A 72,089-nucleotide genomic window follows, 5' to 3' on the forward strand; every position below is an offset into this window, starting at 1 on the left:
TTTTAGGCAAGCAAAATGTTACAGTTAACTTTCATGAAGTGAAAGCACACTGTGAAAGGTTTGAGGTTATAAGACAAACACACGGACAATTCCCAGACCTGACTACAGTCTACAGGAGGCAGCCACGCCCGGAAGTATACCCTGCTGTGTTGTCTAGTTCAGTTTGAGGATTGCGGACGTTTAGTCTTTAGTTGTCAGCATGTAGACTACATCTCTCTCTATGTAATCTCATGTGACATGACATGTGTCTTTTATGTCTCATGTGAAGCACTTGCCAGTTTGTTCCCCTCTCTGCACACACACACACACACACACACACAGACATGTGAAACCACAACAGTGCCGCCCCCCCCCCCCCCCCCCCCCCCTCCCCCTCCATGTTCTTATGAAACATTCAGAGTCCCAGTTGACTGGACAAGTGTTCACCCTTTAGTGGATAAGCCCTTGAATGTCTATCAGTCATGTCTAGGCCACGCTGAGGCTCATGTTACTCTTTCAATGTCACTTGAGAGAATGACTAGCAGAGAGGAAAGAAGGGTAAGAGGAGGGAGAGAGAGAGAGAGAGAGAGAGAGAGAGAGAGAGAAAAGAGTTGCATCATTTTAATTGCTTCCCATAAAGCTCCAGCTGAATTATAATAATTTGAGTGTAAAAGTTTCCTAAAACATTAGGAAGTTTTGTATTGTTGCCAATACTGTATTAAACAAACATACACATTAACATATCGTCTTTTACTAGGAATCCCTGATGTCCTTATAGATATTTGTATGTATTCATCTTACATATTTGAGGTGTTTGCTTTAAAACAAAACACAGGTAGAAATGCTCTGTAATATCCTGCTGTCCTCAGCCAAAATCATCACTTGTGGAAAAATCCATGTACCTGACATTAAGACAGCAGCTGCAGGACTTAAACCAATTTAACTTGATTTCCAGTCTATTTACAGTATCTTTCTTCCCCTCATGGACAAACACGTACACACACGTACACGCACTCACACACAACCATGCACGTACGTCTTCGACTGCAGTCTCATTTCACAGTCTGCTCTTTACCTACCCAGAACCCCCCTGGAGGGATTTAGTAAATAGAAAGCTAGTTTGTACTTTCCATTAGAGCCTAATTCTATTACGCAGTTGGCTCTTATCGATCCTGAACATTCAGAGAGACATGCAAGAAAAGTAGCAAGTGGAGCACAGCGGAGGCCACTAAGGTTTGAGGGTGGAGGCGGGAAAAGGTGGGAGTGAGGGGGGGGGGGGGGGGTGTTCGGTTGAGGCATGAACAAAAAAAAGAAGAAATAGAAGGGATGAGGACGAGGGGGAACAGATATAAGAAAAGAAGGAGCGAGATTTATCTGCCCCCACCTGTAAAACATGTCATGTACAACTTGATAGCCATTGCACAAGCACACACAATATCATTTTATCCTGTGTATTTCTAAGCAATACTGTGCACGTGTGTGTGTGTGCGTGTGTGTGTGTGTGTGTTCTTATGCTCCAATATTATGCATACACACTCCCTGTGTGGGTGAATGGAGAGCCACGACACACTGATTCAGATTGACAGCATGCATATCATTTGAACAGTGCGGGGACCTGAACAAGCCCGACACACATGAACAAGCACACGCACAGACGTGCACGTGTACGCACACACACACACACACACACACACCGGGCCGAGATAGGACGGTGACCACAGCACGGCTGGTGCGGGAGGCAAGAGGCAGGCAAGATATGAAAACCCATATCTGAAGGAGAAGCCGGGGGAATGCGTGTTATCCGGTGAAGAGATTGGATTTGTTTTTGGGTTGATGTCTAACCCCAGGAAGTTCTTCACCATGTGGTCACACCTGAGTCAGCCTTCCTGAGGGGTCGAGTGTGCGCAAACCCTGAGAAAAAAGAAAAAGGGAGAGATTATGGGGGCACATTTCTTCAGAGACGGCGGTAGATGGAGGGTGAGAGAGAGAGAAAGGTGGCGGCGACAGCGAGGCAACAGAGCGGCTAAAGGAAGAGATGAGTTCAGAGAGGGGTGGGTGGGGGGGGGTAAGGCATAGAGGAGGGAGATGTACAATCGAGAACATACAAAAATACGACAGTCATCTCCGCTGCCTGGACTTAAAAGACGATTATCAGATAGCCGTGTATGTCCATTCTGTCGGAAGTAACACACAAAGACAGGTCCTGACCAAATATAGACTCAGTGACCACAAACTATCGCAAGAGGAGGATTTTTTTTTTTAAAAGCACATGCCGACCCAGAGAGAGGATTGAACAGGGGTATGAAGAATACACATCTAGATCCCTGTATCCCAAACCTTTTTTTTTTCAGGGACCCACTTTTTAAAAATGGCAAACCACAGTGACCCAGTTCACAATAGGCCTGATCTATAAATCACGAGAAGAGCAAATTTGTGCATAAAAGGATGTTCCATTCGACCATTTTTACTGCCATTGCACATCACTTTGTATTATCTTCAATCGGTTAACCTGTCATTGTAAAGAGATATTCGTGAATCACAACATAACCACGTTTAATACTAAATGAGAACAAAAAAATACATTTCGCTGCAGATCACAGGCTATTTCATTCTTTTCATTTCCTCTCATCATAACAAACAGAAAGTAAGCTAGCATCAATGTTTTTTTTAAGAACAATACGAACATTCAGGCTCCCTCATGTGGTCCAAAGGTGTACTGCAGATATAAAATAATAAAAGAAGAAAGAAGAAACCCTTTTTATTGTCATATACACGAAATTTGACCCATCCCTGTATATAGGGAGCAGTGGGCTGCCTATGACAGGCACCCGGCACTTGTCTCTGTGTCCCAGTACAACCGGCACTTCGACACGTGGCACGTCCCAGTCGAGGATCGAACCATTGACCCTGCGGCTACCAGACAACCCTCTTAAGCCAGTGAGCCACGGTCGCTGGAAGAAGTTCTGCCAATTTATTTGGCGTCCATAATAAGATTTCCTGCGGCTCACCCGTCAGTCCTGACCCAGTCTTTTTTTGATTTAGAGAATCATCGAAAAAGTACAGTAAAAACTAAATTTCCTCACGTACTCGATACAAATCCTCTCACAGCTTGTTTCACAGGAACACAGGAGTCTGTCACATACGCTGACTGAGCATGCGTGCACCTAAATACACACTCGCTATAGTGAATATAATAATACAAATGAATGAAAGCAACTGGGAGACGATAACGGAAAGCATCTTTATGCAAGCTGCTCGACAAAGCGAGCCAACTTCGGACTAAACAGATGGGCGAGAGGATGTCAAAGAACATTCAGCTTGAAACTCTCCCAGTGTTTACAGTCGATGGTGAGGAAACTAACTAAGGGGGGGGGCTATCTCGATTTAACACCACCGACGGCGGAGCTCATGGTGTCCTCTGCTTCATTTATCACCGATGCACACCCACAATCACAAAGCGTTTCTTGTCAGCTCCGTCACCGTAGTTTTGTCATTTAGAACAATGTTTCATTTGACAGCTCTGTTCTCACGACGTCTGAAGACAACAAACAAAAAAAAGTTTCTGGAGGCATCTTCTTTTATTCCTGAACTGTTAGAATGAGGAGAACCCGTTTTCCCTGCATGGGTGAGGAGTGTGTTGTTGCTTTTCAAATATGAATCATCGAAACTCCCACTATTTAGCCCACTATTTATTTGATGTTAAGGGTACATCAAAACTCCCAGAGTGTTTGGTGACTGTGGGTACCAACATTTTAAAAAACGTTGATAAATGTAACTCTCTTCAGCGTGAAGTTTGCTGTTGGACACTATAATAGATACGCATCTTAATTCACTGCTATCAGGAGGTGGTCAGAAATATAGCATTGAGATTGTGCTGTCCAGGTTTATGGGGCCATTAAATGGAAATTGTGTTTTCGGGTGAACTTGGCATTTGATTTATGAAGGTGCGTCCTGAATATGACTCACTGCATGCTCTCAAGGAGGTAAATTTATGCTCCCATTGGATTGCACATCGATGTAGATCAATGTATTGTAATGGAGGCTTGACTTAGAAAACCATTATTTCTATACTGCACGGCCTCTGGCCCAAATTCAATTTACAATTTAGGGATTTAGTGGACACATTTATCCAAAGTGACTTTGTAAAAGGAGTGAACGTGCCTCAGGCATAAACAAGTGACGCTGGCAAGTAAGTCGATGTGCTGTGAAAAACTGGTACATTTAAGAAAAGTTAATCGTCAGAGGTGAAAGATCAAAATTCAAAATGCTCAGTAAAGCATACAAGTCTATCGCTGTGTTTACCGTATAAGCCTGCAGGGATTTGGCAGAGCAGCCAGGTCTGTTCTCTCTGCCACACGCCCTGAAGGTTGGAATTAAGCAAAACAAGAGCAAACAGTCACCTTCACCCTGCAATGTCAAAAGAGTTTGACATTTTGGAATTCAACATCTGGTAATACGGATCAGTTTTCAGATATGCAAGATATTCTCAGTTTAGTCTGCAGCATCAAACCAGCGGTGCTGATGTTTTTGTGCTTTAAGTTGGCGTTTTTACGGCGATGAGCTTCATTCCAGCCCAGGAGACAACAAGGTGAGTGACTTGCACACAAGGTGTGTGAGGTGCATTACAAATCTGCTTGGAGGTTATAGGCAATTAACTCTGCATCATAGCAGCAGTCTCCCTCGCTGTCTCTGTCACACACACACACACACACACACACACACACACACACACACACACACACACACACACACACACACACACACACACACACAGTACAGTACGTTTATGCAGACACAGAGATTGCACATTAACTGCTTAACTTGAATCCCCAAAAAATGAGATTCACATATTGCATGTTCAGTGATGATGTAAATCAAAATGCTCTCTGTGCCTCACCTATTTCACTCACTCAGGTTTGATAACATTAGCTGTCAAATATGACCCAGATATGTGCAATGAAGCTAAGGGCTGACACTTGATGTTTGAAAAGGGCTTACTCTGTGTAAAAGGTCACCTGTGCTGCTGTGCATACACGCTGCGCACACACACACACACACACGCACACACCACACACACAGTGTAACTATCATAGGGCAGGTTTGTGACAGTGTACTCTCCAAGCTGTCAGCGCCATTCTGCGGTTTGTCCGGGACAAAGCGTAAAGTTCCCTTGGGCTTTCACATCTGCAGACTGACTGGTACATTGCATTCCCCACAAATACAGAAGCAACTACAGAAGCCAATTAAATGCAAACATGCATTTGGGTTTTTTTATGTTCACATTTGGACCTAAAACCTAAAAGAATGTAACTTAAAGTAAACTGCAACAGCGACTGGATTCCAGTAAAGGCCTTTAATGTCACCAAATGGAGATAAGTGTGCAATAGAGCTCTCTCCCTCTGACAGATATTTATAGATAAACATTTTATTTGGTACTTCTTGTCTGAGAATCAAGCTTTGTGTCGGGGGTCACAGCTCGGCTCAGGTTTTAGCAGCCGCAGTGCACAACCAGAGAATATCAATGTCAGTCATGCCATTATGAATATCAAGTTGCATGTGCGGAACTGCTCTGAGCAGAACATTCTTCATCATTATCGTAATAATCAGAACATATTCTGAATACACAACAAAACATTGCACAGTCAAGTGGTGCAGTGAAAAATGAAACAAATAAACACAACGTGCTGAGGACGGCGGTTGCAATATTATTAAACTGATACATAAATAAAATAACTTGTCACTCCAACACAGAGGTGTAGAGAGGATATAAACTGCCCACAGACTCACACTTCAAAACAAAAAAGAGCAACACACAAAACAGCTGAGTTCAGTGAGTTACGATTATCGCACCGTCTATTGTTTTACTCACCTGTCTGAACGTCATCCTGGGACGAGTTATGTCCTCCTCAATGTGCTCCACGTTACACTTCTGTGCTCGTCCATTCTCAGTCTCTCTGTGTCCCAGTAGAACCAGTCCACGCAGTCTCTCTGTGTCCCAGAAGAACCAGTCCACGCAGTCTCTCTGTGTCCCAGTAGAGCCAGTCCACGCAGTCTCTCTGTGTCCCAGAAGAACCAGTCCACGCAGTCTCTCTGTGTCCCAGAAGAACCAGTCCACACGGACTTAGCCACCACTGGAAGAACCACCATGAGCACGCTAGCATTCAATGTTAGCTCGTCCCGACATGCACCATCATGGGTGTGTTTGATTTGGGTCAGTAGGCGAGCTCGCCGGGTTAGCGGAGGCCGTTTGACTTGTCGTACTGAGCAGACTCACAGGTGTTACCACCTACAGCGAGCCAGCGAGCTCCTAAGCACTGGAAAGGAATTCGGTCCTCATTAATTAGCCTGGTATTTTTATGAATGACGTCATCCATCACTTTATTGCATTGTTGTGTTGTTGTTTTTTTGTTCTGTTCACTCACTGTAAGCCCTGGTGCCCCCCCCCCCCCCCCCATCCCACCACCAAATATAGATATAGCCTCGCACAACATTAAATGAAAGAATGAAAAGTAACGATTAAAGTCATACTAAAAAGCTCTGCTAATATTTGGGACTAATTGATTAGGAATTCATCAGGCTGCAGTCAACCTAACACCTTGGTAAAAGTTGCTCTGCGAAGATTGTACAAGTGACAAAAATGGTTGTGATAATCCACAAAATGTCTGTTTGTTTTATGTTTGTTTGACTCTATTTACAACCTCTCTTGATTTCATTTTATGTTGCACAATCTAATCATCCACCACCACACCACTCATTCTGATCTTAATAAACCAAACATCTCTGCAGACCTATTTGTCTGATCATGACCATACAACCCTTACCCACCTCCATACACACACACAGGGAACTCACATTTAATGTACTGTGTTTGTCTTTTGTTGTTGTTGTTTTTACTGCTTGCCTTTCTGTTTGAGACTTGATTTTCAGTTCTCTTTGGGGACATCTCACACAAGCCCACCCAGATCTCTGTCTTCTTCTGCACAGCTGTTATGTATCTTTGTTTTCATTTTATGGTTTCTTTACACATATATAAACACCAATCTTCATCCAAACTCCCCGGGGTAACACTTCCACTATGCTGTACCCAACAGGTTATGTATTCATGTTGCTCAGATAAAACCTCATGAGGTGGCCACGCAGAACATGAATCCAGGACCGCAGTCAGCTCAGGGCGGGCCCACGCACATCTCAATGTGTGGCTGATAGCTTCGCTGCAGAAATCAGGAGTCATGCTGGCGCTAAATATAGACAAAGGTTTTATGTAAGCTGAGGTGAATCATTCCATTCCGCACATTCCAGCACATTTATTCACACACACACGGAATAAGTGACAAGGCACAGGTAAAGGACACACAGGCATGTGTTAAACATCCGCAGTGCTCATCACATGAAATAGATTTAGAGAACTGACAGCACAGCATACGCCTGCTGTCTGCCTGCTGAAATCCCACACAAACATGTGTGTGTGTGTGTGTGTGTGTGTGTGTGTGTGTTTCTCCAGGGCCTATATGAGACAGTTGATTTGAATGTGTTAATAATTGGATGTGTGTGAAAGGGCTGGAGGGTTGTCCTTCACATATAGGCATCCCAGTGTCTAAACAAACAGCACACACACACACACACACACACACACGCACACGTACACACTTAATCACAGTAGGACGGAGCCGATGTAAGCGTGTGAAACAGTGGAGCACAGGTTTGTGTCTCTCCCCTCCTTTGACATTCACTGGTTCACGCACACCACCTACTATTTGTTTTATTATCAGTATGAGCACAGTGAACAAAGGAGTCAGGGGTAGAGGTGAGTATCGAGCCTCGCTCAAATGATCTGAGTGGATGCAGAACGAGCACAAACACACTAGTACGCTAACAACACAGCCCTGGATATTGATCTCGTCTGCCACAAAATAATGAAGAGGGGAAGTGTTAAAATGAGTTATTTCCAATTAGGAGTGCGGGAAGAGGGATGGGTTTACAGCTGAGGAATGACTGAGAGAGAGAGGGAGAATGAGAGAGACGAGTTGTCAGAGAAAGGCAGAGAGGAAGAAAAGAATCAGCAGGGGAAGATGGAGGAAAGGGAAAGATGTTGGAAAGAGATGTAAAGAAAAGCAGATTTGTTTGAGGTGAAGAATTGAGGGGAAGAGAAGAAGGGGGGGGGCATGAGTGAGACAGAAAGAGATACAGGGAGTGGAGAATAAAAAAAGAGGAGAGGGACTGAATTGTGGTCATCATGGCAACCAAATCTCCTCCTCCTCCTCCTCCTCTTCTTCCTCCTCCTCCTCCTCCTCCTCCTCCTCCAGAGAGAGCACCTTTGACACTGCCGGGTAGCTTCAGAGCACTGATAACCTCTCTATCTCACACACACACACACACACACACACACACACCTGAGTGTCCTGGAGAAACCTGCATATCAGACTGACCATATGCATCAAAGCCACAGACACACTCACGTGTCACTGCTGTTAATGGGTCCTGACAAACAGAAGAAAGGGAAAGGTCATCCTGCATGATTCCCTCAGCCTTTGTCTGGAAGGATCAGAGCATGGGAACCTGTTCTTCACCTCCTCTTTTCCATCCGTCGCTCCTAAAATCAGCCTCACACACATTGCCCTCTGTTACATCAGATTAGATTATGATGATACTTACGAGTCTCTCAAACACACACACACACACACACACACACACACACACACACACATAAAAAGGGTGTCTGGTTGAAACGACTGCAGAGATGTATGCCCTTGATTTGATTTTCATGTCCATCCCATGCATGTCGGACACGTTGTGCTGGTCAGCCAGAGATAGACAGAGCTGTCAGATGGTAGGGTTTTTGTTTAAGATATCGCTTCACTTTCTTCTTCACAGGCTTCAGTCGGACCGTCGTTGCAAGATCACAGGAAGTCATTTCGGGTTCTTTTAATGTTGTGTATCTATGTCATTTTAAGACGGTCAAAAATGAATGAAAAAGGTCAAATCAATATGGAATCCTAAGTTCTGACAGCAGCTGATGGCAGAGAAAGTGGTCAGACAATTTCTGCATGTACACAAACAATTTCTCTGTGAATTCCACCCTGTGAAATTGTCACTTTGATGTTGGAACAAATGTGTGAACTGAGACATTTTCCCCAACGTCTTTAAGTAAATTGCATTAATATAGCAATGGCGCCATCTTCTGGCTTACATGGCTACGTTTATATATTTATTTCATTCATTTGACTTTTGTGAGGTATATAAACAGAATCTATTTACGGAACAAGAAAGGGAACCAAGGTTAGGCCTTGCTCAGTCATTGAAGATTTCAGATTTAAGATAAAATTGTGTTTATAGCTTGAGGATTCATGTCTTGTTCGCTGTGAACATCTGCTGGTCAAAGGAATTCATAGCAGGGAAATCGTGAACTCATCCGTCACGGAGACAAACAGCTCCAGTCTGCCTTCATAAGCTCCTCTATACTGATGAAGACTGCTGTTTGATAGGAGGTGGGATGTAGTCTCAGTCTATGTGGATACTAATTATGAATCTAAATCATTATAGTCTTCTTATGAATGATGAGTAAGCGTTGTGCATCAGTTCATAGCCAGTTGGTGTGAAGGTTTCACTACAGTGATCTTAAATGATAGAGTGCAGCAGTAACACGTGTTTCACAAATATTATAATAGTATCTTTGCTCGCCAAAAAGAAGGGGCTTGTTGATAGATACTGTGCTTGTTGAAGGAGTCACAAAAGTCCATGTTGATCAAGTCCGTGCTTTAATACATGTTGTGAAGGCAAGCGTTACACTCAGTTATAAATCTGGAATGTCTGGGAGGGAAAACAAGAAAGCATGCCGAATTTCAAAGCACCTTGAAGAACAGTGGATCACATCTTAAGTAGAACTTCTCGACTAAACATTGCAAACAAAGCAAATAACAGCGAGATAACATTGGCTTGGCACTACTCATGTTTATCTTTGCTTTTCAGTCGGTAGCTCTGTCAAGTGTGCAGTAAGAACATGCAGTTACAATGTTTACTGTCTGTGTTTCTTTGGGTACATGTGAGTATTATGACCCTGTACATGTCATCTTTTTGTCTGCTTGCATCCACACATGTCAACAAGCTAAATCCTTGCATAGTACATTGTATGATAAACACGTAAGGCACTACTGATAACACATTAAGACCTTAAAAGCTGGGGCTATATATGTGACCTGATGCTACACTAATTGAAAAAAATGAATTTCAATCCAAAATTCCAGGGAGGATGGAGGTTTACTTGATCTCGAAGCTCGTGACGCGAACCTCCCCATCGAAGCTCATGCACGAGTATTTCTCTGCACCCATGCGGTTGGGGAAGTGGATCTTGGAGCCATCTGATAAAGTCACCTGGAACTCTGTCGGGGTGAATTCAATGATGATCTAGATGGTGGGATGTGAGCAAGAGAGAGAGTGAGCTGCATGCTCTATACCATATCAAAGTAAATACCTGATCTGATGGAAAAAATATAGATAAAGCTCTCACAGAGCTCTCTGTAAGTCCATAAATTGGTGCTCAAATAATTAAAGTTATCAGAGGTACAGTGACACATTTTCGAACAGAGGTCCCTAACAGACAGAGAGAGGCATAGCACGTACCTCCAGACACACACACAGAGGAGCTCTCACCTTGAACTCTTCTCCCTGGTGGAAAGGAAAGCCTCCCTCACGGTACTCCTCGCACCAGCTGCCTTTCTGGTAAGAGTTGCAGACCACAGCATTCTCGTCTCCGTGGGCGTTGAAACGAGGGTTGATATGCATCGTGATCTCCTTCTCATCAGGGCCAATATTTAATGCAAAACTATGGCAGAAAAGAAACAAAAAGATGTATTACTTTTCTAAATGGCTGCTTATATTTAAAATGTGTAAGAAGACACCAAGTGCACAAACTATTGGGACAACCTCAGCAGTTGCGTGGCTGCTCTTCTCATCTGCTAACCATTATCTTCATCAACCTCACATTACCGAATGGAAGTTTAGAGGTAGTCACTGATTGTAACTGATTACAGTTTCCACCTCCAGCTCTGTTTGAGAGTAAAGACTGACCCTCGTGTTGAGCTCATTTCACAGGGAAAGTTGAACAAGTACAGAAAGTAGGAGAAGAAGAATAGGAACGAAACACAGAAGAAGATGTCTCATTGGCCTCAGCCACTTCTGTCATTTGTACTTACTTTGTAGAATCAGGCTTGGGGACTCCAACAACAGTCAGGGTCTGCCCAACCTTGAAGGACATGTTCTTTATGATCATACCCTGTGGAAAAAAACAGGGGGATGATAGACACACAGTACGTTATTGTGTGGAAATACTACTGGCTTTTTACTACATCCAATCATTATTGCAGCTTCAGGCAATGAACAGCACCAGCAGTAGCTTCAGCCAACTCTCCGATCCTCACTTCATCCTTAGAAATAACACAACATGTGTTTTCAATTATACTCCCATCAGCCAACTGGTCAAAGATTCCAGCTCTTTCCTGTCCTACCGTTACCATGGCCCCTTTTCCTATATATACACAGATTTTGTCAGAGGCTAAAAATGTTGAAAAATGATAGGGGACGACCGTTAAACTGAGTAATAGTTTCCTAAGTGCAATACTGGATGACGAGTATTCACGGTGGAAAAAAAGGCTGAGCACAGCAGAAAACCTCAGCTCGGTTGCTGCTGTACATGTGGCAGGGGAACACTGTGCCGAGCCACGATTAGGAAATTACATTTGAGCAATCTATTATTATGAAACACAGACGACCACTATTTAACATTTTGTCACTTTGTCAAACAGTGTATCTGGGGAACTGCTAACTGTCGCCAGGGAAACAGATACAAATATAGCAGCCCTTTGTGGGTTTACAATTCTCCCCAATATGGTTAAAGTAGAAGTTTATGAGATATTGGATGAAATCTGATTCTGAGCAGAGAAACCGCCTGAAGATCTTAGCTCTTAGGTCTTAGCTCTTAGTTCGCAATCATGTATCTTGATAAGTAACAGAAAATGATTTAACACAAATATAGAGTTTTTTTAATTGTGATTTTTACAAGATAGAGAATTGTGATTCACCACATGCCTTTCAGAGTTTGATCTTAGCCAACTTTCCAGGGGACTGCAGCAAGAATTTTAACAACTTGTGTGAGTTTTATGCACTGCAGCTCTTGGAAAAAAAGTGTTAAATACAGTGATCAAGAAACCAAACTTTCCCACCGAAAGTAACTTTAAAGGCAGTTTATTTAGTTGATAAAGTTCAGGGTCAGAATGATGAAGTGATATTGTTCACCTGACCACCACTTTAAATAATCCCTAGGTGGATATTGTGCCATATTGCTGCCGGTTTGTTGATTCTGGCAGAACTTGGGAGAATTTATCTGGAATAAAACCAAAAACTGTATTTGAATGATCAACCAAACCATGAAATGAAAAGGGAAGCTGGAGGGATGACATGCGACATTCTTTCCATGTTAGAGTCCAACTGTTAAGTGTGTGCTTATAACACATGGCACTGGGGCTTGAGCTGTGTGGGGATGGGCTGAGGTCAAAGCTGGCAGTCGCCCTGCATCTCTCCATATACACCGCTGTCTAACGGAATCTGAATGTTGCATTGAATAAGTGATGCCAATTCATTACACAACTAAATATTTACAAAAAACACATCCAGAAATAAAGGCATTATGAATTTCATCCTGCTGGAATTTCTGTAATACAAATACAAAAATGAGACACTCCCTGATAGAATCACATGAAAAAAACCCTCCTCATGACCACTTCTGCCTTTTTCACTTCAAGAGGTAAACATGAGAATTACAGCATTATCTCCATGGTGACTTTATTTCATTATATCCTTTAATGTGATTTAAACCCGCTGCCCCCACCCCGCTGTGCCCTTTCCAATCACATGTTTACCCCTGTATCCAGCAAAAAGCCAGAATAATACAGGGCCTTGTTGTAATCTACTGAGTTTATGAGTACCAACAGACCACAATGCATTGCTGGACGTGTTCAGCTGAGACGGAGAAGATTGGAATGAAATGAACAAATGTTAGAAAGCGTTTCTGTTCCAGTGTAATACACTTACTGCAGGAAGAATGTGCCAACTTAAACAGCTGACATTTTTCCAATGCATTTGCTGCTTGTATTAGTCGACTAATGTGAATGCACGTGTGCTCTGTCGAGAATACTTTGACCATAAAAGGCAATCTAAGAAGCCCAGACCTCTCAAAAGAAAGAAAAAGCAGCTAAAATGATGTGCAATGAGCTGGTTTAGTTAAAGCATAGTTCAGCCGGTTCAGATTCATTGACTGTATGAGGTGAGCTGACACTCAACCCAGCTGTCACTGCCACTTATAAAACAGGAGCCGACAGTGCTCGTCTATCTGAGTCACACGATTATCAGAACAGAGTAAAAAGCAGTGCAGGGGCACAATAGTGGTGTCAAAGTGCTACTTACTTTATTCATCTTTGCAGATGGAGTCACTCAAGTCGGGTTGAGAAGAAGTGAGAGTGGTGCAGGGCCTTGACTCACTGCACCCTGGCAGGCTATATACAGTGTGGGAGGTTCCTTCAACCCGAGTGACATTTTCAAGCAGCGAATACAATCAGGCCACCAGAGAGCATCGACCAATGACGTCAAAGTGTGGTTATAGTCTGTAAATGACTATTTTAGTGCTTAACAAGTGATTGCAGACCTGACGTGAAGTGAGGATAATTAGTGATTTGTTGACATCAGACTGTTATATTGTAAACCGGTGGTGTGGAGTCTGACTGTGAGAGGGTGAGAGGGTAAACTAGAGTGACAGACAAGAATAGAAATGCATTCGTTGCTAGGGAGACAACTACATAGTTGGCGCAGCCAATAGCCTTAATGCGCACGTACTGTTTATAGCTTACGGTAGGATCAAATGGCCGCATTTGAGACCAGTCGGCCTGCTGCATAAGTCAACCTCAGTTTCGGGAGAAAGAGGCCAAAGGGAAATGTTGAAAAGGGAAATGTTGAAACTGAGTCAAAATCCTCACAATGATCTGAATCTCTGACTCACAGCCAGCAACAGGCAATACTCTCACCAGCTTGACTCACAAGTGACACAGCTGCTGTGACTCAACGAGAGAATGAGGCACACACACGTACACTGCAGTGTGATACTACATAACGTCGTTTAGATTAAAACCACCAGGAGCAACTGTCACAGTGAACTTCGATGGAGATCTTTCAGTTTTATGAATGTAGGAGGGTTTGGTCAGCTCAAGGGTTTAAAAGTATCTCTCTCTTTCACACACACGCACACACACATTATATAATGTATGTGGTCGCAGTTGCCTTTGGTTTGCATTTTTTCACTGTAAACACATCTGCGAGAGGAATCTGAGGGGAAGGAAGTCTGTATAATCATGTCTGCTGGTTAACACACTGACCACCTGTTGATTACTAACAACACATCTGCTTTTACATTATGCTCACGAGACAAACAAGCTCACTCTCACAGTCACTCAGCAAACATCCACCAGATAGTATAGCTTATTATAATGGTTGCTCTCTTTAGGTGCACGATGTATCCGGGAAGCTATATCAAGGAGACGTGGGTGCATCAGAAGTTCAATGTGACACAAACATGTTATTTTATGTCTTGCCCCAAGACCCAGTCTTAAGACAGTCAGCTGATCTATTCACACAGAGACCTTTCACATAAACAGAGGAAGAACACACACACACACACACACACACACACACACACACACACACACACACACACACACACACACACACACAGATACACTTATTACAATCATTGTTTTTATTGCTGTATATTGCAATAAAAGTATTGATTATCACACTGTACTAAAGTTAATCTGCATTAATACCCTTTGCTATTAAACAATATGTACCTAATGTATGCCCTGTAAGTACTACTTCCTCTGTGAAAGTTCCTTTTTCCACCTACACACTTGGCGGTGCGCAGACTAGCAGCTTTCTCTATTAGTTGTTATACTTTGAGAGTTATATGATTGGTATGGTGTCTGCTTTGACCTGAGGTGAAGTGGACAGTGGACCTGAGTGTGATTAAAAACAGCAGTGTTCCCTGCCCTCCAGTGGCCACAGTGAGGGACTGCAACTCTGCATGAATTTGATGGCTGAAACATAACTGGTATAGTGCAACGTCACCTTAAAACATCTCTGTAATCAGGGCTTTCAGTCATGCTTATCCAGCTCTCACACTTTACTAAGAGGAAGGCTTCAGCAAACTTTGTTTCAACCTTCTAACGTGCTGCTTAAACTTGAAAAATAAAGATCACACATTTTAGACCTAGAAAATGATTGAACCTCATTACTGTAGGGAACAATGTCACCTAGAGATCTGTTCCTGTGTCTAGATACTCTGATAAAGACATTTAGAATAGAGCCGAGCTTTGAGTTTGAGAGCTGTAGGGAGGTGTTCAAGGAGTTTTCAGACATCCCTCCCTCTTTACTTAGCATTAGCAGGATGATGAAATTACATTAACTGAGAAGTAACTTATTTGGGAATTTGAATTCAATAACATTTTGATAAAAACACATTTGTTTATAATAATTAAGTCATAAGTATTCCCCAGTTTGACATTTAAATCGGTGAAATGTACCATACTATTGTAGAAAGTGTTTTAACGTTAATTCATGTCATTAGATTTTGGCTAGGAATACAATTTACCTAATATGACAATGGTGCATGCTGTGACTTTTTAAATTCACTATTAAGATAGACGGTACAGTGGTGTCCCTGGTGCAGTGTCATGTTATATGAATTATGTCCACAGAAGTAATTACATTTTACAACACAGCTAGTCAGAGGCAGACACAAAGCGATGATATTGACAGGAGTCAAAGGTGAACAGGAGACTCCCTCCCTGATGCAACCCTGTGTAATCTGCTTATGGGTAATGTAACATCATTGTAATGTGTAACCATTACATAACTCTAGTACAAGAGTATTACACTCTGATTGCAGCATTGAACAAACTGCTCAAAGCTGCTCAATGAAGGCCTGGTCCACCGTGTAATTATATGAACGACCCCCTCACTGGTATTGGTCCACTGCTAATATATTCACATTTACTTTAATACTATTGGTGAACAGGAAGTAAAGAAGGCATGTACACACGCTAACCCACGCCTACCTTATTACTATTGATAAGGTGGTGGCAATTTACTCTTAACTGGCTTGAATGTGCACTGACTGCATATAAATAAGCGGCACGTCGTTGTAATGCGAGCATAAGTGAGGTGTAACAGTTTGACGTAACGCTATCTACCGTACCTGTCTGTAGCGTAGCTGACAGACCTTGTGTTTGACGTTAGAGCTTTGCCGTGGACTCTCCAGCGTGTACGCGGTGTTTTGGTTTTTGCCGGCCTGTCGTCACAACAGCTTGACACTTTATCACTCTGCAAGGCTGGCGTAGAAGATGGCATCAATGGCAGCGGCGCACGAGCCAGGTATACTAAGCCCCGGCTCCATACCGCTGATCGCTGACGCTTTAGTCCCCGAGAGTATATTCGCTCCGGACCGGGGAGGATGTGGGGACGACAGCGGGGACGAGTGCTTCGAGGACGGGGACATGATGAACGGCGAGCTCGAGGACCGCGGGGTTGACTTCACCAACAAGGTAGAGCGAGGCCCCGCAGTGCTAACTACATGGCCAAGCTAACGTTAGTAAACGTCAGTTAGCCGCTCGTGAGAATGAATGAATTAAAAACAAAATATACGCGTTTCTAGCATGTAATAGAGCTTTGTAGTTCATAAACATAAGTTGCACCATAATGTAACCACTGATTACTTAGTAATTACACACGTCTGACTGTCTCTGCTCAGGGTTTTGCTTTTGCTGACGTTGAAGTAGCTAGCTGTGGCTAACGCTAGCCCCAGCTGATGCTTGAACGCGCACGTTATCGTTGCTTATCAGTGGAAACACACTGTGCCATATGCTACCGCAACATGTCTCTAGCTGTCCGTATCTGGGGATACTGCTACTGTCTAAAGAACGGAAAGAAGATATAGAAAACGTGTCAGACTTTGTTGTCAAACAAACCATAATATTGACATCTTGACATGGTGCAACACAACACAGGCTGATGTAATGCAAGGCAACGAGATAATGGTCAGGGTAGCCTGCTGGACCACGAGCAGCAATAATGCCTATGATCAATATATTTTAAAAAAAGGCTGTAGACATATTTTGAACTATTAAAAGTAGCTATAAATCAGTGACAATGACATAATAACCTTGCACTACCAAAACAAAAAAAGCCTGTTAGCAATAATAAAGAAAACAGCATCAGGCCACAGACCTATTTGAAGTTACTTAAAGTTGTATAAAACCTGTTAAACCTGTATGACAGTAACGGCAATCAGGCTTGTGTCGAAGTGTCACATTACACATTACAATGATGTTACATTACCCATAAGCAGATTACAGAGGGTTGCATCAGGTCTCTTGTTCACCTTTGACTCCTGTCAATATCATCAGTTTGTGTCTATATATACGGCACAATAATACTGAACCATGATATTCTTCAGTAACACCATCAATTTACTTTAAAATGTTTCAGCATATACTGTACTATTAATAACACCGCCATAACTAGGGTTTTTTCAGGGACATGTCTCTGTACCATTTTCCTTAATCGTGAAATAAAAAAGTGACAGCATGCATCATTCACATGGGAAGTTGTCTTGATTGCAGCAGTAATATGATGACAATCAGCGGTTAATAAAACGTCCACACTTTCACAACAGGGAGGCACATTTGTCCCATTTCATTGAGTTGTCAGCCGTTCATGCCAGTGATACCGGACCCCTGGACACAAGTTATTTCATTCATGAAGAACTCCATCCTGTAATCTGTGTGTGTGTATGAAACATGAAACTCACTGTACACCACGGCTAATCTTATTTAGTCCACAGCACTGGGTTCACATGTAACCTTGAGGTGTTTCATGGGAAGAGAGACAGCTGTGTTTGTGTGTGGAGAGCAGCTTTTGAAGTTACCATTCCCTCTAGCTTTAGCCTACTTTCTACTGTCGCTGACATTCTGAAGATGAGAGTAGTCTGAACTGAGGGAAAAATGCCCCCGAGTTGTTGCTTCCTTTGAAGTCCAGTCACTGTCTCTCATGAAAGCAACCACATCTGGTGCTATCTCCAAAAACTTCTTAACAGTTCATGACTGTCACTGATTGTAACTCATTGCATAAAGGATTTGCTTTGATCATCCATTTATCGTAGAACAACCATCCAGCCGGTATCATAACTCCAACAACTCTGTTTCCTTCCCACATGCACAAACCCAATAGCTGGCACTTGTTAGCCCAAATGGAGAGCAGTATGACTCGTTACTCCGCCAGCTCCGGGACAGAATGGAGGAGGGATGTGGAGAGGCCATCTACGTGGTTGGGATGGGCTCAGGTGAGAAAACACCGACACTTTTCTCCTTATTTTTCCAGTCAATCTGTGCCAAAGCACTTTACTAAACCTTGTTAACTTGTTTACTTCCCTCTTGTCCCCCCCCCCTCGTGGTAGACGGTAGTGACTGGGGTCTGGATGAGAAGGACATGGAGGCCTCAGGAGCCACGGTGCGCTCTATGTGTGAGCAAGTGGATGCTGACCTCATTACTCTCCGAGAGCGTAATGAGGCTGCCGGTTTGGTTCGCGACTACCTGATCCGCCGGCGTGTGGGTGAGCTGGACTTCCTGGAGGTCAGGTGGGTGGTCAGAGATTAGAATAGAAAGGTTTATTATGGTTATAATCAAGTAACACTCACAGCACCTATTAGTATGATGATAGTTCCTCTCTTTTTCTCTCCATTGGCTACCAGAAAGTAATGCCTTCCTGCTACAGTTTTTTGGTGATATTTGAATACTCCTCTACCCCTTAGGGTTGCAGTCGTGGGTAACGTGGATGCCGGTAAGAGTACTCTGCTGGGAGTGTTAACGCACGGAGAGCTGGACAATGGCAGGGGCTTTGCCCGCCAAAAGCTCTTCAGACACAAACACGAGATGGAGAGTGGCAGGACCAGCAGTGTGGGCAACGATATCCTGGGGTTTGACCAGGAGGGACAGGTGAGGGCTAGAGAGGTGACAGAGCAGAGAAGCGAGTTATCGATATGACTGAGCTTAGTGCCACACGGCGAGGTTTTCAAATGCGTTGACATTCTGAATAACATATTGACCGTAAGAGTAGGAGAAGCAGGCTTATCTTCAGATGCAGGAGCAAAGATTAACAGGAATGTAGAGGATGGCATCCAGGGAAGAGAGAAGTGACTGTAAGGTGATCCAAGTGCACCAGCTAATATCTCACATAACAGCACCATTAAAGCATCGTAAGTTAGAGTTACGGTACTCTGGCTCGGGAGCTTTTCTGACAGCACAGGGTACTGGTTATTTAGCCTTTATAGTACGTAATACAACCAGGAGAGAGATGGGAAACAAAAAAAACATGCTTACTGTACGAGCACATGAGACAGTAGGAATGATGTGGATACAACTCCCCCCGTCTGTCTGGCCCTAGGTGGTAAACAAACCAGATAGTCATGGAGGAAGCCTGGACTGGACCAAGATCTGTGAGAAGTCCTCCAAGGTTATCACCTTCATAGACCTGGCTGGCCATGAGAAATACCTCAAGACCACGGTGTTTGGGATGACCGGACACCTGCCTGACTTCTGCATGCTCATGGTGAGAACGTTGCGTCTCTGTGTGTGTGTGTGTGTGTGAATGAGAGCAGTAGGAAATTAGCATCATGCTAATAACTATCACGAATGGGTGCCATATATTTTTTTTTAAAAACTCTTAAATGTCTGTTACTATTACTATGTAGCTATATACACACGCATGAAACATCTCTACTTTGAATGAAACCATGTTTTGTCTACCGTGTCCACAATGTGCAACACATGTTTCCCCGCTTCTTTTCACCAGGTGGGCAGTAACGCAGGTATCGTAGGGATGACCAAAGAGCACCTGGGCCTGGCCTTAGCCCTGAATGTGCCCGTGTTTGTGGTGGTGACCAAGATAGACATGTGTCCGGCCAACATCCTGCAAGGTCAGTCCTGTGGAGCTATAACTCTGTATGGATATGCTTCACTTTTACGCTTGAAGACACAATGCAACAATTAGGAGCAGCCGAGGAAGTATGTCTCAATATGCGGTTATCTTTTCCTGTCATGTCTCAAAGTTGCGCCACGTGTCGTATTGTAATTTGTAGTTTTTATACGTTTTGTGCTGTGCTTATTATATACGGCTATGTGCCATAATTGCTGCGCTCGTGCTTTGCTCGTAACAGAGACATTGAAGCTGCTCCAGAGGTTGCTGAAGTCCCCCGGCTGCAGGAAGATCCCCGTGCTGGTACAGAACAAGGACGACGTCATAGTCACGGCTTCAAACTTCAGTTCGGAGAGGTACTAAGTCTGTCCCAGCCGGATTCAGAGTAAGCTGTACAACTCTCCTTTATAACCTGTGTGTTGGTGTGTGTGCTCCCCCCCCCCCCACCCCAGGATGTGTCCCATCTTCCAGATCTCCAATGTGTCTGGAGAGAACATGGACATGCTCAAGATGTTTCTCAACCTGCTCTCCTCCAGGACGTCCTACCGTGACGACCAGCCGGCTGAGTTTCAGATAGACGACACCTACTCTGTACCGGTACTGTCCAGTAAATAACGCTTATCACTAAAAGCATTTTATATGAGTAAAAACACGCAAAATGTTGTCTAAACATCCGGTTGTGTTCTGTTTGTGTCTCAGGGAGTGGGAACAGTAGTATCAGGAACAACTTTACGCGGACTCATACGTCTGAATGATACAATGCTACTAGGACCAGACCCCCTGGGCAGCTTCATCCCCATTGCTGTGAAATCAATCCACCGCAAGAGAATGCCCGTGAAGGAGGTTAGAGGGGGCCAGACCGCCTCATTTGCCCTCAAAAAGGTAGAGAGGGAAAAATCTCCCACAGCAGCATCTAGGGGGGGCGTTTGGGACTGCTTTTGTTAGTTTTGTTATGATTAATTAATTAACTGCTCAAACCATGTACAGTATTCATGTTTTTAGGGAAGGTTGTGTATCACCAGCATGGTCCCTGTATGGTTATTTCCCTCATTTCTTCCATCTTTCTTATCTCACTCCATTTGTGTAGATCAAGCGTTCGTCCATAAGAAAAGGCATGGTGATGGTGTCCCCAAGGTTGTGCCCGCAGGCTACCTGGGAGTTTGAGGCTGAGATCCTGGTTCTGCATCACCCAACTACGATATCCCCCAGATACCAGGCCATGGGTGGGTAACAATGACACGGAAAGGGATCAAGGAGTTAGCGGGGGGGGGGGGGGGGGAGGCTTCGGAGAGCAATTTGAGCAGAGGCCACCAGCTGGTGTTTTCTGTCGGCAGCTCAGATTCTGGAGGGTGGGCGCTGACCATATCCTCCACTGCATCTTCAGCCTCCCTCTGGCTCAATATCTGAGTCAGCTGTAAAATATACATTGTGAAAAAAATCCTTGTCCATGACATCTATCGAACATTTTTCACGGTTGGAAAGTAACACAAGCGAAGGGAACAAGGAAGTGTTTGAGCGGCATCGCGCTCCACAGCTACTAAAGCTGAGAGTAGCACTCTGTAGTTCTTCCTCATACCATGTGGGAAGCGGAAGAACAACTTTTTAGCAGTTGAGCCCCAGCCACACCGAGGACATGAGTTACAACTGCAGACGTTTTTGACACTATATATCCGACTCAGAAAGATAAGAGATAAAGTAAAAAAATCTGCTAATTTTCCTTTTAGCAATAAGTGCATGTGGTTATTTTGGTGATTCATTGCTCCCCTTGCATTATGCATAGAGTCATTATTCCCTGTTTCTTTTTTCCCCCACCCACCTCTCAGTCCACTGTGGCAGCATTAGGCAGACAGCCACCATCTTGTCCATGAACAGAGACTGTTTACGGACAGGCGACAAGGCTTCAGTCCACTTCCGCTTCATCAAAACCCCCGAGTACCTGCACTGCGACCAGAGGCTGGTGTTCAGGGAGGGACGCACCAAGGCTGTGGGTACCATCACTAAGGTAACACACAAGGACTTATGCTGACACTGCGATATGACTGAACACGAGGATGGGGGCACTGTAGTAGTTCAGAGATATGTATTTTCCCCCATTACAATGATCTGCCAGTGCCTAAAGCCCTAATTATTAAACGGAATCATTTTCAGGACATTATCTGAAATGCCGATGGCCAATTTCCACAAGGATCATTCATTACATTTAACTAAGAAAGACGACTATAACCATCTTATATACCCAAGATATTTTCACTCGGCTAAAGTCGAGTCGGTTAAAGACCAGAAGAAGCATTTTTTAAATCCCGAGTAGCTGATTCTCTCTTTTTATCTTGTTGAGACTCAAATATTGACTCTTATTCTTTTCAGCTGTTGCAATCCACCAATAACTTACCGTCCAATTCCAAACCTCCACAAATCAAAATGCAGTCGACAAAGAAGGCACTGCCGCGAAGAGAGGACGGCACCACGGCAGCCGCTGATGAAGCAGCAACAATAGCACAGTCAGCAGGCCCAAACGGGACGCAACCGGTGAGACACAAGTCAACAAAATACTTATTTTATGAAGTGCGGCCGTATTTTCTTGTTTCTTTGGATTTCCTGTGTACTTTCCCTAACATTGCTGCTCTTTTCTAACGTGTTAACTGCTCTGTGTCCTCCTCCCTTTTGTCTTGCAATATCTTTTCCACCACTCAACACTTTGATTTCGTCTTCTTTCATCCTGAACTGTAACTGCCACGTCACTCCTTCACACTCTCTCCCCCCCTCCTTTGCTTGCGTGGCTGGCTTCCTAAGGGAGAGGGAGATGAAGAGCCTCAGATAAAAGAGGGCAACAAAGAGAACAAGGTAAAATGAGTCGAGTCAAAGGAACAACAATAGTGGAGGACCCGAAAAGGGGAGATTGTGTTTTTCTAAGCAGGATAGTCGAGTTCATAGCTTGATACATTTGAAGTGAATGTTTTCTGGTCTTGGAGGTGCCTCGTCAAGTGTTTTTTGTTATCTCTCCCTCGCAGCCAAAGTCTGGAGGAGGCGGCAGGAGACGGGGCGGCCAGAGGCACAAAGGAAAAGGCCAGAACAGCAGCACCAACTCCACTCCAACTCCCTCCTCAGGAACAGGAGGTTCCTAAACTGCCCTCCTGTAAAGCTCCCTCTCTGCCATCACTCCACAAGTGTCTTCATCCCACAAACCATGAAGGACAGACATGTTTGGAGCAAGACACTCCTTAGTCTTATCACTCCTTGCCTTTTCACACCAGGTCCTACATTATTTATTTTTAAAGGGAACACAAAGGTGTACGTCCCAAACCAAAAAATGCACCTTTAATGCATTTTAACGTCAGCTGCCTTTTACTCTTTTGAATGGTTCGGGTGATGGAAAGCAGTGTGGTTTGAGGTTAGCCTCACTTAGGATGACGACTTATTTCATTTGATGCATATTTGATGAGTCTATGAAATCAACAATTCATTCCTCCGGCTCAATGCGAGTGGAAGGGAGGGAGGCTAACCCGAAAACAAAGATCCAGTACGATACGAGCAGCTATACGTGAACCCCCCCCTCCCACCATGCATTCCCAGCGAAAAACAATTCATGTACTATTTATACTGCATATGTAAATTTGATGTTAGGTGTGCTCCGATTGGACGGATTCCATTGTACAAAATGTAATGCAAATAATATATGAATGTAGCAGAAGGCACACGGTGATTTTGAATTATAGATATATGGAAAATATAAGCGGTTGCATTTTATAATCATCAGTTATTTATTTGGCATACATGCAGAACATTCACTCGTAAGATGGTCTCAGACTTCTCACTCGCACTCTTTAGATTCAGGATCCATCATGCTTCCACCGCCAGTCAGCCACGTTACAAACCGTATACAGTTAGTGTTATTACAGATACAGCACATCTTCATCATGAGTATAAGACATGCAGTGCTACTTGTAACTCTAGTACCCCATGCTTTATGGCCTGTTGCTGTTAACATGTTGTGACAGTTTAAACACACGTTGCCGCTAAAAAAAACTGACCATTAATAAACAGGTTATACTGAGATTCTTTTTTCATGTGTATTTTATTGAAGAGTGAAAAAAAATATTTTAACAGGAGCAAAGATGGGTTCAATATGTTTACAGTGCTCTTTTTCTCCAATATACTGGAACTACATTTCCATACTCTGTTACAGATGGAAAGTGGCAACTATTGACTCTGAATAGACGGCAAAATTGTGTATTTGGACTTTACATTTTTGATAATCATGTGAGTTACAAAGGCTACGATCATGTAAAACCACGTTGAGTTCTGTGCACATGGAGACGTTACAGTTAACAATGAAGTCCAAAGAGTTTCTCAACTGAGAAAAGGAATATTTCAACACCTGTAAGATCTAATTAGCTTGGCAGGAATCTTTGCCATCAGCAAAGTATCCAAAAACTAGAAACAAAAAGTATATATATTTTGTGATGCACAGGACACGTTTCACAACTTGAATCAGCGTATCAACCTTCTCAAGTCCCCACTTACAGTCTCATGAATGGTCAACAGTTTGAGGAAATAAACGAACACCTGTTTTCTGATGCATGGGCAGACTTAAGGTCAGTTTGGAGATCAGTTTCTAGTGAGAACCATAAAAGTTCTAAATGAAGTTGCTTTAACCTACAAGGGCACATTTAGTCACACGCAGAGTAGTCTTACTTTATATACACAAACATTACACATTATATGCAACATTTATTTACTATAGATTCAAACACTGAACGTATTGATCCGCTTCATTTACATGATGTCATACAAGTGCAGACTGTTCACCACCACTGTTCAGGTAGCACACACACACACATAAGTCTTGTATTACAATTCAAAAAGGCTTTACTCGGCATGTGCAACATTAGTATTTAATGAAATATATTTATGGAGTTAATGATATTGAGGTAAGTAGCATTCCTCTCAAAAACAGAATGAGTAACTTTACAGCTCCATGTTTAGGAATGTTTTGGTCTTATTGTCTGGGACGTTACAGGGCGATGTGTTTGTCGTGGGGGAGGAGCTGCTGCTGGATTTTACAGACACACAGAAGAGAATGGACTGAACGTCTCTCCGGCAGAAAACACTCAGTCAGCTGAACGGCCAGAGCAGTGAGTACTGAAGAAATACTTACTGTTCGGACACACCGAGTGCTGCAGTCCTATGGGTACAGACTATTCTGTACTAGAGTGTTCTACTAACTAGTATATATACTGTAGCTTTCACCATGTAGTGCAACCTCCTACACTGGGTCTGAATTAAAATAAAGAATGCATTTTAATGCACATAAACTGGTCGGCCTTTATCCGATGCTGGAAGGTCTGAGAGGAGTCTCTGTAGCAGACAGTGGTGTCCCATTTAGAATTGATAATCTGTGAAAAACAGGTAAGGAGACATCGACGAGACACAGACACGCAGGACAGAAGTGCGATTCAGCCAGATTCTACACCGTATCTAGCCATCGATGTCCCAGCTGAAGAGATGATGTTTCACCAACATATCCTGCACTCCCTCCTTCAGCGGCCTGTGCTCCTTCTCCTGGAAAAGAGGAAAGCGTTTACCTAAAGACAAAATCAGCACTACAGCAGAGATGATTTTAAAGATGTACTGTGTTGTTGACCGCTGATGTAAGCTCACTTTTTCAAAAGATCGAGTTAAGAAGAGAAATGTCCAAACTCCATTTGTGTGATAGTGTCTCAGTCCTAAATCAGCAGATGAGTAAACTAGTAACTACACTAAAGCATGTTAACTAGTAACTACACTAAAGCATGTTAACTAGTAACTACACTAAAGCATGTTAACTAGTAACTACACTAAAGCATGTTAACTAGTAACGAATGGAATTACAGGAGCATGCTGGGTAATCCCCTTCACTCACCTCTTTCTTGTCAGGCAGCTCACAATCTTGGGAGAGGCTGAAGGCAAACTTTGATAGCACCCTGAGGAGACAACAACAGCAGACCATCATTATTTCCTTTATTGGTCAGATGATGTGTCCATATTCATATACAAATTAATCTTTGTTCTTAAAGCCCTTTTTAGATATCTAACCCTATTTTAACTACTGGTGTATTTGTGGGAAATGTGGAAGTACGGTGAATATTAAAAACCAACTTCTGGAATTCTGTACGGAGTCATTGGCAGCTTATCATATTTATCCATTCCTGTTTTGTTTGCTCAAAGTTTCCACAGGCAACCAGAACCAATCAAAACAGGCCGCAGTGTGTCTTACCTGAGCTCACACTTGATCTGTACCCATCCAGGACTGCGAAGGAATGACCAGGGATGATACCATTTCTCTACAGCAGCCATGCTGGAGCACAACACCTCCAACCATAGGTGCAGCACCTGCTCACTGGGGGGGGGGGGGTAGACACACATTAAAACCTAAGCCTGTGCTCTCTGTAAACATGATTTTGATTCTGTGTGTGCGCGCATCAGTCTTGAGAACTCACTTAAGGCCGACGCAGGCAAGAGACCTAAACTTGACATCCATCTGAGCGTGTGCGGTGTCGTGGCTCATGTTGACTGACTGCACTGCCTGGGAAGAGAAAAGATGGCGCTCATGCACTTCCTGCTTGATGATGACGACTAGGCACTGCTTTCATAAAACACACTCAAAGTTGGGAACTGGGACAAACTTCATGTCCATAAAATAATTGAAAAATATTTCACTTTAATCCTCACTGCAGTCAACATTTAGCAGAATAAAACAAATATGCAGCGCGTTTGTTTTTCACTACTAGAGTGAATTCTTACTCTGTATAGCAGCTCCTCTGGTGTTAGTACTTTCCCATCTTCATCTAACCTGGTGAAGACCAGAAGAGAAAAAGCTGAAAGTGGACTCTTCATTCCACTGACAACACAATTCACTTCTTACTGACAGTCAACATTTATTTGTTTCAGATCGTTTTCATCCAGGACCTCATGTCGATAGGTACGGATGATCCATGTGAATAGAATCCCTCACAGCTATGTTACATGTTCACTGTCTGACAGTTTTACCTGTAGGTTTTACACAGCACTAGTCTGGAGTAGACAGAGTTAAAGTCTCTCTCTACCTCTCTACTGGCCGCCTGACAGAAAACAAGAAGACACACAATGATTTAGTCCTCTGGTGAATTTGATTCAACTCTGCAATATGGTGCCATTGAAGAAACGCTCTCCTACCTCTTCTATGAATAACCAAGGATGACACGGGCCTCCCAGTATCGATGTCTTCTTGAGACCGTGCTGAAAAATGGCCTTCAGGGCCGGACACAGTGTTCCTCTGGCGAGGTCCGTCACTGCCTCCGTCACCGAGTCATCGCCTGCTAATGAGTACTGCAGACACAAAAGGAAAGATCACAGTTTAGGACACTGATAAATGCAAGTAAACACATCAAAGGACTGTCGACTCAGCATAGGAACACGCACGTCTTATCAAGCTGATAATGAGCTGCTTTCATACCTCTTTGCTTCTTTCGTCGAGGACCTCCACAAATTTAGCTGGGAACCAACCTGTTCAAAAGAAGATCTTTGTCAAATGAGCTTCAAAACTGATTAAAAGAGAAATCAGTGATGGCAGCACTGAGTGCCGTTGATACATAGGAAGCACACACCTCTCAGGCCGTTGAGCTCTCCAACCCAACAGTGCTCATCTTTCTGTGAGATGATCTGAAAGAGACAAACAGCTGTATAAGACTCACAGGTGAGCGGGGAGGTGTGCGAGTGATGCAACGCATGACTCACAGTGATGATGTCATTCTTCCTGAAGCCAAGTTCATCGTCGTCATGACGCTCAAAGTCCAGCAGAGCCTTTCCCCGTCTCCGTCGGTTGCGAGACACCACGAGGAAGTTCTCGTGATCCCGCTGGTGGCTCTCCATGGAGTAGTCAGGAGTCAGCTCCTGGGGAGACGTCAGGGCAACATTGAGTCAAACTGGAAGGTCTGAACTACACTCTCTTTGCGCTTCAGCGTGTGAACTCACGGTGCTGGAGTGACGAGGGTCCAGACAGTGGAAGTGCTCTGAAGTGCAGGTGATGGCCTCTCGCAAGGCTGCTACTAACTCCGTCTGCTTAATGTTCTTGGATTTTAGGGCCTCTGCCTCATCCTCTCCAAACAGCAGGGAGCTCAGGGTGGACTTCCTGCGCAGGGACTGTCTCCTCACCACCTGAACACATACAAACGCACATGACACAGATTAGTCTCTGACAAAAACAATTGATGTTTCAGCAGACTAACCAAGACTGCAACAACTGACCTTGTTGAGATTGGTGTTGTGTGTCGTGTTGTTTCCGTTGTTGAGCTGTGCCTGTTCGTTTAGGATGTAGGCTAGGTGCTTGTGCCGGTGGGCTTCCAGTGTTTCCTGGGACAGAGTCCCCGCTAGCCTCATAGCCTCCCCGAGAACTGCCGGACCATCTCTCAGCTGGCTTGGCAAGTCCGAGAGAGTATTAAAAATCGATGCCGAGTTCTCAGAGGACACAAGCTCCTCCTCCTGGGGGTCGGGGAGTAAATTCCAACAGGATCAATACTCAACATAAACAGTTTTTGTCAATGGAAGAAGGAGCTGGTACCAATAATGTGGGATGGTTTCTAGCTAGCGACATGTCTCAGGGGATAAAGCAGCCGTCTAGTAATGTGTCTATGTGAATGTCAGCATGTGTTGTAAAGCGCTTTGAGTGGTCAGGATACTAGAAAAGATTTGTTTGTGTCAATTCAAGAAAATCAAATAGGTAATTGCACACAATAAAATAACTCTAAAGCAAAAAGTGAACAGTATCAGGGGGTCAAGACTCACAAAATATGTGGTGTAGAGCAAATACCTTGATTTTGAGCATGCCCAGTGTGACCTGGAAGAGTACCAGTGAGCCCTGGTAAAAGAGCAGGTCCCAGATCCTGAGGAGCAGACGGATGTCCACCACGCTGGCAAATGAGGTCAGGAACCAATGCAGAGTGATCAGCGACAACTCTGGATGTATGAGGAGGAGGAGGTTACATATTGCATACGATATACAGTTTATAGCTGAAAGGTTGTGGGTAATCTATTGTTGTTCGAATGCCCATGTTGCCTCTCTGACCCCACGCACCACATCTCACCACCTTCCATAAGACCCATCCTTACCTATGTCATGCTCCTGCAGGAGACGGTCGAGGGCCGGCAGGTACTGAACAATGAGCTGGCGGAGAACCCTTTGGTCCGTTTGGACGCCCAGCAGCGTGGAGGAGAAGTAGGACGGAGGAAGGAGGTCTTCGATAAGGGCACACATCATCCAAAGCACATCCTCCTCCTCGAGGAAGAGCAGCAGACAGGAAACCACCTGAAGAGATCGAGACAGAGGGGTCGGCACAAAGAAAAGGAGATACATGTACTGTAAATGTGATGAGTGCATTTATATGAACGCTGAGTGTGCTGGCTGGTGTAATGTAGTCGTTTGTGGTTCTCACCATGCCGGTGCCCTGGCAGTACCCAATGTCTGGGTAGAGCCAGGCCAGACCTTTCAGTACCCGTCTCAGCCTCGGCACTCCAACACTCGTCATGCTACAGAAACACGCGTTGGTGGGCATCGTCCGCAACAGGTCCTTCTCTATCTGAAGGACACAATCGCATCATGATTCTCCAGCAGTACTACGCTGGGTGAAAAGTCTGCAGTAAGTGTTTGGTTACGTGTACAGGAGCTTCGGCTGTTACCTGTTTCGCTGAGCTGGTGTCATCATTAGAACTGTTCTTGATGATTTCTCTGTAAGAGATCTCAGACGTCCTCTTTTTCTGCAGAGCTCCAGCCAGACGCATCCACAGCTAACACACACAGAAGAGCTTTAAAGGCAACTGTAGCAGTCTAGTGACAATAAGCTTCATTTTTATGAATTCACTTCCGACTGGCTATTGTGGGCAGTATTTCAGCTCAATGTGTACCACTTCTAATCAATAGCTTAAACAGTTGTGCCATGCTGAGCACGTCCATTTACCTGTGGCCTCATGCTGTGAGGTATGCCACCCAGCACCAGCGTACGCAGGCGCTCGGAGCGGGAGAGGACCGGATCAATGAGCTCCCAGGTCAGGTCGCCCACCGTGTGGTTGTGGGTGAACTCCAGGTGGGCCTGCCAGCGCAACCGCTGCTGGGGGTCTTCACGCTGGGGCGAGCCTTCAGTGCCCAGCCAGGACCGGGGCTTCCCTTCGTCTGAGTGAGACGAGAGTGATACAGCAGGATTAGTAGTGTTTGGGTTTACGTGTTAATCAAAATATTAATAAAAGTAAAGCCCAGTCCACCTCTTGAATTGGGGTATGGAAGAATGATATCAAGAACAATTGTTAGGTAACCAATTATGATAAGGACATGGAAGGGAAGGAGGCGAGTGAGGGGGAAAGGTGTCCAGATAAGAGACAAGTGGCTAAATAACAAAGACAGAAATAGAACCAAGTGGAGACATACTGTACGTTGTCCACCGAGCAGTTGACAGCTCGTTTGTTGCGTTTCCATGTTAAAGGTTATATTATTATATGTAGACGAATAATTTGAAAATAAAGAATACATCCACATCAACTTTCAGAAACGTGGTGATTAAAAGTATAAAAAAATACTAGAACTCTGATTTTTTTAATTTAAAAATTGTTGTCGGGTCAAAAATACATTTTGTCTGGCAACTACTTCTTGTGAAGTGAACGCAACACAACGGGAGACAGCGACATCTAATTACTGAACGTTATCAACAGCACCTTAAACTATTGAGCAAAAACACAACAAGAATTATATCAGCGTGTTAACTATTAAGGAAAAATAACAACCAACATTAAATATACAATCAAATGAATGCAGAAAAAAGTGCTGCCAGACAAAATTGCAGAATCTAAGCAGAGAAAACAGCCGCCCCTCCCCCCCGAGGCAAGAGATAAAAACTGCAGTCATAACTCAGGTCACATGCTCTTCATTTGTGTAATGTACTGTTGCCACTGTGACCAAATAAGGATATTTCTCTTTGTGTTTCTTGAAAGAGGAAAAGTGAGGACAGAAGAAAAGGGCTCCGATGTGTGAACGTGAGTCAACACTTTACCTTCAGTGTCTACTTTGAAGCCAAATTCATCATACTGAGGTTCAGGCTCTTCTGACGGCTCTTTCTGTAGAAGGAGACAAATAACATGCATTTCATTAGTAGAGGAAAAGGTAACACCGACTGTTTTAATTACTATTTTTGCACATAAAACAGCACATGAAGTCACAGCCTCACTTGATGGTACTTAGCCAAAATGTCCTGGGGCCACATGCTTGGGGTGAGAGCAGAGAAGGGGCCGCCAGGGGCCGGTGTGTAGGTTCCTAAAACAGAGATCACAGCTAATTACACAGAACATGTGATGCACACTAGAAAAGGATTTTTGACAATACTAAAGCCGGTTGAAACCGCAAATGAGATTTCAAAATATATCCAAAGTAAAGAGAAAGACATTTAATCAAATATAAACAATTCATGTCATTTCAGCACTCCCAGGTCAGTGTGTATCCGAGGACAGGAAATACATCTTCAGAAACCGCTCTTCAAAATAAAAGCCTTTTGCAGCAAATTCATTCAAATCTTTACCGGACATGTTGCTGGTAGTACAGTTAATGGCTTCTGTAGACGGGTATTAGTCACTTTTGGAGAAAGGAGGTCAGCAGACAGCACCCTCTCTGTGAAAAGGACAAAGAAGAAGTAGTTGGTGGTAAGTGCAAACTAATCATCATGTTAGTCAGCAGCATGAATAAGGTTGACTTGAATGTTGGAGTGACAATCCACCCAAGGCAGAATAAAATACATTTATTTACAGGATCAGATAAATGAAGTCCATCATGTTGTTCCTCGTCTACTTTTACCTTCTGGAAACCTCTTTGCCGTAAACAAAAGAACCGTTACAGCGAGTCCAACTATTCTGTCAAAGTAGAGTTCCTTCTTCAAGTGTTACTAAAGGAAGAGATTCAGAGGCTCTCTACACAAATAAGTGAGAGAGGAAGAGATCCAGAGAGTTCTGGTCTCTCTTACCATATGACTGCTGTATCTACCAAGAGGCTAATTACTTAACTGTGTGTGTGTGTGTGTGTGTGTGTGTTTGTTCATGCTCTATTGGTAAAAGTCCGGGGCAATAACAAACAGTCTGTGAGGATACTCTGAGAGAGCCAGCTTAACAATATTTAGTTGTTCATTTTTTTCATAAGGAAATTATATTTTGTTGTTGACATGAAGTATCCTGAGAGGGGACACTGTTTGGAGTACAGGCACACGTGAGCAGACGCAGCTGCACATTAACATTAACCTGCAGAAGAGGCTCTCCAGCATGCAAACACGCCGCCAAAATGATTCATTCCAGCAGCAGGCTCGCAGCATCTGAACGGGGATTTAGGACTTAAGAGAGATGAGAAATCAATTTGGGGTTTGGAGGAGGGCCAAGCACTTTCAGGCTCGCTCTGTGTGTAGCTCAGAGGGGTGCTGGGATTTTGGAGCGACTCCCTTACAAAGAACACAAACGGTTTAATCGTCTGCCAAGAAAACCAACACGACTGAGACCCCCCGCGAACTGTTTGTATTGACAATCTCACTGCAAGATTCTGCTGCGGAAGCAAAAGTTATACCTGAAACATTAGTTTAATAATGAATAAGTAAATAGACATCAATATTATCGGCAACTGTTTTAAAAGGTTAATTAATACATTTTTCCAATAAAAATACCAAACAGATGATGGTTCCAGCCGGACAAATCTAACAATGTTCTGCTGTTCTTTTCTGATGTGAAGGTTTTTATATTTATTGTATCAACAACGCAATCAATTTAAAAAAAAACGTTATGATTTTGAATCCTTCTTGTCAGAGTTCTACTACGATTTGATCATTAATGCAAAGAATTATGGCAAATCTGAAAATTGTATACAACTAGGTTGTTTACAATCTAATGACACGTAGCTGGTTGTGGGTATCAGCTGTTCCTGAAGTTATCAATAACTTTATATTATGTCAAGAATAGAGACCAATATTATTTGCTGCTGACACTGGACCACCACAGATACATCATATTGCATATGTTTAGGCAGATTTAGTCCTTTATAAGGAATTTGAGGGTTCCTCAGCAAAAATGTTTATGTGAAATAAAATATAAGCTGATGCATTTGATCAACACTATGAAATTCAAATATTAGCATTGACCTCAAAAGTCCAGTTTCCTTTTTACTCTGAACACAATAAGATATTTTCCATTACTGAGGTGCGGCTGAGATCAGCTGTGTTTGCACACATGGTCAACACCCTGTTGCAAATAAAGCAACATCCTGCTGTACAGACAGGGCACGAGCGCGTGTGTGTGTACGGTAAAAACTCCTTCCTTTTAAAGCAATGGAGTTCTTATTTTTATCCTGATAACGGCGTTTGTGTTGCCCATAGGCTTTCCGCCGCCTCCGCCCCCCCCCCCCCCCATATCCTAACACCTCAGTCAGTTGTTCCTCCCAGTAACCACAACAATGGTGACTCATGTTGCCCGCTCGCGAGTACGCCCACCCCAAACTGGCCATGTATGTCTGAGAATTACAGGCTCGTGCACCGCCAAGTCAGCTTTGGCTGAATAATGATGGACAGTCCTGTGTACTGTTTGGCAGACTGCGTGTGTCTTTCCGTATGTCTGGCTTACACACACACACACACACACACACACACACACACACACACACACACACAATAGCAGTACCCGTCAGGGTGCAACATGAAGATGGTTTAATGTAAACTGAGGTATCCGATAAACCAGTCAGTTGACCAAGAAGCTATGCTGAAAAAGCTAAAGACGTGCACGGTTGTTCATTAGACACGCACACGCGATTAAGTCAAACTTGAGCTGATTTGAAAAGTATTTTGCTTACTTGTCAGCTATGCAATATCACCATCACTGTGGAAATAGTAACGTTCAATATCAAGTTAACGTCAGCTGAATTAACGTGACGTCAAACCCCCTGCTGACGTCAAATGCAGGTAAAAGACGATAAAAAACGAGCTGTAGTTTAAAATGAAATGGCAACACATTGAACCGATATCTACACATTCTGCTGACAGTTGCACAAAACCTAAAGCATGCCTACAAATTGTTAAAACTCCTAACGTCCGTCTCGGAGACCAATGTAACGTTATTAACACCGAGTTGTCAGCTGTTAGCCAAACACGCTACCTTTCGCTTTTAGCTAGTCAGGTTAACAGTTAACGTCAATGATGCCCATTAGCCTGCTAGCATAACTTACCGTGACATTATTCTTGTGAAAGCACAAGGATTTGGTTTGTGGCGAACGTGTCTTCTGTCGTTGGAAAGGGGTGAACCGCCATATGCTATGCCATCATTCGTCTCGTATTTTTTATTTCGCTACGTAGTGCACCTGCTAGCGACGCGCATCCCCGTCGTATCCTTACACCCTTCAAGGTTTTCCCTTTCCATCCCGAGAAGTAGTTCCAGATCCCGGAACTACACTTCTCACAGAACATATCCTTCCGCAAAGATGACGTATACACACGACGTTTTTTGTTTTTTTTCCTCCATTCATTCATGAGTTTCCTCATTCATTCCAGTGCAAAAACGAACCAGTCACGATTCCCTCGCAGCCTACCAATCATACTGTGAGATGCAATAACCATCGAACAGTCATTGCTCACAAAGCACCCGCATGGACCCCCCCCATGTCAATTGTTTGTGTATTTGTTATTTTGAACGACACTTTTTGAATCATGCTCTTTTTAAGAGGATGTGTCCCTGATAAACTGGCAATAACAACAAAAAAATGTATACATGTTTTATGCTCTTTTTTACTTGGAAGGTATGATGCACCAATAACGTTAAAATTATGATATTGTAGCCTAATAATCATACAGGTCTTTCAATTCTTATGATTTCATAAAAATAATTCTTATAGCCCTAAGTTCGAGCATGGGTAGACTATCCTGACAAAAATAATTGTCATATTGAACTAAAAGATGCTGTTGTTTATGGATCTAACTGACATTAGATCTAACTGACATTCAAATTCAGTATCTTTGATTCGTTGGTCATCATAATGAAGACCAATATTTATCCTTTTCATTATTTCCCCAAAGAGACAAATCTGGAATTTCCTCTAAAATGGTTTCACTGATGGTTGAAACATAATGCTTTTACACGATTGCTCCACAAGATGTCTCTAGTGCAATGAGCACAAGCTATTCCACATTTTCACATTCATTATAGCTCTACCATTGAAAATAAGACCTATAACAGCATACTGTATGTTCCATTATCACAGCTCCCACAAGCATCTTCCACCTCCACACAACCACCAACAATCTCACCCACAAACACAGACATACAATAAAATATTATAATTTAAGTCTGGTGTGCTCCTGTAGTCCAAATTAGCCTCAGAAGACAAAACCCTGTTATCTCACGTTAGTATAGTGGAAGTCAGACCAGGTGGGCATAAAAACAAATGATGAGCTATTCTCCTTCAATGCTGGAGCTGCAGATTTTGCAGAGTTAAGAGACTGAATTTGAATGTCTAAAAAATAAATAAATGTGTGTGTGTGTGCATGAAAACACATGTTGCATAGCCTCCTGACAGAGGGGTCGATAATCCTTTAAAATGCAAATCACACAAGTGTCTCACTCTGTTTTTACTTATTACTCTTATACGCAACAGTGCATCCCTCAGTTACTGCATGCAGTCATCTTTTGACTCTTGCCACTGACACACTATATATACTGTGAAAACTTTGTATGTCCTTTCCTCTAAAATCTCCTTCGCCTTGAATACCCTTCCCTCAATCTCGCTCTTCCTTCTCACCCCCTTCCCCTCTGCCTCTGCCCGGTGACACATCAGTATGACGCCTTTCAGTTCTTTCTAGCCCTCTTGCATTGCTTGCATGCACAGTTTGCTGCACCATGCCAGAGTGAGTCACATCATTAGAATTGCTGCTGCCTAAAAGCCAACCTTGCCCACAGCTCGCCGGCCAAATAGCCCCAATAGTGCGTTCACCCTACATGTTCCACCGATGCGGGTGTGGTTCAGTCCCTTTCTGCCTCCTCTGTCACCTTCCTCCAACTCCTCTAGGGCTCATATGTCTGGCTGCTTTCGTTATTTGTCATAGAATGATGGACACGGTTTAGCAAGCCCTGGATCTTACACTGCAGTTGCTATGACGTCAGTGAGAGAGAGCGAGAGAGAGAGAGAGAGAGAGAGAGAGAGAAGGGTGGGGGGGGGGCAAGGGAGGAATGAGGAGACAGATAGAGCTCAAGAAATGAAGACGGGGAGGATACGTGGAAGAGGGATGGAGAGAAATAAAGATGTGATAGGGGAAGTGTGAGTGAAAAACAATATTGGAGAATGAGCGAGAGATTCAACCACGAAGGTGTGTGTGTGTGTGTGTGTGTGTGTGTGTGTGTGTGTGTGTGTGTGTGTGTGTGTGTTGGGCTAAACCACAAGACAATAAAGGGCAAGTGTAAGATGAGCAATAAAGAGACATCAGTTTTTCTGATATATTGTTCATATGAAGCAAGAGAAACCTCAGGCTCAGATATGTGGGTGGGTTTTTAGTCAAAAGCTTGCACGCGCACAGATACAAGCACACACGCACACGTGTTAGTGACTTGTTCATTGGATCAAATGAAAGAGATTATTGATCCAGGTGAATTCAGCAGCTTACCATCTGATAGATGAGAGAAGAAAAGAAACAGAGAGGACCACTTGTTCACGCGAAGTCAATTTGCTGCAGTCTTGCAGTTTCCCGTCGGGACAGAAGATGGCGCTGTTGCATTACTTCAGTCAGCTTTCAATTAACTGTACGTGTGCCATATTTGAGTAGATTACATTGTAAATGTAAATGTGTCTGTGCCCACAGGTGCGCATGCGTGTAAGCATGCATTGATGCGTGTGAAAAGGGGCTTGTATATGCCCACATTAATCAAAGCTGCTCATGCGTATACATGTATGTGTATGCATGCATTCTCTTTACTGTACTGTATGTGCAGTGTTTTTCCCGGCGTGCATAAAAACATCACAATGGGGGGCGTGACTCCTGTGAGTCCTCCTAATATTTTCATACGGACACAATTTGAACTAAATAGAATTCATTTTGCCAAACATGATTAAGTCTACACCACACAGAGCGCACAGGTTTGTGCAACCTGCATGATGTGGCCTCTGCCTCTGGGATCATTTAAACATAATTCATTCATATAAGGCCAGGATAGGCTAAGTCAGGCATGGTCTCTTGAGATGGATTAGCTGCTGTTCCCCCAGTCTCAGAGGATCTCTCCTGTGATGAGGAGGATTGAAGGTAAAGGGCAGGGGCTCTGAGGCTACGCATTGCACTGGCAACTGATTTCTCCTGGGTGTTGTGATGGGAGTGGCTGCTCTTTGAATTTATGATTCTGTGTTGTTGAATCTATACTGTATGTGGGGTAGAGCAGGTGCATGGGGCAAAGAAAAAGGAGGGCAAACATGCTTTCGTGCTACCAATTTAACAAGAAAAGGATCTTTATGGGATGAAGAAAAATGTATTTTAAATATCATATTTGCTTCTTCTTACTTCTGGGTCATGGGAAAGATGAGGAGGAAAGGAAGGTGAAAGAGAAGGAAAAAAATGACACAAGTCTCATGACATATTTAATGCACATGCACAAATCCTATTCTCTCTGTTTAAGCTTGTTTTATTATATGCTGAGGTCAAGTCATTTGGGAAATGATGTACTGAACATCCAAACACATTCACACACCATGGGGTTGATGTGATGTAAAGGAGGTGAGAGATGTGAAGGTCCTGAGGGATAAACATAGTGAACATGAAGGAGAGGGAAGCATATAGGAGCTGGATTTACAATGTGAGATATTAAATGCAGAGCCAAAGAGGTAGAGATAGTAATCATAAAGCCACAGAAGAATTTGTAGATGCTACTTTTACTGCCGCGTAAAAAAGGACTTGCATTGATGCGTCACTGCAATACACACCGTGCTATTGCCATGATAGCAAATCTACATTCTGCAATACAACAACAGAACTATATGGGGTAGCTATTCATTTTTATTTTCTTAGAACAGTCATATACATACAGGTATGAAATCTGAGCTACTGCCTGGGGAGCAACTTAGGGTTCAGTGTTTCGCTGAAGGACACTTTGAAAGGGGATCAAACTGTAATTAAAAGACAAAGTGCTCCCCACTGAGCTACAGCCAGCCCTTATCACAGGGATCACAGCAGACATTCCAACCAACAATAGTAGCCGTTTGCACAGCAATTATGTCACTTCATTCTGTCCATCTGCTGTGGCCATTTGTTGGGTGGGAGGCCGGTCATTATTTGCCTTAGTGATAGACACAGGCCAATGGATGTCATGGCTCCATAAATCCATCTAACATGCTCCCTCCCATCTTGAATTCGCGACCGTGAATGTAATGCTTGTTAAACCTTGAACACCTTGCTTAGTGTATTATAGTGTCTGTATAGTGTGCGTTTGAGATTGTGCCAGGTCAGATTAACTCACAGCTGACAGATATGTCTAAAAATAGTGCGGCTCACAATCCATTACAAACTAGCAGATTAGTGTGTACACACTTTTCAATCCTACTCCAGTCATGTAGGGAAAACTGGGAATATGTAGATATACTTGTCATTGTACAGCGTTTTTAGAAATGTAAGCTAATAAATTGAGCAAATGCTCATCTATATGGAATCGAACGCATGGGAATCACTGTTCCTCAATAATTGTGAATTATGTCTTGTTGAGGCTGAGCTTATTATTGTATGCCGCTGTTGAGAATGTAATAAGAACTCATGTTTGAGTATAACTGTTATGAGCTGTTTTGTGGTATACTTTCGCAGTTGCTGTTGTTTTGGGGTGGGGGAGTTCCTTTTGGCTCATTGTAAACGAGGATTCTGGCGGAGGATAATATTTTATATTGGCTTCAGGGATTTGTCTGCCACACACAGCCCACAACCATTACCGTGTGATATTGGCATCATGGGAAACTAAACATAACTTTTGTGTTATAGGATATGTTGTCCCATTTTCATACAACACTCATATTCAGCTATATAGATATTTCCTCTGAAAGCTGTGGTTTTATTTTACAGCTTGCTCTACTGTTCCCTTCATGAACTGTTGAGCTCCTGCTCCACGGTTTACAACTGCTGCCACACTCAGCCACACTTGTTGCCAATATTCAGCTTATATCCATGTACAACTGCTGTGTCATCACAAGAAAAGACTCCTAGTAATGCTTAATAAGCTGCTAATTATCTGCTGTGTAGTTGTATGTCTTAGCCTTCTGCCTTATACTGTACTTTATCCATTTCAGGTCACTGGTGTTCAGAGCTGTGTAAACGGGAAATGCCCCACAGAGTTTATCATTATCACTCCCACCTAATCTTTGTGCTGATGTTGGTGTATGCTTTTGGAAAGGGTCAAATACTACACAACAGGAACTGTCAAACTCCTCCTGGTGATGGTGTTTTTTTCTTCTTTTAAAAAAAAAGAATTCAGTGGAAAACCTTGATTTAACTGAAACAACAATAAGATGACGAATATGCTAAATATGTCATTTATTGAGATCGATTGAAATGGCCCATACTGTAGCTTGTCTTTATCTCTCTCATTAGTCTTTGTTACAAAAATAAAAAGGAAGAAAGCAGAACAGACTCAGGGGACAGGAAAGGTCTAAGGGGAAATAAATAAGAATGGGACAGAGATCATGATTTATGTATACACATCTGTGTGTGTGTGTGTGTGTGCACATCTGTGTGCTTTATATTTGTCACTAAGTGCTGCCTAAGAGGATAAAAGAGCAGTGCCATATGCTGACTTATATCACAGTTATAATAATAATGAGCACACACGGGCTCCTCTGCCATGACAATAATGCCTGCAAATATACATGCAGTTTGTAAAGTGAGCTTGGTTTGAAACCTTAATGTTTAAAGAGCAGCAGGATCATGGAAATGTAAGAGAAAGGCTATCAGTCAATAAAGTTGTTATATGTTAGATTACTTAATGCACATCTTTCTCTGTGTGTGTGTGTGTGTGTGTGTGTGTGTGTGTGTGTGTGTGTGTGTGTGTGTGTGTGTGTGTGTGTGTGTGTGTGTGTGTGTGTGGTAATGAAGCTGTCACCAACAGATGGTCTTTTGTCAGTGTTTATTTACATGATGGTTTTTGGTTAGTAGACGAGTATACTAATGTTTCTTATTAGAAACATTAGTCATAGATTACAGTATAATTACTGTAATCTATGACTGTAATACATATAGACCCTTCCTCTTTATCTGTCTACACAAGCAAAGACTTTTTTAACCTAAATCTTCTCGTATTTTTCTCTTTGTTGCTTTCTCGTTATCACATTCTGTCAGGCATAATCCCCGCGTCAGTCTGCCTAATCTACCTGAGCCCCTGTGAGATGACTCTGAATGATGCCTGAGGTTGACAATTGTTGCACCAAACATCAAACAAACAGATGTATTGACTTGAGATGAGTGAAAACCTGATTTTAAATTTCATGCATAAAAAAGACAAGACCAGCCCATGTTTTATTGATTGATTTACATACATGTAATATTGTGAGGTGCAAGAGGAAGCATTTCACTCATCCTATAGGCCAGCAGTCAACACCAGCTTCTTTGGATCCCATGGGGTACTATGGGGCGCCTGTGGCTCAGGGGCTATCGAGCGGGTATTCTTCTAACCAAAAGGTTCGATCCCCAGCTGTCAAATTGTACATGTATGTACCATGTATGTGATGACTGAAATAAAGTTCAAGGTTTGGTACACAATACTTTAATGCTTGCTCTTGACTTGCATTGATACACTAATTCTTTCCTGTATTGTTGTATTATATGTATTTTAACTGTGAAATAATCCAGATACTAATGTCAAAAACATGTGCAGAAAGGTTGTGCAGTCCACAGCTGACAGGGACAATGTTTCCCCACTTCAAAAGCAACATCACCCACCCAATCCACCTCATTCTCTTACTGCGACTAATTGTCTAATTAATAGACAATGATAAAGGATCAGAATTTGAATGTTCCTACTTTAGCAGTAGGTACTGATAGAGATCTTCTGGCCTGCTAGCGCAGATACAAATCAGGCGCAGGAGGAGAACTCAGTGATGGTAATCACTGATAATAGGTCCCTGTAGCCCTGATACACATCGGTTGATAGAGAGAGTGCTGTTTACTTTCTGTCAACACTCTGAATGCTGATAAATGCTGTGGGGTCTTTGTGTGTGTTTGTGCATGTGCTGTATATTTAAATTAATAAATAAAAGAAAGCAAGTGTGAGTGTGGAAGAGAGGATATATGTGCATGGGGGTATTTTGAAGTGTGAGTCAGGAGATGAAGAGTATGCGACATAACTGGTGTGTTTTTATATACAGTTAGAGTATAAGAGGTCATGTGTGTGTATAGGAATGAGTGGGAGTATAGGAGCAAGATCAAGACCTTAAAGGCTGGTGGGATTTGGATTCAACTACCGACCGAAATGTTACCAAGAGACTTAATTAAAAACCTGTCCGGATATCTGAACCGAACAAGCAACACCAATGCCTCACAGTTTTCTATAACACCATATGTGCTGTGGGTGGAAACACACAAACATGCACAAAAACACAGAAAAACAAGACACAAGTATAGATTTTGGCGTACCCAGAAACATTCAGTAACACAAATATGTACAAACATGTGTGTGCTTGAGGGCATTTGCATGAATATGTTGTACAGCTGCACATGTAGCCCTCCAAATATCCGATTACTTCAATTCACATGTAAATCGCAGGAAGACGAGGAGACAGAAGAAGGTGGCGATGGAGCAGGAGGAGACAAATATAAAATGCAGAGAACACCAGAAGAGCGACAAATCTAGCAGAGATTGTCCTCTCCTTTCAGAAAGCCAGCTTTCAGTTGGTCCGTGCATGCTACCTAATAAATGCTGAAGGGCTTTATTTATTCATTCTCCTGAAGCAAGCGGCCCCTTCATGAATGTGATTAAGTGCATATTGCGGTGCACATGTCCGTTAGGTCGAGCATGTGTACCATTGACTATATGCTGGTCATCAGCTTGATGGTGCATGTGAGCATTAGCTGTGTTATGAGCTTGAAATAGCTTTTCATAACCTGCATTACATGGTTTGAATATAATTAGTTTACCGACTCAAGAGCTAACAACAGTCACTGGTGCTCGTGTAGTGAATGTAATCATACACCGCATTTTCTCTCCAGAAAATCACCACATGATTGGGCTGTAAAATCAATTCAAAGCCTGGTAGGGTGCTGATATGATTTCATACCATAATATAAAGTGCAGTATAGAAAAGGAGCAAGGTTTAATGTTTTTGACTTTCTGCTCTGTTTTTCAAGCAGTCAGAGCATGCTTTTTCATATGGGCTACCTGGTGTTTGATCAAATATGTATACACTTAGATACTCCCTTCACCTCACTCATCCTTTAAGCTTCAGCACAGGAAATTAAATATTGAAGGTCTGTGTTTTAATAAATAGGTTTAGCATGCTGCACACACATACAGTTACACACACAGACACGTGCAGCCACGCATGCAAAACTACATATCTACGCACAAAAAACACTCTCACCGGATAAAGACGAGGCTTGTGAAATACACATTTTTCTTTGTCAGTATCAATATAATATCCCTTGGCTAATTGTTTGACTGTGGAGAATTTGATCAAGAGAAGGGGCCCACCTTGGCTGGACAAGCCGGACACGCCGCTCGCTAATCGCTCCAATAATAGCTTGCTTCCTCCCCATGTAGGCAGTATTAGCCTTGTAAAATGCAGAATTTAACTGCACAACAGCTGCTAGTAAAGAAAACAAGGTACGCAGCGCCTGTAATCTGTCACCCATGTTGATTGAATTGACCACTGGAAGTCGATCAGTAATCAAGGCTGTTGTTATTTGTTTTCTTCCGGCGGTGTGACGAATCAGGGGAGGACACATCATGACTGATGAGACAAACACGGGTGTCTACGTCATCGTTTTCAAAGGTCTCCAGTTGTGGCTGTGCACATGCACCACCACATAACCCCCTGAGTTTTCAAACTTACCCGGCATCGGTACCGATTTTTAAACTCCTTCATGTCAGGTGCTCTAAAACTACGGAGTAGTGTGGACGATAAATGTAGCAAAAGATACGCGTTTCAAAACGTAAATGTAGTAGTGTGGACTTAAAGTCTCACATGGCCCTGATCGCATTTGTGGCTCAGCGTGTTGCCTAGTTATCTCTTTCCCTGTGAGCACTTTACAAACATGGAGCTACAGGGATCACAACATCAGGGGGATACAAATACTCTTCTTCGTCCCTTTGATATGTGCTGACATTTGTGTGTGTGTAAGTGTGTGTGTGTGTGTGTTAAATATAAGGACAACATTGTATATGTATCATATGCAGTGGCAGCATGAGATGGCAGATGGTCACTAGAAGCACATGCGACATGACTACAACTGACTGTTTGCTGACAGTGGACAGTAAGGATAGGACAGCATATTCCGTTTTGCAGTGAAGAATATACAGTGATCTGATTACTGCAGACACTTGCACTCTAAACTGGTCTCCTTGCTCACAGTTCAGCCTCTTGTCTCTTGCCAGTTCAGGGCTGTTGAACATTCAAATAATTTGTCCTCTCCATGAACCTTCCTCAAAATCTGATGACTTTCTTTAGTTACTAAGGGGGACTTTTTGTGAGACATTTGTGGTTCATATATTTTGTCCCTCAAATGTATCCGTTATTCCCTACAACCCACAATAATTGTGTTTCAGTGTGTGAGCATCTTTCCATATTACTAATAAAGGGCTTTATTAATTATAGTCCTTTCTGGTGTGCACCATTCCTTTGCTATTATCTTTGCAAAAATAATGGCATAATTCACATTATTTTTACCTTATATACTCTCTGTGACTTTATGTAACTTGTATATCTATCTATGCTGTACAGCTCAGTGTGTTTGTCAGTGTGTGCACCAATTCATATTTCAGGCAGTTAATAACATAGCTGTCACCGTTCTTTCCGACACTAAATCTCCTGCAACTCATCTAATGTTTTTCCTTCCCTCCTCTTCCTCACATTTCTCTCCATCTTCCTCCATGTCACTCCTCCCATAGTGTCTCTCATCTGCTCTCAGCACAGATTCAAGTGTGACTCTGTCTGCCTCTCTTCTCTCTGCCAGTCATTTGTCCAGGCCCGCTGACCCCATCCTTTCCCTTTCTGTCTCTCCGGTCATCCGTTCCTTTCGCCCTCATTTTTCTCAAGCTCTGCTCACCTCTCTCCCCCTGCTCACCAGCCCCGTCTGCCCGCTTTCTGTCCTCGGTTTCTCCACCTGATAACAAGCAGGGTATAGTGCAATGCTACGCTCCGCTGGCTCCCCTCCTTGCCGCACACGAAGAATGTGAATGGTGCACAGCGAGAACCAGGAGGCACATAGAGAGTGTTTGAAAATGTTTGATTTATCTATTTTCACCGTGAGTCATCACCCTGGTGAGGGGCTGGTACCAGCTATGAAGTAATGAAATTTAAGGCTGTCGTTCACTGGCTAGCTTCGCCTTTAATAGGAGTGCTGAAGCAGCAAGACATGGATATGAATAATGCCATAATTCATGCCCAGAACATTCATTTTTCTGCATGCCAGCTCGAGAGCCCTGTGAAATGTTTCGCATAGATCAAGTCGGCTTCGTTGCCCTTGTAGTACTTGTAGTGAAGTTATGTGGAAATATACTTTATAAAGGTGCAAGAGGAGTTAAGATGAATTTCCCTTGTGATAGGTGCAAAAGGAATTCTAAAGTCATGAGTTCAATAATTGTTAATATTCTGGACGACAATATTGAAAAACGGTTTTCTGTGTATGAAGAATGTGGGGGGAAAGCTTTAAGTTGCATACTACTTGCATGATTCAGAAACAATACATGAGCCAGACTGGGAACTAATAAAACATCTGAGCATTGGTAGGCGGAAAAATGTTAGTGTATTTTAATTATTCTATAAAAAATGTAGTGGCAACACTTACAATGCAAATTACAATGATGATTCGCGAATATATCCTGATCTGTTCTCATGAAACTCATCATTATCTAATTTATAGTTCTCGAATCAGAGTTATTCAGGAACTACTCATTAACGATTCATAAATGATCTGTTGTTTCTCATCCGCTCACATGTTTGTACCGTATAGTTTTACCAATTAAGGGGAGATGCAGTTGAATTGTGATAGTCTGTGCAAAGCGAAACTTGAACAGCATGAACAACAACAAAGAATACGAGCCAATGTATAATTCTCTGCTGGTGGTGCCACTTTCAGGATGCTAAAGCACTGCACAGGACAAATCAAGTCATGGTGCCACAAAAACAGATTGTTGGTCAGCAGGGGCAGCTAAGGCTGGACATGAGTTGGCAGGGTAGCCTCTCTTAACAATCTCACCTCTCTGAAATATCTGAAACCATGAACATCTAACCCTAACCCAGGTCTGTGCTGCTGTGCATTTGGCACAAATGGTATTTTTCTAATTTAAGTTCCACTTGTCTTGGATTTTTTAAATCAGATTTTCATGTTTCTTAAAGTACACAGTCACAGATAAACCACAAATATTGATAGGTAATAATGACGTTTAAAAAAAAAAAGAATAAGCTTAGAGATCTGACTTGCAAAAAAAAACAACGTGTGAATAGATTGTGGCTCTCAAAGGGGAATTTACGACTGGTGCTATGAAAGCTAAAAACGACAACTGACAATAGTCTGATTAGCATCGGGAGTGCTGCAACCTCAGTTCATCACAGTAGCAACTTAAAAGAATGAATTCTCAACACACCATTCATGTTGTTACCTTGAAGTTGACATGCCCTGGAAGAATAGAGTAATAGGCGCTGCAGACGACTAATTAAAAACACATCAATCACAAGTCGGGCTCAATTAATGACATATTTTTCTGCTGCCTTCAAAAGGAATCACATTGATAAAAACATGAGAAAAAAAACAAGGTCGGAATATAACATTTGACAAATGTGACATCATAAATTCATACATTTTAACAGCCCAATATTGTTTGTTTATGGCCGCATACACAGTTTCAGCTTCACACTCACAGTCCGAGCATTAGGTTACCCTGTTTGGGATTGCACCCTAAACCTATTTTTGCTGTATTGATTAATAAAGACGGCAGTTTTTGTACCATTATAGGTGAATATGTATATACATGTATGTCTGTTGGAGTGAATCATAATCGGTAGATGCCTTTGGCAGGACAGTGGTGTGAGGAGGACATGCTTTCAGCTGCCTAGCCAGTTCATGCCCACATGACAGCAAACATGCACTTTGCTTTATGTGTTATTGAGCTGACACTGAACTTTGACCTCTCTGGTGAAGGGAAGCAATAAAGAAAATGTCCCTTCAGGATTCAAACCAATGTCACTGTGAGACAACACAAAGGCTGAGTTCTGGTCCCACCACATGAAGAGGGTTCAGTCCTCCATGTTTATATATATTCCTGACATGAAGATCTGACTACACTGGGGATCCTTTTGTAACAAGGTTGGGGAGATAGTGTCGGACAGACCGAGTGTGCTGAATGATATGATCATGACCTCAAGCAGAGCATTAAAGCTACATTATGAGCAAAAGAGGTGCAAATGCACCAATGCATGGTTCAGTGACAAGTCAAGAGATGGAGACTAAAAGCAGAGAAAGAGAGTGAGTGTGCATAGGGAGCAGGCAGAGGAGGGAGGGAGTGAAGAAGAACAAAGCAAAGAGGATGAGGGTGCAGTGATAAGAGAATGAGGAGCGAAGAGGAGGAGGCTCCTCCGGGGTGTAATTAAGGCTCTGAATCGTGTTCGCCATTGACCGCTAGAACAGAAGAAGAGATGAGGGGAGAGATGTGCAAGTGAAGACGCAATGAGCGAAGATAGAACGCAAGGGAAGGGGAGTCCCTTAGTGGAAGACAGAAAGTGAAAAAGGTAAACAAAGAAAAAAAGTGAGCATGAGAAAGAGGAAGATGATAGTGTGATTAAAGAGAATGCTAACTGCAGTAGAAAAACAAGTAACATGGGGACGTGCTTCAAAGATCACAGATACAGTATGGAGGATAGAAAAGGTGTGAAAATGTATTAGAAACTGAACAAGAGAGAGAGAGAGAAAAGAAAGAGTACTGAAAAGGAAATGTGAAAGAGTGTGAGCGTGAATGTGACAGATTGATGGAATTTCACTTTTTTTCATCTACTCTGCAGAGAGTTGTAACTGTAACATGTTTTTACTTTGAGGTGATGATGGAAAAACATATTTAATAGCCAGCGTCTTTTCTCTGACAGTGATTGATGAGAGAGAAGCTTTTTCTTTTGCCGATTGAGATTGTATTGACGACATAGGAATATTCACAGACATAAAACAAGGAGTAAAGGACAATATACACATAACTTAAAACAGAGGATGCAGACATTACATTGTTAAAAGGAAGCAGAAATGTAAATATATACATATACAATACACAATAAGAGTATAAAAGAGGCAGTGTTGTAGTTGGGACAAAGTGAACAAATGCATGGATGTGTGCGTGTGTGTGTGTGTGTGTGTGTGTGTGCATGGATGGGATATAAGCCACGGGTTTGTCTATAAAGTCCATTAATGCAGAGAACAAATCTTTCCCATTTCAAACGTTATCTTTCTATCCTGCCCAGCAGTGAGCAATCTGTTCATTTGCCGCCTAGCAAGCAGATTATGCAAGTCTGTGATTGATGGTGCAAGAGCTGACTTCCATTGTTGGACAAGCAGTCTCCAGGCTGACACAATAGAGGTCTGGACTAGTTCAGTATCGATAGAAGGAATCACGTCTTTCAGAGTGATGGATCCCCAACAGAAATAATCAAATGCAAAAAGGAGACTTTGCTGCCAATGTAACTCCTGAATCCGTTTCCCAAACAGTTTTCAGGGTGCTGATAGTGTTATATTTCTGTAGTGGCACAGAGTAGTGAAGTGATGCTTTATGGCCCTTACCATAGCTTGAGTTTATAAAAGTGCGGCAGGGATTGCATCATACACTAGAGGCTGTATTCAGGAAGGGGTCAAAGGTCAGGATCATTGCAGACTTCTTCCAAAACTCCCTTTAGGCACGGCGGTATGGGATGAGACTGAGCACTTGCTGGTAGAGAGAGGCAGAGAGATGGGCAACCAAGGGAAGAGCAGAGCAACAGTGTACTACACTGAACCGCCGTGGTGACCTCTCTGGAGGGAGAGACCGCGGAGCCAAGTGCCGTAGGCTAAAGGCCCAATGGCACAGATGTATCTTCTCTATCCCTACGTCTGCGTGCTGCACGTTTACCATTCCAAAGAATTAGGCCACACAGCTGATTAACACCTGTGGATATACTTCACTAACAATGTCTATTAGAGAGAAGCTTGACTTATAGTTAGTCAATATTTGTCTTGGTGGAGGACAGTCCTTACAGGAAGTGCAAGAGAGACAGGCAGACATGTGTCATGAGGCTCGGTGACAGCTGTCTCATTTCATTTCCATCCTCTTCCATGCCCCGGCAATAAAATCAATTTAATATCAACAGAGTTTTATTCAACAATGCCAATATGAAGTATTATTTTGTTAAGAGAGGCTCAGAGCATCAACCTCACGATGACACTTCAGGGAAGGGAAAGGCTGAGAGGAAGAAGACAGAGGCACAAGGGGAAGAGACATTGGTAATGTGTGCACTGTCTAGATTGTTTCTGACAAACATGTGGCTGCTGCTTTTGAATACATTTTAAACTTTAGAAGTCTTTTATGTGCTGGTGATAAAGCTTTGTATTTTTTTTCCAGTTACTCTCAGCTTTCCTAAAATCGTTTTTAGGAATGGGTTTCTTTCATCTATCCACAGGGATTAAGAGAATGATTTTGATCTATTTCTACACCGGGTAGCACAGGCTGAGGAGGGAAACACTAAATTAATTTGAGTAAACTGTGCCAAATTTGTAAATTAGGTTGAATCAAAATATATCAGTGATTCGATAAACAAAAGTATTAGCTATCTGGGTTTACTCAAGACACTTCAGCTGTGTGGCTTTTCACTTTTATCAACACTGTCAAAATCCATCACATCAAGCCCAGCTTTATTCTTGTCAATGTACACAATGTAGCTTTGTGATGTTTTAGTTCATGAGGCCTCCAGAGAAGTTTTCTTGTAACACAGAAACGTTACAGGAAACTTTCTGCTTTCAAACTTGACTCAATATGTAAAGTTTCAGTGTGCGAGGCGGGGGATGGTCTGCGCACGGCACAACGTAACAGATTCACAAAATACCTTTGAAAGTGGCACGCCTTTGAAAGAACTTCTCTTGGGATTCGCTGGCTCCCACAGGACAGAGAAGTAAAAGCCACAGAGAACTTCTCTGCTCTAACACGCAAAACGGATCCTATTACATTTGACACGTGTGACACACACAACTGACAGGATAAGCCCAACAAACACTGTTAATGGTTTCATCTGACATTAGGCCACAGAGGGACGTATCAAGATACCAATTATTAATGTAAACCCTGAGTCAATATTCCGACTTTTATTCTCTGCCATCAAAGAAAGCGGATATTATGTGGAGAACCTTCACTCAGACCCCTGAGACCATAACTGATGATGACAATTCAGCTCCAGTTCAACAAGATGAACTGAAGCATGAAGATGATTTGGAAAAAGTCACCGTTAATTGACGCTGACAGTCGTAGGATGACTGTGCATGGGGTGCTGTTCCCTCTCCAAAAGGAGATTTGGTGCTGTGAGCGGTTGGCTGCATGGGCCCGTCGCTGATGCCGAGCCCCCTCGGGTGCGGTGGTGAGTCAGGTTCCCTGTCGCAATGCATTCGCTACAACACAGACATGCTCTGGGGAGTCCATGACTGATCCTTGTGTACTGCAGTGTGCCGTGTGTGTGTGTGTGTGTGTGTGTGTGTGTGTGTGTGTGTGTGTGTGTGTCAGAGTGTACACATGACATATGTCCTGCAGAACTAAGAAAGTCTTTGGAGCCACTTGTCAAACACCTTGACCCAGTAGGGACATGGCAGACACTTATCCCAAGTGTAGTTTGTGTTGTAATGTGTGACTTGAAGAACATTATGACAGTTTGCTCTTGCTCTCTAAACCCACGTTATCTTTTTGTTCATATCGACCACAACTATCAAGTGGTGATTTTTGCATGTGGGATAATCACATGACGCACATGCTGGTGTTTGCAGGTTTGCTGCGTTTCCGCATGCTCTATATTGCTTCATGTTCACAATGCGGCTGCCATATTGATGATAAAGATTGATGAAGCACACTCTGATTGCCAAGGACATCACACAGCAGGTGACTGATGCTGCTTTGAATCTAAAGCAGATCGCTTTTCCAGTTATAATGAATGCACTGGAATCTAAATTTAAAATACACAGACTTTTAACAGTGGGGGGGGGGAAGAATAAAAGAAGAGATATTGGCAGCACTTTCCATGATGCCCATGTCTATAAAATGCTTTATAATGTGTGAGGATTATTGTTATAAAGCATTATGAAAAGCTATGAGTGCTTACAACTATGACTACATATACAGTACTATAAGCAGAGCATAACCCATTATAAGTACGTTTTTAAAGCACTATAGACTGACTATGGTCATTCCTCATGTGTGAGAGAGGTGCTATGGAACTAAATATAACAACTGTATTTGCGCTGGTATTTTTACCTATACTCATGCAAGGTACAAGGACAGTTTAGATAATACAACATATTTAATACTTTTAAAAGCATTCTTTGAGGAAATAAATGTTTGCTGTATGGTGAAAAAAGGAGGCCATTATTCAGACTTAAAAGTGAATGTTATCACTACAGAAGCTTCATTTGAATGTGTTGATACTCAAACTTAAATATTTTAAAAAGGAGGTATATTGGGGCAGTCTCTTGCGCTTCTATTATTCAAAATGTGCAAGGATGACTTGAAGTACTTGGATCAGTACTCTGCATTGATCCACTTAATGAGGTACTTTGATAGACTACATTTGAAAAATAGCATCAGTGCATGAAGTGAATGCATCGCTCTCTGACAGGAGACATTCACGTGACATAAATACATCGCTGGATGGCAGATGCAGTTGTTGGATTTATTCTACAATGCGTGGCTGAACCTCACTGGATATTGTTTTAACTCACCAGCATTGCTACAGCCTGGAAAGGACTGTAGTAGCTTTTCAATAATTGTCCTCATGAACAGGGTGATGTACACTGCTGGAGTTTAAAAGAGTCTGTTTCATCCTTGAGTGCTGTTTTCATGCTTGCTATCATTTACCGAAATATCGCATACTGCTACTTTTTTTTAACAAAAAAATATATGCCACTCTTACATCGTTATATTCATTCCATTCTAGCTTGCACCTGTCATAAAAGTGACAGTTTGGGTCCCAGGAGTCTGTCATCAGCTTCTCCTGTCATATGTAATATAACACTAGCAACAAGCATCTGGTCTAGTCCACCAGTCAGAAATATTGTTCTATATTTATTTGAGAATCAATCCGGACTTTTCTGGCATCTCATACCTTCAAGATGGTGGCAGTGAAAATGTGAACTATTCTCATGCCACTGCTTGATCTTTGAAAAACATATAGATGGTGACGTGCCTTCTTGGCTGCTCTCCAGCCAGCTCCATCCACCCCCCAGGCCCTTTTAAACTATTAAACCCGGTGGATGACTTCCATGTGTGAAAATAAGAAGTCTGCATCAGTGAGTTAGCAGTATGCAGTGACCGAGTTGCCTTAGTAAATGAAGCGTTACGTCTTCAGGTTCACTCTCACTGCTTCAATGACATTATTTTTGGCTGCAGCGAGCAGCTGTTTGTCAGCGAAAGGCTCTGATAAAACCACTTTACACTACCTGCTGAGCACCAAAAGGGCAGACAGACAAACTTTAGGACTAGCTGGTGCACACAGTATTACACAGAAACATAAAGCAGAATTCCCTCAGGAGTTGGTAGGGACCAAAAAAAGAGCTAAAAGAGTGATCACTGGACTTAGATTTGCTGGGTGACCAGAAACACAATTCTAAATGAATGAATGCTCCTTCGTAACTGCTGGATGAATATATCAGCAACTTAAAAAGGTGATAATATGTCAATGTTGTACTCACAACTTTTTTCTGCTGCCCCCAAGTGGCCCCAAAAAAAGCACGGGCTAAAACTTTGGCGCTCAAACTTATTACATTTTTCTTGTTTGAAAGAATTTTCACTTGTCACGGGTATACCTATATATTATATTCATAACCATGAGAGAATAAGACACCGACATTCTTATAATCCTTTCCTTGCTCTTCAACCTCTGCCCTTTTCTTATACCTGAAGAGAAACCACTCAAGTGGTAATTTGTCTTTCAAGAAATGCTTATCTTAAGATAAATGAAGGAGCGTAGGGGTGAGGGAGATAAGAGGGAGGAAGAAATTACACAGAGGAGTTAACATTCAACAGTTAGGTAACCTTTGTGTCCCTTTCATGTCTCTGGGCTCTATCCACAGAAATCCCATTTTACATTTCCTATTCTTTATCTTGGTATTGTATCCCTCCCTGTTAAACCAGTTTATTGATCAAAGCAGATACATACGTATAGCAGCAGAACTAAGTAGATGAAGAACAGGACCATTTATGGTAAAATATCATTACCCATGTTGTTTTTTGTTCTTCTTACAAATCTTTGGGAGTAATTTAGGACTGATCAAAGGTGATTTAATGAAATTATTTCCAAAGATTTCCATAATTTAAAACCCATACAAATTGTCCATGTCAGCACATTTGTGGACTGCATGTTCCTGTGCCAGTGAGGATTGTCCCCGTGAATGCGGGTAATAATGACCTCAGGTTATAACAAATTAAAATTAAATGATTTAATGTGTGAACGGAGAATTCCTCGTTTTCTGTCTTTTACTCTTGACCTAATTACTGTTCTGCCTCGACAATAGGTGGGCACGCAATACGCTGCATGTAACGTCAGAACATGTGTTTACCTTTAGCTAATCTATTGTAGGTCCTACATACATGATGACACTTTATATATTGTGTGTATTGACACTGACATATTATAACTGTACACAAATCCCTTGATGAGTAAAGAGATTGAATAAAAACACATAATCTGGCTGGAGGGTGACAATATGGATCACTGTGTTTGGATGGCATCACTCTGCACAAACTGAGCTTCCTTCTACACAGCTGTGTGCAACAGTCTGTCCTTTATAATTTGTGTTTTTCAAAAGCCATCCATAGATTTCCATCGAAAGGCAACAGCAAGAGAACGAGACAGCCTTATATTTGTGTGCGGGTACATGTGTGTGTGTGTGTGTGTGTGTGTGTGTGTGTATGTACGACCACGGGTGCACACATGCTTCCATCTAATTACAGTGCAAGGGAGTTGAAACCTTTACAATGCCCCTTCAACAGCCTAAATTATCATAATCATGTTTTTCTGAGTAGTCTGACTTTTTCTCCCCCCCACTCTGCCCTCTCTTTCATCCTCTTCCTCACTCTCTTTCCCTCTCTTCCTCTATTGGTGCTTTTGAAGCAGCGAGGTATAATTAAAGTTTGCACATCACACACACACACACACACACACACAAGTGCACACAAACACTGGAAGCTTCGCATGGAGAAATAGAGCACATTAAATATTTATGTGGGCACTCTGAGAGGTTATTCCTCCCTGAAATGTTAATGTCTTCTTCCCTGGTAGAACCTCGAGAACATTATATACATATAATGCAGCCTTAGGCCCGATAGGGTGAAATATGCTTTACGAACAAGGGACTTTTTGTCATCTAATTTGCCACCGGGTAAGTACGTCACCAAAACCATAGTTGGCACTGATGATAAACCTTTGCAAAAATAATTTAAATACCTGCAGTGAAGTCATCATAAAGTATTGAAATGTCGTAAAACGAAACATTTTGACAGAAGTCATTTGTTTGTTTTAAAAAAGAGAGAAGTAACCCCAGGAAGTCATTTATGAAGCACGTATTCCTTGCGGTGTTTGATAATTCATATTGAGCATCTAATTAAAATATTAAGACAATCTAATGAGACAATCGAATACTTTAGTGAGTTTAAATACAAATAAATGAAAGATATAAAAGCCATTCATAAAAAAACGTTTAATAAAGTGTGTATGAATGCAGCGCTGCCTTGGTTTTCTGATTTACCTTTTATATGCACAGTCAAATTGTGTTCAGAGTTAAAATTCAAGGAAATGATTTAATTAGCCTGTTGTTTTGTTTTTTTTACACCCTCATGTCCCACTAAGGGGACAGCAAGGTCTGTGGCCATGACAGCCTGTCAGCTGGGGTCCATAGCGTGATGGGGTCCAAGTGGAGCATGACAGGCCTGGCGATGGGCTGATGGTGCACAGCCTTCTGGGAAGGTCAGTTCTCCAGGCAGGGGGAGAGAGGTAAAGGTTAGTCACGATGCAACAGGGAACAGCAGAGAGGTTAAATCAGCCCGTGTGATGCCAAAGTAGAGGGCTGCTTAACACAACACCACACAATATCCTGGCCAAATGCTCCAAACAAATGGGGGTCGGGGGCAGCTTTTCACCTCTACTATGGACCACAATCTAAATTTAGAGTCACGAGTTATTTAAATAAATAAAAAAATAACAGCAGGGCAAGAAGTTCAACCAAACTGCTGAAAGCCGGTCAAAATAAAACTGCATCTTTTAATTTTCAGGTGTGGCGTCGAGCAATAGTTTACATTAAAGCTTGCTCAGCTTAGTTTTAGTGAGACCATGGTATCAAGCAAAAAGCCACTACTGTGCCACAAGCCAGGAACTGCACGGTCCGTGTACCTTCTGATAGTTTATGTATTGGATTAAATCCAAAATGGTGGAAAGAGAAAATGTCTCACAATTTAGTTTTGTCCTCCCTGCCGCCAGGAGACTACTGCGCCAAGAGCAGCTCCGTGTGATGGACCTTTAGTTAGTGGCAGTAGCAACTCAAATTCAGCCAGCACAAACCTCAGCGCTGGGAGTTGTTGCAGCTCAACAGGTTAGGCAGAAGTGGTCCCTGGTGTCATTTTCTAATGTTTGCAATCTTGGACTTAATCCAATAAACAAACTGTTAAAATGTGACAAGCCCCCCCCCGGGCAGCTCTACTTCAGGCTGGGAGTTATAGTGAGTCACTATCACCTCTCGAGGTACAAGTGGTATTACGAGACAGGATGGGCCGCGGCTTGCATGCTCATTTCAGATATCTCTGCAACATCATACATAGACTTCTTCACATCCTGGTGATAATGGTTAAACTAAAATTCAGGCCAGATCTTACATGTTGCACCTCCAAGGCGTGAATTTCACTGAGATTATAATTGTATACTGTTAATTTCCCATTAATATTACACAGGTAGAATGAATCTGTATTCCAGATTTTCAAGGCTGCAGAACATTTTTTTGTTATACACGTGTGTTACTGACCATAACTCTCTGTTGTGAAATGCACAACCCATTATCTATGTTGAGGAAAATTCCAGCAGTGTTGATGGAGCCAAATCCTGACGGAGAGGGGAATTTTGTGTTCAAATTGATGTGTTACTATGAGTATGGCCTGCAAGCAGCATGACTCAGCCAAGCAGCGATATGAGATTGTGACACACACACACACCACCGCAAAAGACAATAAACCACACTAGCAACAAAGACATTAAACCTTCAATTTTTGACACGCCATCAATGAATTTTTCAGCACGGCCACCATATACTGCAGCGTGTACATGTATTTGTATTCTATAGCAGCATCAATGTGACTAAAGTAGCTTAGAGAACTGAAAGCAACTGTCCAAAGCAAATTTCTTCCTGCACATCAAGGCCGTATACCATAAACTGTGGATATCTCACACATACATATACATGAAGTAATGCTGACACACAGACAAAGTAAACTTAAAATGTAAACACACATATGCTTGTACACACATGCAAGGAAACACACACGTATTTCACTTAAACAAGCAAAAGCAAACACACATACACACACACATACACTTAAACACACACAAACGGTGTAATTGATCAATTGCAGCTCTTAGCTGGAGGATGTTTCACAGAACGATAACCCATGTGGGATTAATGGCATCAGACAGAGAACACAGCACCAAATGATCTCAGAGGATGAGGCAGGAGTGGTGTGTTGTGAGCGTATTAGTTTACTTGACTGCACATATAAAAAATACATGAAAGAAAATGATGAAAATAGTAAAAGGAAAATCCAATAAAGGTAAATCATAAAAGTGCAGTGTGTGAAAGGGAAGGGAAAACTTTTTGGTAACAGATTTGAATGCACCATTTAAATGAATCCTTTTTCTCTGTTTGAACGATTCGCGATTGTGTTAAAGCATGTTGAACACTCCTGACTGTTCAACAGTCTAGCTCAAAAATAGTCTTTAAAGAGAGATTTGAAAGCACAATTACACACATTAGGCTATTACTGTGTAATACAGTACTTAAGTGAATTTGCATTATGGGATATTATATGAAACTAGATTTACTTGAGAATAAAAGCTACTTGAGTGTTTGAGATGTTACTGGTGTTAAGAGGAATCTGGTTAGCATTGCTTGTCAGTGAATCACTGTAGGGTCAGAGGTGAAATGTGTTTTAGTGAATATGTAATTATAGCAGAGAGAGAGACAAAGAAACTTCGCTGCCAGAAGAAAGTCGCTGACTGACGACGATGTTTTTATTTTTAACACTGGCAGCTTGATAACAGATAAAGCAGATTACAGCCATTGTTCTATATTGGGAGAATTTGAATGAATCATCTTCTTGTCATTGTTGTGCGCCTCTGGACTTGTTTGAACAAGGAACTGATCAAAAAAAAGTAAAAGTGTTTCAAAGACAAACTCAAATAAGACTGATCACGACCCAAGAAAGCCAGTCTAAAAGTGTTGCTGTAACGTTGAAATATGTATCACTGCACAGTGCACTCTGCACAAAGCCCAATAAATATGTTGTTGAAAAGAAAAGTTTTTTTTTAAAGAAGCGCTCACACACACAGAGACTCAGTAATGCTGTTGTTGAGCCCTAACATCATTTATATTACAGGACTCTACTTAATGCATCCAGACAGTTTTCTTAATCATCTCAGCAGGATGTTAGGTTCAACAGGCAGTTCATCCAAATAATTCATGTAAATTGTTACCTGAAGTGGTATCTACCCATGCAAACAGTTTTGGTATTACGTGCCCAGGTTTGACTTTATCCGTCTATGAGGTGTCTGCCTCCACTCCCTATACAATCCCTGTAACACTGAACAATCAGAGTTACTTTCAACTGATTTTTTTTATATCCCTTTTTGGGTAGAAAGTAGATCAAATTAAACGTGTTGTGTATCTGTGTGTGTGTATCTGTGTGTGTGTGTGTGTCTGTGTGATTAGATTAAACATAGCATAGCAAGTATCACAGCTTAGACCTATACATATTACTGGTTAGCAGAAAATAAAACATGCAAAAGATCTTTGTAAAAACATTGTAAAATGAAACGTGAAATAACATTCAGGTATACCCCTGACTCTGAGCTTAGGTTACTTTTCACACACTATATTACTGCTTGTAGCTCCCTGGTGGCAAAGAGACTAATGCCCAAATCACTGCTTCCTGCCCGTGGCTGAAATTACTTTTAATATGCATTATATTATTACACTATGGCGGGACAATTTGCCCAAGGGTTTGACATGAAAAGCACTGAAGTGAAGAGATCTCTGCAGAACGCTGGCTGCGATGTGTGTACTCGGGGGTTTCTCTGTTCATCAAAGAGGTTGTCATATGGAGTGCGAGTGGGTACATGTGTTAAGCTATATAGTATTGATCTAGTGTTTTCTTTGTGAGAGCCAGTATTGAGATTCCATTACTTGTTGAGCATCTCGCAGGTACAATTATGGGCTCGCCTTTGCTAATGGCCTCCAACTGCATAGCTGTAACAACAACAGCTGCTGCTGGTTTCAAGCAAAGCTCCTGGGTATGTGATCGGCTTCTGGTTATTACTTGAGCCTGGTGTTCATAAGCCCGGGTTGTTTAGAGGCTGAGTCGAGGTCTGACACAGTTAGCAGCTCTGAGTTCCTGATATATGTTTGCATATGTGTGTTTTTCTATTTGCTTGCTCATATTCTATGGCTACAATAAAGCCACTGTGTTGGCATTGACAGAGGGTGACTGCCGGTATGTGGCCTCAGAATCTGACGGATCACCACTCCAACCACACACACACCCACATGTAGCATGCTGAATCATAGTGTAGTCCCCTCTCTTCCATTCTTCCATCCTGTACTGCTGCTCTGCCGTTTCCTCTACTGCTCACATGGGAGTTTTTCTTTTCTGTTTTAATCGCAGGGTTGGTAGACCAGCGCTACTCTATCACGAGACAATTCTGACTGCAAGCTGTTGTCAAACAAAGACACCGACACATACCTCAAGCCAGCTGATACATTTAAAGATGTAAAACAAAGGTTATAGTTACAGGTTTGTGATTGACGCAAACTCTGATCCCCTGCATTAAAGTTAGATATTATATCTATTGCTCTCTGACCTTTACAACCTTAGCCATACATACTACAGGGCAGAGGATACTGGGCTGACTACACCTGCTAATGGTCCACATATGATTAGCGCTGGGGAATTCTGCTAAGAGGTTAGCGTAGATGCTGCAATAGCATCAGTTCTATCAGAACTGGGGGGTATGTCTTCATTGAAAGAAGAGCAAACACTGAAGGCGTTTATGTTCTTCTACCGATTGTGACTTTGCCAAGAGTTTGATTGACAGATAGTTCATCCAATCACCTGTGAAGTATTTTTTTTTTTTAAAGTGCCTGCCCATGTCCACGGCTTCTCAGATGGTTCTGTGTAACAAACTATCTGGTGTGTCAGGTCAGCCTGCCCCTGATTGCCAACGTCAATGCAGACATTAGTCAGAATCACAGTTTAAGTATTGAACAGCAATTAGTAGGCTTGATAGTTTTATTTGTAGAGTTTTCACCTGTCAAACCATTTGGAAATTGGCAAACTAACAATAAAAAGCAGATCGATAATTACATAACATTGATTATCAAGACCGTATAGTGAAAAAGAGGCTTAGGGTAAAAGAAATTCTTAGACATTTGTACCCCCAAATGAATTATAACTACCTGTGTCGTTAGTAAGTGCACTGGGTTTGGAATTACAAATGGCTATGCAGCCAACTCTAGTGGAAATCCGACAAAGAAACATGTGCCAGCACACACATATAGTAAACTTCTCCATGCCTTACTACATTCTATCTATGCCATCTCATCTGTGATCCTGTCTTGCACAAACACAGATGGGAACACAGTTGCATACACACTGGACTGAATCAAATGTAGCAAAGAACACACACACACACATTACTCTTGCATAATCAACGGCTGCAAATACGTCTAAAAACACATTCAACATTCATTACATGCCATTTATTTTTAAGCACATTGAATAAAACATCTGGCAGAATCCTGAATGCTCACTCTACATAAAAAATGCAGAGGAGGCCTTCCAACAGGTTTTTAATGAGCCTGATTGGTTGGAGGAGACATGTGAGTGAGTGAGTGAGTGTGGCTCATTTGTGTGATGTTGTGTGACACCTCAGCTCCAATTCATGACATATTTGTATTCAAGCACTGCTGCCTCTGCACAGCTAATACCTTCGTTGCACTGTTGTTGTCAGCAGAATCAGGACTCTTCTGTGATTACCGGAGCTAATTACAATACAAATACAGGACAATTATCTTTGAGATGGTGTAAAGCCATATTAATGAAGTTGCTATTCTTGCTTATTGTAATTCTTGCTTGTTGCAATTAGTATGAATGCCCAGGCAACAATGATTGTTGCCTGGGCATTGGTCATTCAGTCTTGCTGTTATCTGTGGTTGTACAGTTCTCATTAATATCATTCTACATTGTATGTCTCATATTTCTGCTATTATAATAGAAAAAACAACACCTTCCTGGAGCATTTGAGGCAACAAAACACTTTAATGGTTATTCACATAGAGTTGTGTGCAGTGCACATGTAATTGCTTGCATTGAAAACCAACAGAATATAATGTTAAAACAGAGTACATTACATATTGGTTCAGTGGGCTCCGATACCCTGAGGGAGTTTCCACACCCTTCTAAAAACAGAGAAATTGTCTCGTGTTAGATCACGTAAGAGAGAGGGGCTGAGCAAGGACCCAGTCGGCCAGGGTTGACACTGCTGAAAGTGAAACATGAATAATCAAGTGAAAAGTTGCCATTCTGATCGGTTCATACAGCCTACAATACGTTTCTCAAAGTTGGGAACACGTCCAAATCTTTGAGTATAGGTCCTATAGCCTGACATTATCCTCCACAGATATCACACACTTGTTGATACACAGTAATAAGTGTTTCAAGCTGCAGTGTGCAGTGTAACAGTGTAACTGAAACCAAATGAGTCCCTGCTGTGTTTTGGATGAAGAAGTCCTGCATCAGGACATGACGCACTGTGACACACTACACAGGATTACACAATCAACAGTTGCGCCAAACGACCATTGTCATTTCCGATCCAACTCTATGCCCATAAGTCTCCTGGGTCAGGCTGAAATCGGGCTTATATTGTTTAGTCTGAACAGCATTAGCATGCTAACATTTGCCAATTAGCACAAAATACAGAATAAGGATGTAGTAGAGATGTGAAGATGAGGTTGATGGGAAAATAACATTTTGAACTGATGATAGTGCGATATGAAAAAAAAGTAATTCATGTATATTATTTTGGAACCATAAATGTCTGAACAAAATGTCGTGCAAATCCAGCCGGTAGATGTTTTATTTCACAGCAAAAAAAAAACTGATTGATGACATGGATTCCCAAGTCGCTGAACTTTGCTCAACAGCAAAATGTACAAAAGGAAACCATGCAATGAGTGAGGACCTAAAGAGAGATAAGAAAGGATTAAAGGATGGAGGAGGTTTAAAAAAGTGAAAGAGGGTGGGACGGAGGGATGAAGAGACATTAAAATGAGCCTTAATAGTTTTATAAGTGCACAGGGTGATTCCTGACATGCTGTTAATGCCGGAGTTAGGATGACACATCGTATTCAGAGTAATTACATGGTGCCATGGAAGGCTTTTAAATCCTTACCAGCAGTAGCTGCTAGTGTTGTACTTGTTTTTCTAGACAGAATGAACATCAGAGCTGGATAGGCCTACTGTTAATCTACTCTCACTACAGCACAGAAGGAGTAGCACAATTGTAACTGCGTGTAGCTGTGTGACCTGTACAATTTTGAGGTTAAAGCACTGCTAAGCCACACCTTAACCCAGCCCCACCCAAGAGTAGCCTCTTTATATGTACAGGTCAATACGCAGAGGAGTGGAAATTAGACAGATACGTGGCCCCTCGAGTGCAATTGTACAAATATGTATAAAAACGGGTAAAAATGCTGCAATATAAAAAATACGACCACTTTACTGTTATGAAATAATTCCTGAATGCAATTCAAAATCTGTGAACCTGTGAGTAAATTTAGGGTAGATTCCTAAAATCTGGATATCTTGCATTAGTGGTTTATCAAGGTATTTTAGTCTTTCTGTTTTAGACGAGTTCTTGTGATGGGTGGCGTTGACAAATCCTCCAGTTGTGTGGAAAATGTTCACTGCCTTAAACGACCTCGTAGAGAGAGCAGCAAAGGCTCGGTGGTGACAGCTGGGAGAAGAACGTGAGCAGGGTCCTTGCTGTCGGGCTTACTGGCGACGTCAGCGACTCTGCCTTGATGAGCGGCGCTCTCACACAACTGTCTGAACTCTCATTGCAGATGCAGAGTACTGTCACCTTTTCTCCTGCTCACACATCCATCAGAGTGAAATGTCAGAGGTGTGTGCAAATAGAAGAAGAGGAAGTTTCAACCATGCTACCAAATAAATGATGTACGACAGCAAATTACAGGAGAGAAATACTAATAAATCTTTTCCACGCACAAACAATTCTGTTAGCAAGTTGGTGGCCATGCACTGAAAACCGTCACCATTAAACATTAAACAAAGCAACGTGCCCGTTCCTTTGAGAGACGTCTTTGTTGTAAATTACACAACCAAATTTAAATTTGGGATTCTTTGAAGAAAATAAATGAATAAACAAAAGGAAATAGCTGTTACCCCTCTGTGTTGAAATGGTCTTTGAAGCATTGACAGCAAAATTGAAATGTTACAAAGTTGCAATTTTACTTACACATTTTCTTTCTCCAATCTCCATCTCCTCAACCTTTGGAAGGAACCATTTAAGACTCAACATAGAGAGAAGTTCTGCAGGGAAAGAGCAATGGACACAATGAGTTATTAATAGGTCTTTTGGCTTTTTGGCTAATTTTTTTGGTGCATACACCTTATGCCTTGTTTACATGTGCAATGCATACAACCTTCAGAAGCAGTAGGATGGTATTCGCAGAGAGAACTCTTAATGTAGCCATGGTTGTAAGCAGTCCTCTTCCTCATGTTGTCTCTTATAATGAACCTTCAATTCAAACATCATTCATACAAAGAATTATATAATTGATATTTATACAGCCCAAATACAAACATTATGTGTCTCTTCTTCTGGACATACGCAGTGTTGTATAGCTTATGAGCGCACTTACTATTCTGCATACAGTATTGATTTGCTATTGTTATATGAAAGTCATTACATTCAATGATTGTTACTATCATGTGTGAGATTCAGAGCTCCATCTTTATTTCAAACCTCGTATTACCTCCAGTAAGAAACAACATCCAGTCTTCAACTTCCAGATTTGTGGACTCCCTGCAGCTTTATAGTTTCAGAGCAGATCGTTTTCAATTTTGGCTTTTTTAAAAATCCACAGGACACATCTCGCAGTCACTTCTGTTAGTTTGTGGAAGGCTGACATAAAACAGCTTGAGCTCGCTTGTTTCTGTGTGACTATTGGCAAACTTCACAGGAGTTCCAGCAGACACAGAGATTAATATTTAGAAATTGTTACACATTTACAATTGTTTGGGTGAAGGTTCCCTGTGATTCCAGCTGAACATTAAAAACTTAGTTTTGATTGAAGATTGGAGTGAAAGTCTTGTAGTAGTATTTTGAGTAATTTAGTGGTAAATTAACTTGTTTGGGATTGAATAGAGATTTGTGAGGAGGGGGTGCCCTTGTCCCCTGAGGTTGGGGGGGGGGGGGTTGGGTGCATGTTGGTGGTTCACATGGACCAGTTTTCATAGAGACTATTCATTCAGTAGGAAGAACTGTAGACAATCACACTATTTGTAAGAGATGCTATACTGTGGAATTCTCTAAATGACTTTTTTTTAAATGCCCACCAGGGAGAAGCGAGAATTTTCATTTCATTATGTTTATTTATTTATTGGTAATTTGGGGGAAGCAACCTTTTAAATTAAATGAAAGGGGGAAAAAGATCACCTCCGTGAAGCACTGTGAAGTCTAAAAAAAACCCAATAAAAGTCCATATATTATAGGCGTATATGCAAATACACTGACAGTAGATAACTTTGCTAAACTGGTGTTGAGTTCAGAAAACACTGAAATTCCATTCTTTACACTGAGGCAACTACAGTATCTACAGTAACTCGTGTGGTTTAGTCCAATAAATTGTGTTTGCATTATTAGGCCTGCCATTGTTGCCTTATTTCAAATTGATTTAATACGTTCAATGTTTGCAGCGATGCCACTACTGCAAACAATATTGCATTTCAGCAGCAAAAATGAAAACTCCTTGTATTGATAATGAAGTTGGTACGCCAAAACAAAATATAGTGATTCAACCAGGGGAAAAAACTTGCTGAAGATAAAAATGTATAGGCAGCTTTGATGGAGCACAGCCGCTTTGTTCTCTCTATTCTTGAATAAACTTGGATGCTGTGCACAACAGTGGTTTACTGTGCAGAAGAGCATGCAGGTAACTGTAGGATCACAGTGCCACATTTGAAGATTTAAATATTTAAAATGAAGTTACCGCTGCTGTGCGACGGCCACAGTGAACAGAGAGAAAAGGAGAAAATACTTTCTACATTTGTTTGGTCAGCGTGAGTCATTGTCAGGCTGGAAAGAAGTTGAAAACTGCTGTGCATATGTACTTTACATCACTTATTCCCAATAAACCCCCCCTTAATAAAGAAATAAGCGTTTATCTTTAATAGGTTGAACTTAATTGACATTCAACCCCATAACATTCATGCTGATTAAAGCTCGGTGGGTTTAAATAGCCCCAATTAAAACAGACTAATAACTCACAGTCTCAAACGAAGATGAATGTCACAGGACTCAAGATACTATAATTACATTCTGACACATACTGTCACACACTCATGCATGTGCTGACACACACACACACACACACACATATTTCTGTTCATCCTCTTAACTTTGATCACTTTCGATTCATCACATTCTGATGATCATATTCTTTTGAACATTGAATTCCTGCATTGAGGGGGTTACAGTCATTTTCTCCCAGCAGTGTGTGTGTGTGTGTGTGTGCGTGTGTGTGTGTGTGTGTGTGTGTGTGTGTGTGTGTGACGTCAAATGGAGATTATAGTAAGTCTCACACTCTCTGGTCAATAAAAGTTGTGGAGTTCCCACAGAATTTTGGAGGTCAACTCTGTTCTCCTTTTCTTTACTGCATAGCACTTTGATCATCTGCTCTTTCATGTGTTTGACTTCCTTTGTGTCTCTCTTTTTATATGCACACAAACACACACACGCACACACAATGTAGTAACACAATAAGAGGTGTGGGCATGAAAGGGCACACACAAATAGCAGGCAGGATTAACTGTTAGTGTAAAACGCAGAAAGGATAGTCAAGGGTTAATCCAGCCCCCTAATCCTCAGGTGATAAAGAGCTTAACATGGAGGGTTGGGAGTTATAGATATTTGGAAATGTGGAATATTTCTATAGCTGCTCAGTTTGGCTTACAGAACTCTCAGCAGGGAGGTTGAGGCAATAATAAAAAGAAGAGGATGTTGGTGTGTGTGTGTTTTTTGAGATGGACAGAGCAAAACCATAGTGAGAGAGAGAAATAAGATACAAAAGGAAAATATGATGAATGATGAATGATGTCATGCAGTGAAAAGTAGAGAGAGACAGATGCAGGGATATTTGACAGATAGTGAGTTTTATTTTATTGGACTCATCCTGCCAAACTTAAATCTATCTAACACCGATGCCTCAAAAACTTTTTTTTGTGTTTTCTTCAGAGGCACTTTTATCTTTTTTTAGTTACACACTAAATACTTCACATAAAATGGATAGAAACCCAGCTGTCATGATGGTACATTCATTTTTAATCATTTGAACTTCGTCAGGTTACAACATTGGGGCAGACAGCCTCCTGCTGGCTCAGATAAGTCCTTGTTGAGACAGACGGAGACACAAGAAATATTACTGTCACTGACCTTGAATGTGCTCAACACTTATAGGATATCATTGCTCACTGTTATCAGTACTATATCTTTATGTAAATAAAGTTACAGTACTTACAGTAGTTACAGTTAGAGTACAAAGCAGAATAAAGCTGAATGTAACAGTCACACAGCGGGAGGGCTTATGGTCCACATTGACTGATTCAGGGTACAGCTGCCCCCATCAAAGTTATCATCGACTTTAGAGCAGTAGCAGCGTGATCCAAAGGGTCCTCCGATCATAGACCTAGAGTTATAACAGCATACTACTGTTGTTTTTCACCCCGGTTTTCAGTGTAAATGGGACAAAGTCAAATGACTACACTCTCTCTCATGACACACAAACATGACCACAACATGTAACAACCTCGTGTAACAGGCGCACCGAGAGCGAACCTCCGTTCCCTCCCGTTCCATCGTGCTCTCCATCCCGAGTTGTGGAGTTCAGGGGAGCTGACGCCACAGTCTGCAACATACTTGATAGACTGTCGAGCACAAAGCAACGGGTCACCACTGAATCATGCACATCTCCCTACAAGTCCTTTTTTACTAAACCGAAGGTGGGGGCACCATAGCACAGATTTATAATCTCCCACAAAGCAGGGTTGTTTTACCGTCCTCATTATACCTTGTCATTTTGGTAAAATATGAGAGCTAAATGTATGGTATAGTATAGTCATCATGTGTGTCATTTTCAATTGAAATTCCAATCCAAAGCATCTCTTTATAGTCCTTAAAGATAATCAGTCTAAGTATCTGCCTGATTTAGAATGTTGTGTTTTCCGTCAGCCTTTGCACATCAAATTTTACAACCGCGTTGCGTGATAAGGTGAGTAAATCCCGATGATTCTTCTGTAGTCAAAGCGTGTCCAACCAGCACTTTGAATGCAACACCAGCAGATCCCACGACCCTCTCTGCCTACAGGTTCTGAAAGCTCCCCGGTTGTTCTCTGTCATCCTACTCATTAAATTTGAATGTTCAGCAAAGCGTTTGCTCACACTAGACTTAAACATCCGAGTCTCTACAGAACCGCGACTGAGGTGGACGTGTTTGTCATTTTCATGAGTCATCAAGTTGAGCTTTTTTTTTTTCACCCTCTTTGAGTACCCATCTGTGCCTGTGTAGCAGGGCCCTCAAAACACTGAGAGGCTTTAATGGAGAGAACAAGTGGCCAGTGGTGTGTGTGTGTGTGTGTTGGTACGGGAAATCCCACAATCTCTCACAATAGACAGTCCAGGTGCTTTGCAGCCCTCAGTGCATGAATATTTGAATTGTGTTCATAAAGTATAAATGCAGTATGTAGTCGTACACACCACACGCATATCTTAACAAATTAGTGAATCCCGAGTGACAACTTTATAATAGAAATTAAAATAAAATTCCAGTGAATCAAAGAGACTTTGTACACGTTTTTCATTTTTAATTACAAATTTATTGCAAATATAGAAATAGATCTTTTGTACAGAAATCGCAAAGGGAAAAAAATGTCAATATCAGCAACAGATAATTAAAGAAAGAAAAAAAAGCCAAGAATTGTTCCCATTATCCAAACCTTTGTTTTGGTCTTTCCCTTTTGGTCACTAAACACCAGTGAGTAGAGTTGAAACCAGAGGGGAGAGTCACATTAGATTCCAATAGAATATGACCGTGGGACTTTTGACCATGTCAACTTGGCAAGAGCCCTATACTGACACAAATGTGACATAAATGGCAGGATAGGAACTAAAATCACATGATATTGATCTTGGCCTTGTAGGGTTCACTCAGATGGTGGCTCTACTTTCACACTTCAGTGATTACACACCGTATATTAGATGGTTGTGCTGTAACTTATTAAGGGGTTATTTATAGTATTTAAAGCTCATTTCAGCTGATACAACCTGTAAAACAATGAAACGCCTCTACTCTCAGTTCCTCGTGAGTGTTGGAAAAATGAATAAAAAAAACATGCTTTTGCAAAAGGTAGAGAATATGCCACTAAAAGGAATGTAAAATAAGAGACTACAGCAAAAGGAATGCAACGGTTATTGCAACATTACATATTGTAGGTTTGTGGGATGTCAGATTGGGCAGTTGTATCCCTAAACTCAAAGGAATTAGAGCTCAGTAGAAGTCAAATCAATACTGACTGAGCAGGTTTATGTCCCTAATCCTTACTGAATATTAGTTGGATTTAGTTCTGCACCATTTAAAAGTAACTGTTTCTGCATCGTGTGTACTTTTCTTGCTGCAAGGCCAAGACACTGTTAACGTTTGAACCAATCAATCCAGAGACATTTAATTCCCTCAAAGAGTCGAGGACGGCCCCTCTCTCCCCTGCCTTCTCTCTGTCAACTGACAGACATTTTTTGGGGGCTGCTGAGTTTTCAATCTCTGCCACTGACAAGGCCAATCATTCTGACTTGCCGAGTATACCCCAGCACTGGACTGTGTGTTCGGAATAGCAATGGATGCCCAGCTATCTGCTATCTGTGCACACAGAAAACATTAACGTTGATGAGAATGACGGGCTCCTGACACTTTAAAGGCTCTACTAGAACCAATTATACTTCAATTTTCTTCTAAAAACAGATGCATATCAGATGTTTTTTTAAACGCTCCTCTACCGACTATATTCATGTTTATAAGGACTTCCCATTTAGACGTGACATATAGTCTTAGTTTCTACAGCGGCGCAGCTATCTAGTCTTTTTTAATCAAGTCGAGTTGCAGTCTTTTCTGTGCACACAAAAAGCTATTCAGCAGAAGACAGAGTGTATAATACAGTGCATAATAAAAATGATAAAAGACTGATTTACAACTGGCTGGATGTAAGATGAATTAAATTAACAAGTTAGGAAACCAGCAGGCAGTGAGAGCAGAGGAGTCACTGATTTAGCTAACAGCGAGTGGGCAGAGGCTGAGGGAGAAGCTGCTGATGCTGCATTGATTTGCCAGTGACTTCCGATTGGGATTATGTTAAAAACCATTAGACAATCTGCAGTGTGTGTGTGCGCTTGCGTCACTCACTCTTCTTTGAACATATATTGTCACATATTATGTCAAAACATTTTTCCTTTTTTTGTTTTTCCACAGAGGAGACGGCTGAGTTAAAGATACAACCACGAACTGTGACAGGGCCGCGCCTCAAGCCAAAGAAGATAGCTTTGCATGTCTGCCATGGAAAATAATCGTTGCAACCACGAAGAACAGAGTGCAGTTTTCTCATAACAGATGGATGTAAACACCCACTAGCCTCAGACATTTTTGTGCTGCACACTCCAACAGCCTGTGGCAAAAAAGAGTAGTAATGGTAACTGCAGTGTCAGTACATCATACAAGTACCCCAAATGAAAACCAATGGGTAAGAATGTAAATAGAAAACGTCACAGAGAATAAAAAAAACAGCTAAAACCTAAATGTTAAAATCAAAGGTACTTGACACAACTGTATTTCAGCCCCTACAGTTTTTGTTTTCAATGTACGTCCACTCATTGTACACAACAATATATTTTTGTCTCTCAAAAAATACAGGGAGTCATGCAAATATAACAACTTTTCTTTAATGTAGTACACTATGTTAAGCGTTCTCTGTTTTTAAACCTTTATGACACATATCATTGCAAGTACTAAAAGTCCATCCCTTGGTTCCCGATAACCAGCCCACCCTGCCCCACCAAAGAAAAACCTACAAAAAAATAAACAAAGACAAACGGCCAACTGAAAATAGAGAAACACACAGACATATCAAGAGATCAGGCTGAGTATAAAACATCCATAGAAGCATTTTTTTCTTTTTCTTTTTTTAAACCTTAGTATTTTTTTTAAATCTTTTATCTAGTGTACAAAATTCACAGATATTTCACAGATTCTTTAAGTCCTTTATCCGTCTTTGGAAACTGAACCTTGCAGAGTTAATGCATAAGTGTAAATAAACATGTTATTTTTGTGTGCGTGTGTGTGTAAAAAGTGTTGAAAAAAGGGTCCATAATGTGGCAAACCTTTATTTGGCTTACAATACAAATGCTCTTCTGCTCAGAATACTTTTTGTTAAGAATTATAAGATGTCTCTCCACCTTTTTAAACGCGAACAAAGAAGTCCAAAATCCATCCCTGTGTGTGTTTTTTTTTAGCTTAAAATAGCTCACGAGTATTTTACCAGCACGGTTGTTAAATTAGAGATGAGTTGAACATGTGTAGTCTGCTACATTGTGACGAAGTCAGGGAATGCTTTCAACATAAACTCTTACTTAGAGTGGTGCTTGGCAGTTGAAAAGGCAGCGTTGGCAGTAGCTCAGCCTGTCAGAGCTGCCTCATTAAAAGAGTGACCAAGAAATCAGTCACGCCAAGACATATTTCATTTCTCTCAAATGACTTCTTCTTCAGTCTTTAGATAAATACAATTTCACATTAGTGTTACATTTCCAAAAATGGCATGCGTTTAATTTGTATGTCTTCTGTGGCTATCATGAGGGGGGGGGACACAGTACAGTTTCCCATTTATCAAATTTGTCACATTATCCACTCAGGCTAATCTCCCACACAGTAAGCTAATGGACTTAATAGACTGTTGGACAAAAGGTCTGAAGATACCAAATGAAAGGATTTGCGGCCCACTGTCAGTGTCACAGTAATACCTGTCTGTCACCTGCCTTGAAAGCAAGTGGAAATGAAGCTGTCCTCCTTTAAGGCTTTAGAGAAGCTGCTTTCAGTTGTCAGAAATGCCGAAGTTTGTGAATATTTTGTTGTTCCCACAATATGCTCCTGTTATGTGTGCGTGTGTGTGTTTGTAATGGTTCATTTGCAGCAGCACAATGAATCATGCATGGTAAGTTTTAGTGCAGCCATGCTGCCACATCTTTTATGTCTGCCTGCATTTAGCCCAAAACCCCTCTCTTAGTGCTCTCCTCTCTTTGAAGACCTTGCCCATTACCTGCCTTTCAGGAAAAGAGTGATTTTAGTTGAGTCAGGCTGTGACTCATTCTGACTCACTTTTTTATTTTCCAGTTTTGCCGTCTACTCTTGAGTGTTTTGGGCATACACAAATTTGTGTTTATTTTTTCTTCTGCTTTGTGAGAAGATGATCCAGTAAATGATCAAGCAAAAGAATGACTACACAGATTTTTCTGTTTCTGTGATTAGTATTGCAGCCTCATATTACCCCCCAAACGGTGATGATCGCTCATAAAAGCAATGGCGGATCACACGGGTAAAAAGTGAACCGTGTCGAGGGAGGACTGAAGCCTTTTACTCTGGTCTTTGATAACAGAAGCATTTAACTCCTTTAGTCATTTAGAAAGTGATTAGATGTAAACCCACACCCAATTTTTAGCTCTGATTCATTATTTAAGAAACTGGAGTTTAGTTTAAATGGGCCAAGCTTTAAATATCAGAGAGCATCAAAGGATTAACATGTTAACTGGAAATTGAAAGCATCTGTGATCTTCTGGTGGTATGCACAGATAAGGGAAGAGACCGAAGCCAGACTCCCACAAAAAAAGGATTAAACATTAATAGCACATTAGATGGCTTTCTCACGTCTGGCTTTCCTGTGGCTCTGAGACAAACAACAAGGAGGGTGCTACAAAAAGGACCATTGATCAGTGTGTGAGCCACCCTCCAGGGGTTCAACGAGGATATGAGCAGCATGAGAAGGAAGAGAAGGTTTTTGTTTGGTGCTGGCTTTGTGGGACAAAAAAAACCTGAAGAAATGACATGGCTACTGGGTAAATATGTCTGATACTGCTTGAGATTTTAATAATTCAGCTGGTTTTTTCGAAAGTAAAAATTGTAGATATAAACAAATGTGTATTTTGTGTAAAGCAGTCTTCATTTCCATCTTACACGACATCTTATCTCGTGGTTATTTCGGCAGCAGGCTTTCTATTAATTATTAATGCTGAGAAACTCAATATCCCCTCAACAATAGCACTCATTTGAGTCGTGGTGAAAACACTGTATACAAATCATTAGAAAGATTGGCCCTTCTCCCACCAGCAATTGACGATGTTCTCCGATTGGCCAGTAATGCTGTATCATCATTAGAGTTTCATTCAAACAAATGTGTGAATGAAATTTGAGCAGAAGAGCACTTGAACATACATCCGTCCCCCTGAAAATCGATCTCCTGAAAAACACAATGGTGTGTGAAGTGTTGAAATAGAGAATGTACGAGTTAAAAAATCATCCATGAAAACAGTAATAATCAGGATTTTCTGTCACATTACATCTTGTCAGATAGATAAACATGAATGGCAGCTGAAATGATGCGCAATCCCAATATTACTGCTGTTACACTTATCCTCAGTGTCTATTTCTGTAAACTTGTTATGGCAGTTGATGATCTGGGGAGTTAAACACACCACGTTCCTTCTGCGGGATCAGGTACTCTTACAGAACGTACCAGCAAAGGAAATATTTTCCTCTGAGTCAATCACAGTAACAAGTTCCTTTGGAAAACGTCTCATATCAGTTAACAAGAGATCAGCGGGAGACATTTCCAAGGCTGTACGTTCATCACATGGTGCTTTATCATATACGGAAGGAGAGGAGGTGCGTCCCAGCTTTTACTAAATGGTGACAGTGAGGCTGCTGAATTAATGCGGTCCATTCACAGGAGA

At 41.9% G+C, this 72,089-nt stretch overlaps 3 protein-coding genes across 4 annotated transcripts; 1 reads left to right on the forward strand and 2 right to left on the reverse strand.

Annotated features, from left to right (window-relative positions):
* Positions 1-9,717: 9,717 nt before the first annotated feature.
* lgals2a (lectin, galactoside-binding, soluble, 2a) lies at positions 9,718-13,512 on the reverse strand. The gene is made up of 4 exons (XM_076080931.1): positions 13,435-13,512; positions 11,169-11,248; positions 10,627-10,798; positions 9,718-10,380 (listed from the first exon to the last, which is right to left on the reverse strand). The coding sequence occupies exons 1-4, from the start codon at positions 13,441-13,443 to the stop codon at positions 10,234-10,236; spliced, it is 408 nt and encodes a 135-aa protein (XP_075937046.1). The 5' UTR covers positions 13,444-13,512; the 3' UTR covers positions 9,718-10,233.
* Positions 13,513-16,177: 2,665 nt separating this feature from the next.
* Positions 16,178-24,100, forward strand: gtpbp1 (GTP binding protein 1). Of its 2 annotated transcripts, XM_076086204.1 has the most exons (14): positions 16,178-16,619; positions 18,304-18,415; positions 18,530-18,710; positions 18,885-19,068; positions 19,517-19,681; positions 19,925-20,048; positions 20,289-20,403; positions 20,500-20,644; positions 20,747-20,929; positions 21,135-21,270; positions 21,871-22,049; positions 22,412-22,573; positions 22,838-22,888; positions 23,056-24,100. In XM_076086204.1, the coding sequence occupies exons 1-14, from the start codon at positions 16,419-16,421 to the stop codon at positions 23,167-23,169; spliced, it is 2,052 nt and encodes a 683-aa protein (XP_075942319.1). In that variant the 5' UTR covers positions 16,178-16,418; the 3' UTR covers positions 23,170-24,100. The 2 variants fall into 2 exon arrangements, with proteins under 2 accessions (XP_075942319.1, XP_075942320.1); XM_076086205.1 differs by lacking the exon at positions 22,838-22,888 and having other exon boundaries at positions 16,179-16,619.
* Positions 24,101-24,725: 625 nt separating this feature from the next.
* sgsm3 (small G protein signaling modulator 3) lies at positions 24,726-34,489 on the reverse strand. Its single transcript, XM_076086203.1, has 21 exons — positions 34,290-34,489; positions 31,621-31,709; positions 31,273-31,358; positions 31,099-31,162; positions 30,016-30,227; positions 29,738-29,845; positions 29,494-29,637; positions 29,171-29,366; positions 28,872-29,017; positions 28,310-28,543; positions 28,037-28,219; positions 27,800-27,955; positions 27,670-27,724; positions 27,519-27,568; positions 27,239-27,391; positions 27,074-27,144; positions 26,828-26,876; positions 26,524-26,609; positions 26,301-26,423; positions 25,947-26,007; positions 24,726-25,606 (listed from the first exon to the last, which is right to left on the reverse strand). The coding sequence occupies exons 2-21, from the start codon at positions 31,625-31,627 to the stop codon at positions 25,523-25,525; spliced, it is 2,268 nt and encodes a 755-aa protein (XP_075942318.1). The 5' UTR covers positions 31,628-31,709; positions 34,290-34,489; the 3' UTR covers positions 24,726-25,522.
* Positions 34,490-72,089: the final 37,600 nt, after the last annotated feature.

This window comes from Anarhichas minor, unplaced genomic scaffold, assembly GCF_050575085.1.
Source record: "Anarhichas minor isolate MPS153535 unplaced genomic scaffold, ASM5057508v1 ptg000007l, whole genome shotgun sequence".
NCBI lineage: Eukaryota > Metazoa > Chordata > Actinopteri > Perciformes > Anarhichadidae > Anarhichas > Anarhichas minor.

Excerpts from the sequence above, each read along its gene's own strand:
- lgals2a (XM_076080931.1), bottom strand. Across the intron at positions 10,799-11,168 it reads CCCAAGCCTGATTCTACAAA|TTTTGCATTAAATATTGGCC; the intron begins GTAAGTACAAAT and ends TTTCTGCCATAG. Across the intron at positions 10,381-10,626 it reads ACCAGGGAGAAGAGTTCAAG|ATCATCATTGAATTCACCCC; the intron begins GTGAGAGCTCCT and ends CCCACCATCTAG.
- gtpbp1 (XM_076086204.1), top strand. The coding sequence starts at position 16,419 with ATGGCATCAATGGCAGCGGCGCACGAGCCAGGTATACTAAGCCCCGGC. Across the intron at positions 20,049-20,288 it reads TCCGGCCAACATCCTGCAAG|AGACATTGAAGCTGCTCCAG; the intron begins GTCAGTCCTGTG and ends TGCTCGTAACAG. Across the intron at positions 20,645-20,746 it reads ACGACACCTACTCTGTACCG|GGAGTGGGAACAGTAGTATC; the intron begins GTACTGTCCAGT and ends TTTGTGTCTCAG.
- sgsm3 (XM_076086203.1), bottom strand. Across the intron at positions 31,163-31,272 it reads TTTTGGCTAAGTACCATCAA|AAAGAGCCGTCAGAAGAGCC; the intron begins GTGAGGCTGTGA and ends CTCCTTCTACAG. Across the intron at positions 26,424-26,523 it reads CTTGCCTGCGTCGGCCTTAA|TGAGCAGGTGCTGCACCTAT; the intron begins GTGAGTTCTCAA and ends CCCCCCCCCCAG.